Raw genomic sequence first — 72,089 nt, forward strand, 5'->3', positions numbered from 1 at the left:
TTCATTTTCACTATCTCTGCTATTGAAGGAAACTAACCAATTTCACGGAATAGCATCAATAAGACTGAAATATTTTAAAAATTGATTTGATGATATGTTATATTTGTCCGAGAAAGTTTTAAAGGTGAGGAAATTGTCCCTATCATCCAGTACATCGGGAAGAAATGCATACCACTCTGGTACCAACCTCTATAGAACGTAGTTCGCTTTATTGACATTTATATATGAATGGAAGACGTTAAGAGCTTTGCAATTTCTGAGTGGTAGAGTAATTGTAAATAATTGTTTATACTAATAAACTCATTGCAAGCAGTACAAAAGGAAATTTAATTTCGCTACTTTAATAAGTCTAATAATATATTTCAACTGTTTTACGGGCTCTAGCAAAAGTAATATGATATCACTAATTGGTCGATTAAGGTAGAGATGCAGTTTATTTGTGAATTTCAATCAAAAATAGTTTTTTTCGTTTTTTATATAGATTTTTATCTAAAGAACATTCTGTGAAAATTTGACCAATAATTTCTTATTGGAACACCGTTAAAATTGCTGTTTATTTTCTGGTTAAAAATAAAAAAAACACTCACACGTGGCAATGTTTATGTCCAATTGCCTAATTTGCATGAGTAAGCAAATAACAGGACCTTTGATTGACAATATGCAAATCGTGATTGTACGGGTCATAGTTCATTCAATTCACGCGCATGTGCAATTATTCTCAAATCAGTTATCGCTCGCTAGAAAACCAAATATTATATTTCCTCAGCGTTTTTTCCTAATTTTTATCATTACATTATGCGTGGTGTGAAAAGAAAGAGAGGTAGAAAGAAGATTCAGATGATTTCTATGTCGGGAGAGGCAAAAGCTACACTGAAGGCATCAGCCCGCCGAACGAAAAACAAAATCGATGTGAGGTTCAAACGTGACTTTCCCTGAAGGCGTGAATCCGAGTTTCTGATTGACTGAGAGATTTTATTTTTAAATAATTGTTCTCAACAAATAAACTGAGCATGTGAAGAATAATTTAACATTGTTTACTCAGTTTTACCGTAGTCATTGACGCCTATTCAAGAGTATGATGTTTATTGTGACTAGCGTGAATGGGTACTAGTAAGCTTCGTTTCGACAATGAGCTGTTATCACTGTAGACTCTATTTTAGGCATCAGGAATGATTGAAATGTCCGAAAATGACGCCAAAATACACCTTAAAACTCCTATTTTATTTTTTTCTATTTCTATTTTTATTTTGGTCCCTCAAATAAGGGACACGTGAGCTTTGATTCTAACCGGATATATTGCACTGGCTCGGGGAGATACAAACTTTCGTGTATTTTTTGTCCAATGGGTACCTGTACTTCGATCATTCGCAAGTTTTGCTAGGTGGTGCGTGACAGCTTTGTTTGCAACCGGACGAACTCCGTTTAATTCAATGAAGCACACAACTGACAATGCTAAAATAAATTGCAAAGGTACGCTAAAATTAATTGAAAACAAGCAAATAATTTCAATGAAAAATAAATCACAGAGAGAGGTACTTGATACATTAACAACTCTTTTGACGCGCTGACCGCTTCTCCGCGTCTGATGTTTTGTTTTCCTTCTCATAATACTGATTGATGATTTTGTTTTGATTTTTCAGTTTTTTAGCCTGCAACTCGGCCACGACCTTTGCTTTTTCCGTGCAAAATGGGGAAGTTTACGTCAACTTGACGGACATTCCATTTTTTTAAACTAACGAACACACTGTTTAGCACTCCTATTTTTTTCATTTGCTGATTTCTACTCAGAAAAATTCGACCGCCCGAAAATGCACCTTAATTTTGCACTTTTAAAACATGTCAGATTTCCAACACTAATTATTTAAAACCGGTCGAAATTTTAAAACTTTTACGTTGGGAGCTGGAGCTTTCTTCTTGCAGGCGACCGTCGCCGGTAGTATAGCAGCATGTTTTGTACGTACATCCGTGCCAGTGCGCTGATTGTCTGCGACTGTCTTAGAAAATCCCTGAATAAGGCGTTACCAAAATCGGAAAAAATAAAAAATTGCCTTCTTAAAAAAACGAACAGAATTCAAATATTTCGTTTAACAAATATGTTGCAGTGGGAAAAATGGGATTGGAAACCCTGAACAAAACTTCTGTGCCTCGCGTTTCGATTCTAGGATAACGCGATTATTCATTATTGTGCGTTCGCTTCCTGGAGTTGGTTCTCAATACTACATAAAAATCATCGAGGATAAATAATTTAATATCCCACTTTGTACTCTTCACGGTAAACCATAGGCTCTGAAATACTCGTAGATTTTTTATTGAAAATACAGCGAAGAGAAGCCATGATGTTTTGATCGTGTAAAAGGTCACCTTCCTAGGACCGCCCCCTGTTTAATAATTCATGAGATGACGTCATATTTACTGGCATTACCACGTGTTTTTACCGACCCCATCAAAACACTGGTATGAATGACGTGTTTCTGATTTATATATTCAAGAGCAGTTGTTCTGGTTCAACGATTTTACATAAAATGTTTATGTCTATACGTTAACTTTCAATTTCAATAGTCTAGAAAGTATGACAAAGTATGACAAAGCAGTAATTCCCGGTTTAACGCGCAAATATGCAAATTAGCCTTTTTCTCGTCTTCTATTTTTGGTGAATTCTTGGGTTTTAAATTAAAATAGCTGATGGACGCTTTGGCCATTTGCCTCGAAATTTTCACACATTACTGACAAGGTGTTCCCCCTTCAAAATGCGTCCGGACAGTTTATTACGGCGAGTGGAACAAAAATAACAAGTCCGCAATTAACACGGATATATAAATTATGCAAAAATAGAAAAGAGTGAACTTTGAGGTCATGCTGTGCGACTTTGAAAGCCGTTAGAGAGATGAGTGGACGCATTTGAATTAGTAGTATACCAATGTATCCAGTGATGTAATTTTACCCACAAATGGACTTGAAGTTTTTAAGCTAATTTTTTTTAAACCACTTTTGTCCAAAAAAGCATATTTTTGACCCAAAATCAAAAACGCATTCTGGATATTTAAAATAAAGACAAATTTTACAAAGTTTGTATAATAAGCTTTCAGAAAATATATAACATGTTGGATATATAATACAATCTTCGTTGTCTGATTACTCAATTAAAAAGCAAGCCAAATAAACTGCATCTCTACCTTAAACGGTTTGTATGCACAATATGTAGATTTCACGGTTTTTGACAAATGTTGTGTGAGCGCCACCCAGAGCCCACAGGAGTTATTCGTTCGTTTTAGTTGGAAGTCGAAGAAACCACGTTGGGGACTGTATCGTGACAACGTGAAGTAGAACCACAATTGTTTTCGCGAGAGTGTTATTGTGATTTAGGGAATCGCACTTTATGATCAACGAAAGAGTAATGACAGAACAAACAAGACAAGACAATGAAATGGAAATTCTCGCGGCTTTACATGAAGAGCTATAACTCAATTAGGAAGATCTCTAGAGCGTGTACTACCATTGATAACCAAACATTTTGAAATCGTTCTCATAAATTGTGTATAAACTTTTCATTTCAGTTTCTGTAACATTTGAAATATATTTCTTGACAAATAAAGACAATGACGTATTTGTTCCATGCGGTTCCAAGTCCGGGAAGGTCACTATATCATCAGCCTTGATCTTGCGCAGCACGTGGTTGGCGTCACGTGTAAAGGTCTCGTACTTCCCGATAATATCGTAATGTACATCACAAGGCTTGCAAAGCTCTTCATACGTTTGCCAGTGAACGTCAATGTTTTTCTGGTGGCTTAAGACAAACCTCACAAAACTTTGAAACGTTTGTATCTTCGAATTTTTTCCATCAATTTTATCGCGATATGCGGACAGCAACCGTTCAAATGGATGCCTTACAAATATTATTTTTGTATATGTTTGAAGGCGCCGTACTCTACCTTCTAGATCAAAGCTTCCAAGTTGTTTGAATTTCTTTGTGTAAATACCCCATGTACTGTCCTTTATTTCAGCAGTGCTGTTGTAGCGCCCTCCCATTACCATCAGCACTCTTCGCCAATTTGATGTTGCTACTTTGGGAACAGGACAGTAAATCAGTTTATACTTGTCATCGACGAACATTTAATGGGACAACTGCAATTGTCTATAATTGTCTGTCTATATTTTCCCACTTTCAGCAGCCATCATGTTTTGTTCACTAGCGTTTGAACAGTTCACATATTTATTAGAAACATGTATACTAGTATTTTGCAGCTGGTGACATGTACATCGCAGAAATGACAGGCGTCTGCGCATGTCTGTTTCGACCATCCGGGATCTAGATAAGTTCTGAAAAATAATGGTTCTCATATAATGGAAAATATATAAGGAAATATGATTATCATTGCATGTATTATGTAACAGAGGGTGAATGAAATTTGAAGTTATGGAATAGTAGAAATTATTAATTGTGGACGATGCTTTTTCCAACTAGTGTATAGAGAATTAGAATGATCAAGTTCCAGTCAGCTAGTATACTGCTTGTAATTTTATCATCAACGGACGATTTAAAGTTACATTTTTATCACCCGGCAGGCGAGTATACCGTGAGTCAACAATACAGACGCCATCTTGCACTCAAAAAAGTGAGTTTGTGGACTAAACATAAAAAACAGATTCAGTTTCAATAATAATACAAATTTGCATAGTTGGTACATGCAAACATTAGCCACACAAGCTAGCTAAATCAAACACACATAGTGCATTCTTCAATTATATACTCGCATCTGCATACACACCAACACTGTTTAGTATGTGTATTAATGCTATAAAACAATTCCGACAACATAATCTTCAAGCTACGTTGATGAAAAAAAAAGATGATTTTAAACACTAGAAGGCGCTCGATTATTTTCTAAAAAATACCTCTGGTCTAATCATATTCAATATAAAGTGGTAAAACATTTATAGCGCACGTTTTCTAATAAGAGATAATGGCCAAAATTAAAATGATTTAATGTCCTCTTCATAGGGGTAACTTGTAAATTTACCTTCAAAAACGTAAATGTATGAAACTGTTATTTTGTTTATTTTAAACTATACAATAACATTTTCTTATTTTGAACAATTTGCATTTTTTATATCATCTGAGACACCAGCGCAATATTTCCGCTCTTCTAATGCTCAGCCATATGACAAAAGTTTTGGCTGTTAAGAACCTGCCAAACAAATTTCGTCGAGTTAAGTGTTCACACAAATTATCCACACCTTAATCATAAAACAATCAGGCTGGTAGTTTTAAGAAGAAGACGAAAATATCATCCACCCATCATCAAAATGCAAATTGGTGAAATGAACAAATCTGATAAAGGTCAACTCAAGGTACATTAAACATATTAAAACAACCGAGCTTATAGTTTTCAAGAAAAAGTGGAAAAGGTAGTTGTTGGCGTATGAACGAGAAAGAAAGGTCATATATATGAACAGCTTCCCTCTGTCATCTAGGACAACAGTGGAGATAAAATGAGTCATAGTAGAATTACAGAAATACCAAAGATAATATCAATGAAACGTACATAATATGTAAATACTATTAGAAATACTATTCGTATATTATGATTCAACTCACATGTTCTGCATTTAATGATGAAGCTTGTTTATCTCTTAGCAAAATTCCACCAATCAAATTGCCTGCAAGTGACGTTGTGTTATATATTGGCATTTTGTCCAAGGTCAAATTGCCTGCATTTGATCGTGAGTGATAATCTAGAAGCCTTGCGTCTCTCAAATCGCCTGCAAATTATATTGAAAATCAGATTAATGCAGAATACAGACGTAGATTCCCATCATTACTGACCACATATGACCCCACTCACTAGATTTATCTTATTGACATGGTTTTATTAGTGCACAACATTTGATAAAAATAATTAACTATTTAGTCTAAATCTTTGATTCAGATTAAATGCAAATTTGAATGTATTGTTTAAGTATTCAAAATCAAAGGAAGCACTGACAGCTAGCCACAATTTGATTTGATTTACGCCCTCTATCTCAAAGTACCTACTGCTTTTGCATCAGTGAATATTGGCTCGTTCATGTTAACATGAGACCGGTCACTGGTAGCATAGTGGTTGTCGCACCAGACTTATGATCGGTAGTTCAAATCCTACCTTAGGCTGAACAGCAAAGGGTTGACCCCTACACTGGGTGAGTGTGCCACAGACTCAGTGGAAAGGCCAATTCCACTGGCCGAGATTCATTCACTGACGAATGCAACTTTGGTGGAACTTTGGTTAAGGTCCGCAGGTGCTTGTGTTCGACCGGGCCTGGTTGACGCCAGGATAACGCATTAAAATTGCCATTTGATAGGGAGATGGCCACACAGCCCTGTCATGTAGTCCCAAACAGGAAATGACTTCTGTGGCAAAATGCACTATGTGTCAGCACTAGCACTTGCAATTTGCACTTACATAAAAGAAAAGTCAGGAGAGACAACAGTGACATTCAATGTCCGGAACATGAAAATCGTCCTAGATAAATCCATAATCACAATCTGTGGTATGAATCCTCTAATACAGACGAATAGTTTTAAATGTACTGCAGCGAATGAAAGGAGAGATTTTTAAAATTGAAACTCTTCTTTTATATTGTAGTTGCGATTATTTGATGTAAATGTGTTTAACTAAGTGAAGTGTCAACGTCAACTATAATTCACGTAATTCTCTGTCTCAATTTGGTCACGTTTCTTATTTTCAAACGGTCCTAACAATATATTGTTAGTTTGACGTAGTTATGTAGTATATTATACCAGTATATTATTTGTGTCAAACCATCGATTTGATTTGTCCAAACACAAAATGTGCATATGCAATCAAGGATATATCTAAGCAATAATGACTACCCAAGCGTCATATTGGATGAGGAGTGGTGTATATGAATTTTAATGTGTGAAGCAAGACGAACTTATACTGGGAAAGGCGTCGGTGGTACAGATCAGTTTGTAACGAACAGAGATGGTGATAACTGTCTCTGTTGACTAGTGGAATGGCAATTGAAATAGTACTTGCCTCATTCATTTGACAATTGAATACATTATATGGATGAATCGAATCTTGCATCACCTAAGACTTTGCAGGTAGAAGCGCTAATACATCCACGTGTGTACACTCTTGTTAACTCGTGTAAACTCGGTGTAGATGCTGACATTTTCATAATGGCATCAAATACGTATTCACCAATAGGAGAATTCAAGTAACAATTTTTACTTTTATCCGCTACTGAAGACAGAAACCGTCGAAAATTGCTTTCTGTCTGTCATTTTGAAAAGTATTGTTTGTTTGTTTGTTTTCTTACACTCAAACCTGCCATTCGTGTCACTGTGATTTATTAGTCTTCCGAATAATATCATAACATATTTCGTCCCAGTTTCATAATATTGCGTTTTGACTATTTAGTTAATTTTGTTGGACTTTTCGACCTCGTCTGCCAAATTTTACATGATATCAAAGCAGATATACCGTTGTTGTCCTACACGGTTTGTTGTTAAGAAGACCGGGCTAGTTGATAACATCAGTAATCGTTTTTTTATGAATCCAAACTTTTTTTCTGGCAAATATGAAAGGACAAATTGACAATTGGTTTGGGGCACTATTTCAATCTAATTTTTTTTGTTTTAGATTTTGAAAATTCATAAGTTAATCATTATGGAAATGTTACGTACATGTTGGACGTGATTTTAATTTTAGTATGCAGACTGTCTGAGAACAGTGACCACACATTCCAATAGGTCAGCGCTCACGCAACGAATTTTGTAACACATCTGCGGACTCGTCATTTCATCCTGCGCTGAAATACCAGGTTTCATCCTATACATACTTTATAATATTCAGCGTACATCATACATATTATTCTTACCGTTTCCCCGGCACCAATAATAATACCACATTACACAAGACAGCAGGCACATAACAGCCAGTCCTGAAACATGACATCGTTAATATTGTTTGAAAAACGCTCATAACTGCGTATTTCAAAAGATTTGTTCGTTGACGCACCGTTGCAAGCTAAGTCGAAAATCTGGTTCATTCTGTGAAGCTGATAAACTTAGAAACACCTCAAAAACTACACAAGACAGATTTAAAAACGCTTGCCAATTTTGATTCTTCTTTTATAAGCCATAAGTGTGTTGTCTAACCAGTCAACAGTCTGAAAGTAAACAGTTGATCGTCTGGTACATAACTTAGTCTTTTGTTGTCACTGCATAAAAAAATGTTTTACTGACTAACAAAGGCTTGTTCAATATAGATTCACTATATGCGAATCACCTCTGCTCAAAGATATAGTATAGAGTGAAGTAGAATACATTAAAACTGTCTAACAAAGGGGTATAACATATTTAACGACTTGATGCGAATCACCACTGCTCCATGATAAATAGTCTGGATCGAAAGGTCAGATCACAATACAAATTTAAAAACTGTACACGTATAGGTTTAACTGATATCAGGGTATACTCAGTATGAGTACTCGGTGCTAAATTTTATAGTGAGAACCACCGTTTTCTCTTTTCTTCATTCAGATCGACTAAAGCTCTAATGGATCAGGACTAGGGGTGAACTTGAAAACCTTATTTCCAATTCAACCCGAGTGAGTATGGTTTCAACTACGTCTAAGCCAATATAAGTTAGGATAATGGCGTGCAGAAAAACTGAAAGCTGTAATAATGTTGACATGAAAAACTGTATCTCAATCTAGAAGTAAAAATACTTGACATCTATGGTTATTATCAACGCAGTAATTTTGCAACATAAATAAAGCCAAGGTTTTATGAGATAATTGATAGTGTTATTAAATAAATAAATAAATAAATAAATAAATTAATTAATTAATTAATTAATTAATTAATTAATTAATCAATTAGACTTGCACGAGGTGATAATCCCTCAATGCTTTATCGGATATAGGCAGAAGTACGGACGCGCCTACATAGGCCAAGCCAACGCATGTACTTGAAATACAAATGAAAAATCAGTCATGTTTAACAGTATACTATAGTTTATATAGCAAAGCCCTGCATTATAATATGTATACCAGGTGTGTGTGAAAAAGATCCTAAGGGGAATGCTGGACAGTGGACAGTGGAGAATCAGGGAATTAAACAGTTCATATGTTGCCCATATTGCATTAATTAAACATGAAGCTATTCATGATGTCTAAGCACTACCCAGGATAGAATAGATCATGGATGCACAAGGGTGCTGAATGGTTCTCAACTGTTGACGTAAAAATTGGTTACTGGCAAATGAGTATGGATGAGTGTGACATTGTCCCGCCAGTTAAGTGCAACAGTCTTCCTGTGGGTCTTTCAGGCAACGCTAGCCCCTTTGTATTTATTTATTTACACCAGATAATCTAAAGGAAAGTGTTCAAATTCAAATTTACATTATTCATATGTAAAGAGAAACAGCCCCTTTCAAATGGTGATGGGAAGTGTCTTGCTGACTTGGCAATTAGGACATGTCTAGTGTAACAAAATGATGTGGTTGTATGTAGTGTCTCATTCCTTGATAATCTTGAGAGGCTGAGACAATTGTTTGAAGGTTGTAGCTAATAAATGTCAATTTTTCAGGAAAGAGGTGAAGAGCATAATGTTCCCAAAGATGGAGTACGGATAGATTTTGCCATGACTGTAGCCCTGCAGGTATGGCTAATGCCAGAAAAAGATGTGAAAACAATCATGAGTGAAGAATGTTACTAAAATAGCAATGCCCTTGTATGGAATTACTATTGGTTTATATATCACGTGAGGTAATAAGAACAAACATGCAGTCCATAAGCCTGAGTTCGAGTGAACTGTGGAGTGCAAATATCCATTTGCGACCACCAGCTGAGCCCAAGAAAGAGGTTATGACATCTGAGAAGTGATTGATGTATGCCGGAGCCAGTTGGTGGTTACAATGCCAGGTGCGGAGTTTTGTGTGTAGCATCACCTGCAGTGCCTCAGCATTAGTTGAACCAAGTTCTTATGGTTGTCAAGTGCCCCTACAGATATGATACCTGACATGTGGTTAAAGAAGCAACAATGGGGACCAGTGGTTGAAAGAGTGTACAAGTTCTTTGAATGGGTGCAGACTTGATAACAGAGAACACATAGCTGAGCAAGCTGATGTGGAGACTGCCCTTCAGGAATTGGAAAAGCTGGATTTGAGAAATAGTGTGCTGCACAGATCCAGTAAAGCTGATGATGCACTGAAAGATGACAAGAGATGTGGCGAGAAAAGTGCAATTCTATAAAAGTGTGCCAGGTGCGATATTACGATAGACATATGAGGCAAGTTATAAGGAAGTCATTATCCAACTGAATAATGGTCCGAAGCGGAACATGAGAGCAAGCTATTAATTCCTTTACAGGATATGAAGCTGAAATAGGGAAGAACAGGGATTGCATGCAGAATCTGAACAGGTGGGGGCACAACAAAGTTTAAAACACTGACAGCTAGTACTGAACAGGGAAGAAGTGGAATGTCACATTATGGTAGTAAATTCCATGTACTCTGATTGTTGTCTAGTTATGATATTACGTAATATTCAACATGATGAACATCAATGAAAAGGCCTTCATTGCAATTTGAATCACTCTGTGCCATAACTTGACATGTCACAATGAGTTCACTTAGTCATATGCTGAGCACTAAAGAATCATATGTTATTATGCTGATTAATTATTATTGTAATTATTATTAGTATTATTAAAATGATTTTGTGCAATCTATTTCATTCAGTAGTAGCATTTGCCGCCCCCGGAGTACAAACAAACTTAATGGTCCAATTAAGGTCCATTTAGTAAAGTGTTCTATATGACTTAAGTACGATTGAACAACCCATAACGGGCATTGAAAGCATCATTTTGTCTGTGTGTGAATCAACTGCATGTATTCTTACACTACAGATGGAAAATATTGCAATCTACATTTCACAACATTTGCGTGTGAAAATTAAAAAAACTACAGTTAAAGAATAATTTATTGACAATTTATTAGGCGTTTCATGGATCTGCACATTGTTTCAACAACTATTAATGAATTAATTATTCCTTGTAAAATATTCTAATTTAACTTTGTATGTTATATGTATATTTTAATAAACCTGTCGAAACGTTTAGCAAAACTTAGCACTTATCGTTGTAGTTGTGTTGTAGACATTGCATACTATTAGATATGATAATGAATCATCAATATGTACAATACAATAGAAAGGCATAGCACATTATCCAAATATTAAATTGTATTCTAGCACTCCCGCTACGAGATATTGGTGGCTCTTTCATCTCCACTTTCTGAACAACAAATTTGCTGTGTAAACCAAACGGCAAAAGTTCAGGCGAAATCGCCCTGCCGATCTCGGAGAAATCCTTCGCATCCAGCACTATGACCATTCCTGTAAAACGAACGTAAGTCATTAGATTGAATACGTAAAACACAATGTAACTCGAATAAACTATTGTAAATAATGTTTGTATTCAGGCTTCGTGAATGATTGATATATTGAAGATAATATTTGGTAAGAGCCATTGCTCGAAACGTCTAGCTATTTTTAATAGTTATTTAGGACTACGATTACCAAATATTATCTTCAATATATCATACTTATCAGTCCGAGCAGCGTTTATTTATTTATAAACTACTATTCGTGAATGATTGACAGTTACTGTTCATCAACTACATAAATATCTTGTATTAAGATGGCCATCATATATTACATCGGTTTAGAATACAAATCTAGCGTTACCTGTCTCAGTATGTGTGTCCAGTACACCGACAAGTACAACACCATCGTCTTCGTCAACGGCGTCAAGAGTAGGAACAAATATTGGCTCACTTGTTATCAAACCATTGTATGGACCCCAATACAGTGCTGCTTTTGTTTCCACGTTCAACTGTGTGCAATTAATAGATTCATAACTAAATGATATGAATATAAATATAATATAATTGGGGTTCGTGTTTAAGTAAATATAAAGTCGACGTCAGCACACCTGTGGAAATTTTCACTTTTATTTTGATTTTTCAAAAATTGATAAAACGGTTCCTTCAGACCTTGATACATCATCCCAGGTTTACAAAAGATCGACATTGCAAAATAACGTTGCTTAAATTAGTGTTTTAAAACGCTAGAAGAAACGACTACAACTGCCGTTTCATGCATATTTGCATAATGTTTATCTTTGGAAGGGTTTAAATGATAACATCTTATCTGTATACTCTGTTGTTGACGATTCTGATGTAACGGGTGATAAGCTTCCAGTTGCAAACAATGCGTGTTTATCTAACGTCCATTGCCAGCATCATTGTCAGTCGTGACTTCGTCGGAGAAACATGGTCATACAGTCCGGGCATACAGTACTCCTTTCGTCCAACCTTCCGATTTTACATCGACCGCTTATCGCTTAATTTCCGACCATGCGGTCTTGTCTGACCGGAAACCGACCGCATTTTAATCGCGTTTTTTTCCGCTAGCTCGCTCATTGAAACACCGACCGCTTACCCAAACACGGATCACTGGCACATGAGTGGTCGAAATGGTGGTTTTGATAGTAAAGTTTGAACATACAACTAGTATTACCGGTAACTATTATTAAATTCTGAACGACACCTCAAATCTAATAGTTGTATGACACTTGTATCGTGAAAGCAACTGAACTGTGACCTCTTGTTACATGTTTTGGGTGCTTGTTCTATTTTTTATTATTTTAATGACAGTTACGTGAAAAAAGCATAGGTAACTCATTTTGACAGAGTAGAGAAACGAGGAAATGTTAATGATTAATTCCAAAAATAACGATACTGAATCCACGTCGGTCCATGTCTGGTAAAATTTGACATTCAATTTTCAAAAATAAGTCACGATCATTGAATGAGTTCAGTCTATACCGTACCGTAAAAGTGTTCCCACAACAAATATTTTTGACTAAAAACGGCCACATGCCCTGAAAAAATCGAACAGAGCTTGACATGTATGAATAATTTATTGGGCTTAAAAAACGTGTCAAATTTAGTTATAGTCATAAATATTTGGTGGCCAGTCGATGAACAATTCGTAACTCAGGATTCACACGGAAGTCCTTCAGGGCTGAAAATCATCGACCCTACTCTGGTTTACTGTATTTCCCAACTCGCAGAGAAAACTGATTCGCCGTGGACTCTAAATGTATCTAAGCCTAGTATTTTCTTTCTGAACTGAGGTCAAATTCCATCCGTTTGTCAAAATATACCGATGTTTTTCAAAGAATTTTGAAGCCGGTCACAGCACAAAAACACTATGTGAATCGACGCCGGAAATTGGATGGTACGACGACCTTTCAATTAGCGTCAAATATGCTTTGTTACAACATCATTGATTGGTTGAAAGTCACATGATCGGAGCACAACCTGGGTCACAGAACCATATTTGTCCGTATTATCAACAGGACAAACTCGCAAAAGAACCACACCCACATTTTCAATCTTTTTTAGAGCGGAAGTTGCCAACAAATGTCAAAAAACTCGTGAATTTCGTGGATTCGAATAAAATAAAGCAAGCGATTGATAAGAATGATTATTATATTTTCCCCGATGCTCTTCGAATTTTTAGTTGTTGTTTTTTTTATTTCAAGGTAAGAAATGGCTAGTTGCATCGACTTCAAGGCGGTTGTTTCACCGCGAACAACTCCAGCTCTGTTGTAGTTTTGCGAAGTAATTAAAATATATATTATAATAATAATAGTACTTGTTAAATTATTTGGGGTCTCAGCCCACAAATTACGGACATGATCCCCATGAATTACGGTAAATGTTTGTCCCGTTTCGGCTGATTGTGTTGATCGACGCCCTTCCTAAATTCAGTATGGAGAAACCAACTGGGATCGACATTCCAAACAAATTATTGGGACACGGTAAACAGACATTCCAAACAATCAAAATTATCAACGAAAACGAGATTTTTCTAGATATTTACAGACATACTGTCATTAAAAACATATGTAAAATTAACAAATACACAAAGAGGTGTAATATAAGGTTTTATTTTAGGCTTAGAAATATTTCCTTTCACTCAGCCCTTGCATGAAACTGCCATTTAGCTTCATGGTCCTTCAGCTTGTCTTTGCCTCGGGGAAAAACAACAATAATTATACAAAACACATTGCGAAGACTCAACAATCAGGAAAGAAAACCCAGACAACATGTCGTACTTGTGTTGAAATACATTTTGTATTACACGTCAGAATATTGTTCAAAATAAAATATTCAGTCCAAGCCAAATCGAGGTCAAAGGGTCAGATTGCGTGCATATAATTATAGATAGTTAAAACAAAAAGTATTTGAACTTTTGTCAGCTGTTGAACATTCATAAAAAACAGAAAGACAATTTATAAGACAATGTGAACCTCGGAAATGTTTCTATTAATCCTAATTTCAAATGCGCGCGAGCGAGCGAGCGGGCGGTGATATTTCGGGGTTTGCGCGGTCAAAAATAAAGCAGAAATTGTCCGGTCGAATTCAACGAGCGGTCGCAAAAGCGAGTGAAAAAGGTGATTGGAAAGCAGAAGCGGGTGGGAGGTTGTGCGAAATAAGTACTGTAACTTTGCGCAACTTTCTTTTAAATCGTTTTATTTTCCAAGTCAATTATCTATTTTACTAATACCATTTTTTATAACGCAATGGTGAAGAAAAGAAAACGTTGACAGACGAGGCAAAGAAAAATCTGCCACTCAGTGTCGCAGTCTGAAACAGCAATTTTTTTCAAACATCGGCCATTTTGCTTCACCATGAAAACCGTTTTATTAGATCTCTTATCAGAGACACTTGAAGGATTAGCATGTTTGTAAACTGTCAGCGTGTACAGTGGGACAGTAATGTTTGTCAGAGGATTATCCCTCGTTGTGCGTTTGCATAACAATGGAAACCCGAACGTTCCTGGAGTACGGACTCAAATGCCAGCAGTTTTCTTCATTTTTCACGCTCGAGCATGAAATTATTCATTATCTGACACTCTTTATGAGTTCTATGATATCAGAGGTTAATACTTTTGGCCATTTTTAGTGTATATTTATAATAATGCAGCAAATCTACAGTGTTTCATTAACCAAAACTGTTTTTCGCGTTTTTCTCGAGTTGAGGTTTTGACTGAGTACGACTCATTGGGACCGCCGCCAAATGAAGTGCGTTCGGACTAGGACATTCAAACTCGCAGTTGTCGTTCAAAAGATAATGATGGTGCGAAATATGTCTGGGTTTTTAAAGAAAATGCTTTGTCACAGAATAATAGTCTGTTAAAGGTGCCAAGTATGAAATAATTTGGGGACAAAAAAACAAACCTGCATAGAAATCGGAATAATAGGTCTTTTGATTACCGGGGACACATTTCAATGGACTTGATTACGGACAATGCATGACGTAAATTTCACCAGGAAATTCCGCAGTGTGCTCTCGCAATCGCGGACTTAGTCATTTTTACAAGGTTCACCATTTTTTATGTCACGTGATAATTATGTAAACAATGACTGTCCAGTTTGTGCGAACTTGTACCTCTATACTTAGTCTTTTGAAATATATAAGCTAAATTACTGTTCTGAACGAGACAACAGACAGAGAATGTTTTATTCGAAAACGTCACAAAACCTTCTCGCTACCTTAATACCAAATTATTATGAACATTTAGAACTCCGGTCCCATAAACCTATGTAAATGAATTATTCATTATTCAGTAAAACGACACCAAGTTGATGTTATGTCCCACAGTCACGGTTATTGGGTACAGGGTATTTATTTAATTTATATAACATATACATGTTCGTGGGCACTTGCAGTCCTTTATTTTGTTTCACATTTTGTATATGTAGACAGTAATGGTTTAACGCTGTTTACATTTTGGAATTTTACCCCAAGTGGAACATACTAAAGATACTCTTAATTTGCATAACTCACAAGGCTATAAATAAATATTAGAAAATATAATCAGTGTAAAAGGCGACGTCAGATACTACTAGTATTACATTTACTTTACCACTAATTTACATATTGCAAAGCAATAATCGTTCCGTTGATGTGATAGATGTGACCATTTTGTAAGTGCCCATAAAAGCTGTACTGGGTGAACGATTATACACATAACTCATTCTCCCAACTTGTATTTTGTAGTTATTAAGGAAAGTTTGAAGTTGATTAGCTTATATGATTTTACTAAGATTCCTGTGCAACTTCCACGTGCTCTTGTAGTTTTGCTCATTGAATTGTGGATGGTACGTTTAATTCACTTAATCCTTGAAAATTACAATTGATAGTTGCACTAGAATTTCATAACAAAACAGACTCCCATATTTGAAGATGATCAGATAAAAAATGTTTGAGTTAGTGTAACCAAAAAAATAAAACTATTTTAATTGAAATTTAAAGAATATTTTGGAAAAATAAACATACAACATGTACCATATTTCAATTTGGCTGAGTTCGTGAGCTAGTTAATATAATATCCAAGTTGAAAGGAAGGAAAAATAAATGTTTGTGTTATTGTAACCATGTTTTGTATGTAATAAAGCTGCATTTAAAAAAAACAAACAAAAAAAAAAACAAAAAAAAATAAGCAAAAACCAAATTCTCTCGAACCTGCGTTTATACATTAACACCTTCAATTCATTATTTCGGTGGTACATTTTGTTGCAGTCGTAGGTAGTTTAATTTCTGAAGAAATTTGTGACTTAACTGCGGAATCACAATTTCTTTAGTTTGTGACGAAAGTGAGGCTGTACACCAAGATAAACAAGCGAATGTGAATAGCAAACAATAGGTTGTTAGCATCCATGTAATAATCGATGTTTACTGACAAAAGATAACAGTGCGAGAAGAACAACAGCAGAAAAACAGTTCTTGTTCATTACTACCACTGGCGGGATTTAAACACATACGTATCATGCCAAAGAGACAACGGGCTCATTGTATTCCCATTGACCTTGTATCGTTGCGATCACTAAACTGCATTGTACCATCCCTGTATAGCATACAAATAATTTATCAACTTACCTTGATAACCGTATTTGGTACTGGGTCTAAGCCTGCCATGTACGCATACGTGTAGGGTTTAGTGTTATAATTATAATAGTTGATGGTTGAAAAATCAACAACTTGATAGCCCGATGGATAAAGATCAATTCTGTCAATAAGCGTCCAATCATTCATATCAACTACAAACCGCTCTACCACTGTTCTCTTTGTGCCCTAGATACAAACAATGATTGTAATATTGCAAAACTTAGTCAGAAAGTTTGTCAAATTATAATAGCAGCTATAGGTAGATCGCCAACATTTAATGTATAGTTGTGCTCAAAAATATTTGCTTGCATGAAACATTGCAAATTGATGTTTATGAAATAACTTACTGGTCCAGCTACAATTTCTTCCAAATCGAAATATCTGTATACATCCCACGAGTATGTCAACATATCTAAGTACATTTTGCCATCCAGTTCATAAGAATTGAGCTGCAACACACAAATTAATCATCAATTCTTTTGTTTATCCACATGTATATATCTCAATAGTGATAGCTTATTATCATGATTCATTACTTTACCATAAAACGATATTTTCCCGTTATACAATCGACAAATAATGAAAAACACAGAATAGTAGATTAAATTAATCAAAAAATCAACTCTGCTTGTGTATGTTGTGTTAAAATAATAATATCTGATTCGTTTATTATATGGTGGACTATAGTATGTTTAATCAAAATATAAAAATGTTTGCATTTTTTTCCGATTATATGCGTACATAATAGTTAAATAAATTTCAAATTACAGAGGCGGCGGCATAACACTTTGCATGGTGGGGCGAGATCTGCTCACTATTCCTCTCGCCAGAGGCGCGAACTTACTAGAGGGGGTCCGGTGGCATGCTCACCTTGAAAAATGTTGAAGTCTAGACCCTTTGAAAAGCTATTTCCTGCAATTCTAGAAGTAAATTTTGCTGATACAAAGAGTTTCAGCTTGATTTGGGGGGCAATTATGATGTCTCCAGTCTATACATTTTATATTAATAAATATATATGGATAATGCTCAGAATGAATTCTTTTGCTACCAGCACATCAATATTCACACATCATGTTAAATTTGAGCATATGCACTCATAACATTCAGTTTTAGAAATGCCATGGTATAGATAAGAATTCTACGTCAGAATACAAACCAATCACCTGTACAGCTGAATTGAGCTATTGTGTTAAACTAATCAGTCGGCATAAATAAATATATATAATAATATATCGCCTGATAAATTAACTATTTATTGTAAATGATGTATCTAAAATAATGTTTAGCCTTACATCAGTAGTTCAGTCTTTCATACCTGATGTGTTATAAACAACCCATCTGGTGTGGAAAATTCTCCTACTACGTCGTTGGTTTCACGGCTTACGAAGACAAATCTCGTCGGAATATCTGATCGAAATTCATAACCGGTCAGAAAGGTGGGAAGTACTGGATCATCTGGGTCTGACACTGAAATAGGAAATTTTCAGTCAATAGTTTATTTTATAAACGCTCTATCACGTGCAATTGATAACATGTTCACTGGAAATAACCATTTATTATTTTAAAACAGAGTCCAACAATATATATATATGTGTCGTTGAGCCTGTTTTTTTTCTTCCTCAAAAATAATTAGCAAGAACTGAACAACCAGTGGTTTTAATGAATGTATATTGCAAAATAGTTGCAAGTACAATATAACACTAATGTGAAACACTATACGCCTACGAGATTTGGGCAAGGTACTTCAACGGAATCACATGGCGACACTTGATGTGATGGCCCTCTACACAATTGTACCTAGTATTACAGAAGGCATTATTGATTTCCAGGAAGCCGTTGATCACAGGTTCTACTTTCACCAACACTTATACTTAATAACAATAGTTTTCAGTTTAACACAAATAAATAATGCACCTGGCAATATATGGACAAAACTCCACAAATTACTATTATCATGTTCACCATCATCCAACCACTTTGTATAATTTATGTTTCGTAGACATTTGCATATCATTTAAAAATATTATGTCAGAATTCATATTGATCCGGCATTTTTGACAACTTAGTGACTGATTCAGTACGTAAAGATGGGAACGTGGTATTTGTTTAATATTGAAGTTTTTGATGTTAAATATGTAAATATTCACACAAAACTAGCATTTATCAGAGTAAATTATCACATAAAATGCAACATTAGAAATGTAATATATTTAATCACATACGTAGGGGAGACAAAGAAACGACAGATTTAACAACCACCTTGCAACAGTATGACTCAATCTAGACACATCAGTAGCCATACATTTCAATAGCATCGACCACCCTATAAACGACATGTTATTTATAGGCGTAATAAAAAATAAATAAATGCGAAAACAAGCTACGCAAAAAACTATAACCATTTCGATGGAAAAATGGCTGCAAGCAAACTACCCATACACCAAAGGATCAATAGTGGACAGTGAGGGCGCATCATACGCTAAGAGCTACTATCATACACTCCTACCCCTGCGGCATGATGTTTTACAGCATTTGTTTTAGTTTTCTTTGTTACAATTTCACATTTTTTGAGATTTATTTCGTTTTCATTTTATATTTTCCCTGTTATTTTCAGTTATAATGATACAATTTCATTATCATTTGTATTCACTGAAGAAGGCCACAGTTAGGGAGAGAAAGGTTGACTCCATTCAATCAAGTGAGCAGTAAACATATAGTGTGTTGAGATGCATTTTCCAGCATATACACTGAAAAAAAACATCAATGTTTAGCAAGTGAACAAATGTTAAAGATTCAAGTCCATGATAAACGTGCATAAATGTTTAAATAACAGAATTGTTTTGTGAAAAAAAAGTGAGGAATGATTATTTATTCAGTACTTGTGTATTCTGTAAAAAAAGTCTGACTTCTTGGTTATTTCATTTTGTTATACAAATACCAATGTAGTAAACACTATAGTCAACTCACGTAGGTTTTTGCATACATCCATGAAAAAATTCGATGTTGGAATAATAAAATAATTCTCAGTTATAGCAAAAGAATGGAGATAACCACCGGGTAGATCAAAGTCGGGGTAACCATCATCCACGCACTGGCTCAGATTGAAGGGACCGCCTGCTAAGTAAGACGCTAAAGGTATCCGTTCGTCATTCTGGATTTTATACACCATTCGCCTTTGAATATATTAATGAATAAATTTATTCACGACACTGCATAAAAACTTAATGAATAAATTATTTAATTAAGTAATTGTGTTTGTGTTGTACAAACACAATTATATTGACGCATCAGTTGTTTGTGGTTTATTTTGGGAAATCTTTTTCGGGCACATTATTTTATACATTTGAATTTTTGCGCAATCCACTCATCTTGGGAACCTCCACACAAAGCATGGTCTCGTGCCTATTACTTGTAAACATTTTTTGCAGAGCTAGTGCGCCCTCTGTGACAGAATAACAATATGCACTTATATACAATATATTTTACTTTATATTATACATACCACGCATTGATGTTTTCACTATCACGCATATCAAACATGAGTGCAGAACTGTACAGTGTTACACCGTCAGCGTCAGTGTGTTCGTGTGCCGGATTATTCAAATTCACCATATATGGAGGCAGCCCGAAGTTAACATCTTTGAACGGATATGCTCCCTTGGTGTCAAGAGTCTCAAGATCGATCCATAGTCCTATGAATGACATGTTAACTTGTATATATTCAAGCACAGGCAATAAGGAAATTAGATAGATAGATTCGGAAAAATTCAGCCTTGCGCTGTGATCAAATGTACGTCAAAACTAACAAAATGAATTGTGCGTTTAATGTGCCTCGTTCGTCTTGCTGCTGTCGTTTGATTTTGTTCAAAAAATATAATTTACAAGCGCTGTTTATGGCTTATTGTCCATCATAACTCCATAGCTTTAACCAAAATAGCTTTAACTCCAATATTACAACCCAATATTTGTTATGTTTCACCACCGTAGTTGTACAGTCTTAATGCATATACACAAAGATTTTAAAAACTATACCGGTAACTAACCAAAACTAGCTTCTGTCACGGTTTCGACATTATCTCCAATCTTCCAGAAAGCAATATTTGGATTAAGGGCAGAATAATCGCTGAAAATGGACCATTTTTCGAACTGTTCTTGGTGCTACATGAGAACGTGAACACAGAATAACAGTAAAGAATGATTGGCATATTGTGTTTCTTTATAAGTCGGCGTGAGGAAGTGTTCAGTAATGTGAAAATGGTGTAGATATGTGGGACATTGCTTTCAAATCGACTATATCAAATATGTAAAAAAAAAGCAGTTCCCATGCAATGAAGACTACAAATGAAAACAATATCGATTGTGTCAGCTGCACATGCGTCACTTAGACCCATTTACATCATTACTTTATTCTGGTATAACGAAAACTGTGCGACTTATTTTAATGGATTTTCAATTCCTGTCGCAATTCAAGAGACCGAGTACTCATGTTCACTCAGGTAACTATAGATTTAACTATACATACAATAGGAGAATACGTCGTTGCCCAAGCGACCTTAGATACGTCCATATCCCACTCATAATAATCCCACGTTTTATAGCTTTGAGTCAAATAAAATCTGGAAAAATGAACATACACAAATGTACTAATGTGGTTTCACGGAAAATGCTCGTTGTTTACAAATAGCACAAATCTAGCTTCATGTTGAGCCATAGTATTCACAATTTCGATAATTAACCAGTATTGATGTTTTTGTTTTTGACCTATATCTCGCGCATGCGTGGCGTGGTGACTACCATTTAAGGTATCACTTGAAACTTCGCGATTTCAAACATACACCCTGAAAGACGTGAGGATGAATATACTAAATAGATATTATTTATATTGACCATAAAAAAACAATAACGCAATATCGTAAACATTTTACAGGAAAGCGTGTTGTTGAAGCTGCCATCCATTTGTGAATTGCGTGTGAATTCGGAAACTAAATGATTGAGCAAAACACTCACTCGAATTTAAGAAGAATTTGAAATCGAGAAATATCGATTATCACACTGTCACATCAATCGAAGTCATATTTATTTGTTGACATGTTCATCTAACTGTACGATCATCAACAACGACGAAAATATGGGGGCAAAATATTGGGAATAAATAGAACGTTGGTAAGTTTCATTCTTCCAAACTCAGAACAAAACACACGTCATTATACGATGCCTGATATAAGACGAGACAATGCAAGCGAACCCGCTAGCATAGAACTAATACCAGTTTAATCATTTTATTACTGAAGAGAATATGGGTGAATCGATTGATATACAACATACTTAGTTCCGTATTCCACCATACCATCACGCATTTTAAACGATGCCACTGTTCCTAATCCATCAAACGCGTGGGTAATTTTGGATCCAAGTTCAGGGTTACTCCAGTTACCATATGTACCACCAGACTGCTTTAAAAAGTACCCTGTAAAATTTGGTAAGTGTACGTTACTGAAAAATTACGTTTTAATCACGACTTTATTAACTAATTGTACCCATGAGCTTATGCGTAACATTAAAGGGGAACTCATAGCGACGTATACAACGCGTGTAAAATACATTGTTTATTTACATAAAACGACCACCGCCCTTTAAATACTTGTCATACCTTCAATCCAGTTTGGTATCTCCCCATGTATTTCAGTCGTCATATACGGTCTTTCCCTCGAGATTGTCCCGAAGTAAGTATCGTATATGTTGTCTGGTACATCCCAGCAATTTGCCATAGATGCAAACAGACATGACACAATCATTTTGAATAGCATACGAGATAACATCCTGAAAGCAATGTGACATATGTTAACAGGAGTATCAGTAATCTTAACGTGTTTAATGTTTCTGTTAACATATAACATATTAAGTGCAACGCTTAAAATCTCAGACGAGGTCAGTAATGTTATCAGTTCTTTTTAAGCTCAGACTACTAATACAACAGACTGGCAACGCCTATTGTTTAAGGTGTTAATGGGCTTAATTGTATATGCTAGGTGTGCCACGCTAAGTGGTATTGACATAGAAACCGTCGAAGTTTACCGAACACCGAATATTCTGCAAACTCCGCGCTTTATTGGAAATTGCCTATTTCGTCGTAAAACGGATCCAGATATTTTTTTTTAAAAAAGAGATGAGTTCTGGAAATTTTGACCTTTGCAGCTTTGTAAGAATTGTAAGAATCGAGCAACATTTTGGCGAGTTGCAAGTACCTGAATGTCTTAGTGTTTACCTCAAAGAGTATATACTGAGCTACTTTGAAACGATATTTCTCACTGTTGCAGATTTTGCGGATGGTTTCCGACATTTTTTTTCGGTAAGGGCATATCGCTGCGTTTCGAGCGATCATACCACTTTGTGCATTAACAGTTTTGTTTTTTGTGTTCAGGGGTACCGAAACATGGGATAGGTGGTGTCATATACATGATATCACTCAGGATATCAGCGTAAGCCGGTTATCGGTAAAAACTAGGGTGTGGTATTTTTGTCGCGTTCGACTTCATAGTACGTGTTATACGCGTTGTTCGTAACTATCGTCCACAGATTCGCTAAATTCTTCCGTAAATGCCACTTTTGAATTTCAGTGTGGTCATGGAGGTAAAAAGAATTATCTATGTCTCGCGATAGTTGATTGGAATATGAATATATCTCGCGTTATTTTATGAGATCTAATGATAATCTTGCTGCTCTGCAATGTTTACTAGATATAAGAACTGATAGGCTAAACAAACGGGATTGCCCATGCCTTATTTTACTATTGGTTTAAGTGACACCGTCCTTGAATGTGATCTTTGTAACGGTCAACGATAATATGATAAGTTGATAAATACTTCAATGTTAAAAATTATATTTGATTCTTATATACCACATTTCAACGTAAATGAAATATGTGAACGTTAGAAAGCGCGAGTGCCAGTAGAAAAACCACATAATTATGTTACATCAATGTTAAGTGGGTTGAATTAACAACACTCCCATGACCAGTGTCACAGCTCTGAAAACTCATGTAAATGTGTACGTGCCATCATTAAAAAAATATCGTTTTCAATTTCTACAAATTAACACAGTAATAATCACTATTGTGATCTTACGTATTATCTGTCCAAATGCGTTCTGGGCGGACCAATGTGACCAGCTGGGGAATTTCACACTGATCAGATATTGCATATTCTGACTATATTTTGTGCCGCCAAATCATATTTAAATTAAAAACAATGTCACGTTTTAAATAATATAGTACCAACCTGTAAGTGTTTGGTCGATGGTGACCAAGAGAGATGTGAAGTGTTAGAACTGCCAATAACTATGAATCGGTCACGCTATCTTTAGAGATTAATCGTTCGGTCATATGATAACTCCTGAAACTGTGATGACTATTTGACCAGATACAAAAGGTCAATTGGAGGTAAGACGCTGTTGGGTTTATTTACTGGATAGTCACTGAAAGATACATGGACTTAGAGGCAGCATGATATTCGGGCAACGCCTTCAGTTGAAACAATTCTACCAATGCCAAATGAATCGTAGGTTGTATGTCTGTTTGACATTGATTTAGAAATGTGAAGGAATGTTTTGTCTGTATGTCTGTCGATCATGAAGCCCACATCGTAATGAAGATGTGATGATTCGCCCCCTATTTCCCCCACCTAGTTAAGTAAATATTATGCCGTTGACAGACTGAATAGCCGATTCCTCACACGTCGAATGGACATTCAACTCTTTATGTTTCTCTGTTGGTATTTTATTAATCCATCCGACGTCCCGAATTGCTTTCCATAGATGTAACTGATGGTCACTACCTATTGTGTGAATAACTAACCTAATACCGGTATTCCATCCGCGTCACTTTCCGTGTGCCATCCGTGTGTGAGTGACAAATATATTGTATGTTACTGTATTCCCCCTCGTATATTGTCAAGCGTTCGCTGTTCGCTTGGGTCAGGTAACTATGGTCAAAGTGGTAGGTTGTTAAGTGTCATCGATCCAAGTAAAAACATATTTTGTTAACAACTAAGTAACTACTCCTAGCTGACATAATCAGTATTACCTTTGTGGCGGCTGCACAGGGGGGGGGGGGGCAGAGGGGCGGTCGCCTCCTCAAAAAATTTTGGAAGGGCGTCGCCCCTCCAAAATCAAGCTGAAATCCTTTGTATCAGCAAAATGTGACCCTCAAATTTAGGAAATAGCGTTTCAGAGAATCTAGATTTCCAAATTTAAGAGGGGCATGCACCGGACCCCCGTGTAAGGTCGCGCCTGCGGCGCAAGGTTAGTGAACAGATCTTGTCCCCTTATGCACACATCTCGTGCCACCGCCTATGTTACTGAGTTAATCATGTGAGACTCACTGGCATGGTGGGGACGTCGTTACTTATAGCGTGTGTTCAGGGAACTTTGACTCGCCTGCTCACACGAACACGTAGAAATACAAGGTTGACTCAAAGCTATACACATTAGTTAATTACAGATAGTCCAGTTTTCTTGATTTATTCTGCAGATAGAGGTAAAATATAGGTAAGGCTTTGGCTTTCTGTTCTGTTTTTCCAGTTTAAAAAAAATATGAGCTCGCTGGTGCTTTCATCCCTTGTGTATTTCTTACACTAGATACCAGCCGATACCCCCCCCGCGCTCACAGGGAGTGCCTAAAGTTGATCATAGTTCCCGGGCTCCCTGTGGAATCAATTTTTTCTCTTTGTATGTTAGTGTTAATTTTGTGAATATGCATTGTCCATTCTGTTCAATTAATTTAAACTTGTAGTTATATTTGTTTTGATTTGCGGCTGTCATGTTATATTTTAGAAAAGTGTTATACGCCAAAAATAACATACTATTTAGATAGTTACAATGAGTTATATATATACTATATTATTGCAAATGTTATTGATGGAAATGTTGATGCTCCAAGTTCAAATGAAATGCACACCTAAATGGCCTGATGGAGGAAATTGATGCGCTCTATAAATATGAACAATATATAATTTCGTTATCAACTGTAAGTTGTATAATATAAGTATAGTATAATATAAGTTGTATAATATATAATACATGTTTGTTAGAAACGCTATGATACCAGTCCACATTGTTTAAAATAAGCATAAAGGCTAGCTAATGTCTGTGGTGAGATGTAGGTTGCCTTACCAGTATACATTTTAGAAATGTGAAATAAATTCACCATCGAGAAATTTACGTTACCAGAATAGTGAACTGCGGATGAGTAGAACAATTGGCCTGTTTTAAGCTTTTTTATGTTTCCTGTCGTATAAATAAAGGCATCCGAATAAAACCAGTTGTTTAAGAAGCGCCCTGACAGTTATCTTATAGTAACAATTTGCATGATATATTGGAAGTCACGTTCATAACAGTTGAACTCAATTATTTGTATGCCAGTGTTTTCAGGATTCACTTGAAATGTGCGTTACAAAATTTAACCTGAATTTTAGCAAAATTGTATTGTATTCAGAATATTATGAACTTTTTCAAATGAATGTCCAAGAACTACTTTGTTTTTCACTGTTACGAACGGGTTAGTCACCCGCGAACCTAGCCGTCAATATCCCGCACTCCAGAACGCAACACTGGAGGTCAAATAAAGACACACATCCAGAATATGACAAATAAATGACACTAATTTAATAACTAATAAGACAATAATCATAGACAATTAACAGGAATAATTAACAATTTGCAATGAACATTATAGTAACAATAATAGCCCAGTTCGGAATTGCCTGCTCTACCGAGTTCCGAAATTTGCACCATGTAGTTCCAACGAGATTTGGGTCGTACACTGTAACATCGACGACGAAATAAGTTTAGTAGCTCCAAATGACAAGGTCTCAATGAATGCATTGTACAAAAACACTAACCGTAATCTCACACTACTTCAAACTTGCCCATGTAGAGAAATTGACAAGCTCAGCAAACCACTCTTTCTCGTGAAACACAGGTTGGTTTACGGCATAGAACCACTGCAAGATGTCTTGCCTCTATCAGTACCGTATTGGACAGACTAATCTTCAAGTTGAAAACATTTGCTAGCTGCCACGTCGACGTTTGGGCTGAACTGCACTGGAGCTGGACTGTAACGTACGACACTGGCATGGAGCTGTGTGAAGACTGATTAACTCGTGTTCACGGTTGTTTTGCCCAAGTAATTCGCAATGAGAATACACGCTATCTATCCTAATTCTGCAGCTGGGCTAGCCTCGCTAGCTAACTGGGCATTGTACATTACAATTACAACACACAAAATAATATCACAACACTCTACTCTCAACTAATTTCACAATCATTGATTATGCAGAAAATGTAGTATATTGTAATTTGATTTAAATGTAAGTTAGTCTACATTGGTAGATCACTTTGTGAGTCAGGGGCATTTTGAATTTTCAATATATATTGTTCCCGCTTTACTGTTTCCCTATAATAACTTAAAGTATGGAAAATTAGTGAATGTTAGTTACGCCGATAATGTTAAAATGGGGGAAATCTAATCCGATTGTTTCTTCTATTTGATACATGGGACATGTAAATTAAATTTCTATTTCCCTGAGAGCAAGAACGATATTCAGATTCAATTTTATATATCATATTTGTGTGTCAGGCTACAGCTCCCTCATCTTCTCCCGCCAATATTTGAGTATTGTATTCCATAACAGCTCATATTCATATATGTGCATTTAAGTGCGACTTTTTGGCAATACATAGGATGCATTGTCCAATCAAATCGCAGAGATCGTGCTACAATTCCACCAAACTAACATTTGAATAGTTACATCAATTCAACCTGGAGAGTGTAATAAAGTAAAAATAGAGTAAAAATGGCTATTTTAATAATTTGTGCAAACTCACATATTCGTAAGGCGTTCTACATCAATAGAACCAATTATCACGTGATATGCCAACTCTGATTAGCCACACGGATTTATGCAGTTTTATAAAAAATATAGTCTGGTCCCCAGTCATTTGGTAATATGGGCGTTCAATCACCCCTACCACAAGATTGCAAAATTCAGGGAGATGTGTTTTTGGGGTTACAAAACAAAACAAAGAGAGCTCAAAGAAGACAACTATTTGGTTGACGGAAATCCAGGAAAATTGAAGTAAAAATTGACTTGATCTCATTAAAATTAAAAATTAAATATATACAATAAACGCCACCACTATTATCATAATGTATGTTGTACCAGATGAGAAAACCTGGCACAATACAAAACGTGTGTAAACATCATCAGTCTCGATAAAGTGGTTCACTTTTTCCCCACTAAGACTAGGTATTCAGGAGTGGCGAGTTCTCAATTGATTCCTCTCCAAACTTCTCAATAATGTTTTTGGCTGGATGTCAATGTTTTTTACTGGACCCATTGACAAACTTATTTTTCCGGATTTCAGCTGTATTTGGATTTTACACTAGAATATTCTAGAAGATTTGTATCAACAATTTGCGGTCTGCCACACTCATGATGTTAGATCTTTTGTTTCTCTCAGTGGCCTTTCCTTTTCATGTACAGCCATGTAATTTTGGCCTGTATTTCTAGGCTTTGTAAACCGTTTTTACAGCTTTCTCTCATCACTAAACAGAATATAAGTCTTTCAGTCAGTTAGTCACTGAGCACATAATAGTTGAATACATAATGTACTTTCCATTGGTCAAGGCAGAGGCATTAGGTTTGTATAGAAGGAAATGTACCAACAAATAAACCAAACACAAATTCGGGAACCGTGTTATGTGCTAGGGTGAATATAGTGAACCACTGGGAATTGCTCCAGTATGGTCCGCTTCATTTACCTGGAAATGACTGTAACTAGAAACTGTGTCGTTGAAGCTGTACATGTGGTGTTAAGGATATCACTGCCTTTCTTGATAAGGGCCTCACATACATCATCATTTTCTACTAGATCCTTCAATTTGTTGTTCATCATCAGGTTATGTGTGTGTTGCAATTAATGATTCGAAGCGCCCTAAATAAAATAAAATTAAAGTTGTGGAGTCAGCAACATATACAAATTAAGTTTCCATTGTAAATCCATCAGTGTCTCAGTCTTGCAATGTGTTAAACAAAGACAAAGTAAAGACTACAGATATTTAATAATAAGTGATAACAATATCATTTCATTATTGAGATGTTATATTTATACAGGGTATATCGAATTTTTACCAAGATTACACACACATGTAATGTAATATATGTTGGTTTTGTTTGATGTATAATTTATGTACATTAGTATAACTAGAAGACGCAGGTATTCTTAAAATCGTTTTCTAATTCTTGAGTAATTTGCGTCTCTCGAGAAAGACGCAGTACTGTGATTAACGAAGAAGCACGTCCACTATACGCTGTAAATGCAACGTTAACATGTGTAGTCTGAATAAGATCTTTATTTTTTTCTGTAAATAATATTCAAAAACATGACGATTCGAACCTACACACCCACAATCAAACGAAACCTGCAAACGTGTCTCTGTTAGGCAATTCTATTCAATGCTGGACGACAATTAATTTTACCTCTCATCGCTGTAATACGAGTTCCAATTAACGGTTCATTGTACCTCATACACCTGCCTTTCACTCGTAGCTAAAATTACAATAAATGTTATTTGTTTTGGTATATTATGTTTAGCTGCAACGTTTTCCAAAGTAAGCCTTTTTTTCTTTTACACACTATGTTTAGCTAATGATATTACATCAACCAACCAACACAGCGATTGGCCACCCTAATTTGTTCATACAATAACAATATTGCTCAAATTTTTCACTGTTTTTGTGATGTTATAGCGCATGCGTCGATGCGTCATACGTGTACCACATGCCTATCATAGCTTAGACTGTAATCATGCAACCACGCGATCGTGAACACCGCAATGCCGTAATTCTACCAATTGTGATTGGAGTAGTTATACTCATTTTCCCCAGTGTATATATACTTGGATTTATGAGGACTGGCAAGTATTACTTATACAACGCATGTGCTTAATATTTTCTACACGTCCTCAGAATTGTTTTAACAACAATGGGAATACTTGAATGTATATCTATATGTTTGTTCATGTGATATATTAGCGTTGACATTATTTTAAGAAGGTTATTAGTATTTCCCCATTTCCACACAATTCAAGTGCAAGCTAAACGTATATATGTTAGAATTAGTACTAGTATGTGATGTATGTTACAAACTGTTCAATGTTTAAATATGTTCATGATATTGCACATATATGTAAATATATTGCTAACAGAAGACGTGATTGTCATTTTGTGTCAAGTTTCTGATGACGCCACACTGAGTAATTGTAGCACTATGTACATTTGGTGGAGGACAGTGTGGTTGTGATTGTGATTGTATGCTTCTGTTCTGCTTTCAAATTTGAAAGCGCGTGTATTTTATAGTGAATGTTGAACAAGGACAATTTAGTGTTGAAATTAAATTAAATTTACCTCCGTTAACCTGGTGTAATTTTGTACGTGTGTCAATTGTTTGTAATATAGATATTCTCTTTAAACTAAGTCCATTCTTATTTATACCCAGAGTAGACCGGTGCAGTTGTATTCAAAAGAAAATTGTTAAACGCTATAATTTGTAAACCTTTTTAGCTGATATTTATATTTTGCAACGTAGCCTCCGGTTTGTTGAGATATAAGTCGGCACGCTTTGAGATATAAATCTGTACGCTTTGACATTATTTGCCCTCTCTGTTGGCATAATTTAACAAACACCAGTCGGCCCTCGACCTTATGGTGATTTTCGGAAATATCTTTCAAAAGGTCAGACGGCTGTGTTCAATTTTTTGTTTCATCTTATATTTTTACAACATAAGTGAATTGATGCGCCCTTTTGATCTGTATACGTACGAATACATAACTTGTGATGGTAAGTATTATGTTCTATAAAACAATACTATATTTGTTTATCCCTCCAAACCATCTCATCTGTTATAAGTTCAAGCGATGTTCAATTTGAAATGATCTTTCCAAGAACTATTGATATCAGTGTCCTCGAAAATATAGGTAAAATTGTTGTATATCGGCACGACCATCACCCTGGGTGAGAGTGTATAATTGTGTTATAACCACCCCATACTTGTGATGTTAATTCCGAAATTAAAGATATTGAGCTGTTTGATGAAAACTTCATCTGAGAAGCTCAGCTCAGACTCTCTTGACAGATGACAGTTTGCGAGTATATTTAAACCTTCATTCATGTTCAAAGCAGTAAAAATAATATTTCGGAAAAAGGGCGTGTCGTAACACTCCCATGGGAACTCACAAATGCGTATAACAATTGAGACTGACGGGATTAACTACTACAATCAAGAAGACATCAAAGAGCAAAGCAGCCGCGTAATATTGAACTTGATTAAATTAAACATTGAATTGCAATATGAGTGAGAGATATGCGTACAGGGAATCAGTTATGAACTGTATGAAGTGGGTAATTCACATGGTTTATTTGAAACACGATACAGATAACATTATTATAGAGTATGACATAATTTTATTACAAATTTTATTGTATAACAAGGTGATCAAAGTAAACTACATATTTCATTTGCGACTCATTCAGCCATGTTATTACGTATTATTGTAAGAGTTTTTGTTTGAATGCCTACAACATAATTACAATGTGCATGTATGTTTCCTGGGGTGGCCTTCTTTTAGCATATGTCCGTCAGATTCCACTTTAATTTGTAAGAAAAGCAGATAGGATTAGAATTTAAAACATGTGTATATTATCGTTGCAAACTATCCTTGACTAATCCTAACTCTTGTGATATCTAAAAGCATTTATTTCATTAGAACTCGCTTTGTTATTTTGAAATAATCACCACTTATACATATAACAGATGGGATAACTCGTGGTACTGTTTATGGAACACGATACTTACTGTCAATTGCCGTCATTTATTTTTACGTATACATATCAAAGGGGCGTGTCATATTCGCATATGTAGTGAAAACAGATGTTTGAATCAAAAAAAGTTATAACTTATTATTAGTCAAACAATAACCCACTGATTTAAGGACTTAAAACTATATTAGCGATACTATATCGGTATCTTAGTGGGATATCATTTCAAACATGTGTTGGTTTCCATAGAAATTTGCAGCATCAACCATCGGCCTATCGATTATCTCTTCCCTTTCGCTGGTGGAGGATCATTTTAGCTCCTTAGGTTGAGCTCTAGTGTGCATTCCCGTTCCCGACTTTCGATATTTGCCTAGTATTCCCCATACGTACTGTCGACACCTCGGGATGTTTAGATGGTCAAAATATCATTGCTTGAACTAAACACAACATAATTCTTTATCCCTGTAGTAACTATTCATATGTCTTGCAGGAAGCCTGGCGTCTTCCGCCTTAAACAATATTGGCCTTTGGAGTGCACCAACGGCGTTTTTATTCCATCTGTCGTCATTACGGGTACAAGTAGTATATGTGTTTTGTAGTAATGGACAGTATAGCGCTCACTATCATAATGTGTTTGAGTTGCCATGGATATGTATAGGCAACACTTATTTTCCATCTTTTGTGTTACTATGCAGATTGCAGAATTGTCTCACGTGAAAAATATTCATTTATGCACAATGGTTTCACCGTTTCGACGACACCAGACATAATAAAGGATATAACATTCAATCCAACCACTGAGAAGAATACAATAGAGGCAGATTTGCAAACAACAATGTTAAAAACGACACGTGAAAGAAAGCCATCGCACATCTCATCATCTGCACAATTCACTATAGAGACAACGGGTATGTATGAATTTACAAATAAATAAGCATGTTAATGCATATTATTACAGGCAAACAAGTGGTGAATTTCAACAATTGGACCCTGATATTTCAGAAAATCGTGAAAACAAAACTACACTTACACAATGTTTGCTTTTCACAAATATACGTTTGATATTATATGTTAACACGCACAATATAAGTACTTATTGTTGAAAAATGGGTTCGAAGTTGTATCAATCTTAAATGTTAACATCATCACAGGCAATGGCAACGATACAGCCATGTTCTCAACTATGCAGAAACAATGGACGTTGCAAACAGGTTAGCGTTTACATGTAGTTGATATTACCTCAAAAACTCGTGAGAATGTTCGCCTTAGTCTAGGATATTTTTAAAAGGCGAGATAGGATTGATGTTGTGATAACACGCATAACATACCTACTTGTGTTATTGTTGAATAAAATTGTATCGAATTTTTAAAAAACCTATTATATTTCTAACATCATTACAGGCAATGACAACAAAACAACTATGTTCTCAATTCAAACAGGTAAGCGTATTTCCAAATGAGTGCATTGTCACATTACTAACATGTGAACCTAATTAATATAAACTTATCTATTTATACATTGAAAGAAATAAATCACCACAGTTACATAGAAGCATGCTATAACACATATATATCTTATACACAGGCAATGGCAACGATACAGCCATGTTCTCAACTATGCAGAAACAATGGACGTTGCAAACAGGTAAGCGTTTACATGTAGTTGATATTACGTCAAAAACTCCTGAGAATGTTCGCCTTAGTCTAGGATATTTTTAAAAGGCGAGATAGGATTGATGTTGTGATAACACACATAATATACCTACTTGTGTTATTGTTGAATAAAATTGTATCGAATTTTTAAAAAACCTATTATAATACTAACATCATTACAGGCAATGACAACAAAACAACTATGTTCTCAATTCAAACAGGTAAGCGTATTTCCAAATGAGTGCATTGTCACATTACTAACATGTGAATCTAATTAATATAAACTTATCTACTTATACATTGAAATAAATAAATCACCACAGTTACATAGAAGCATGCTATAACACATATATATCTTATACAATGTAACACGATGTCTTATAATATATTGCAGTCACAGCAGAAACACCATGTCCTGCTAATTGTGGTGATGTTTGCTCGCTTTATAATGTACCATTATGTCCATGTACCGGGGTGACATGTGGTAAGTATATTAGCTACTAGTATGTTTACTAGAGTAATTTCAAAAACAATATTTTCAATATTTGCTAGATACATGCGTTTGTGTTCTTTTTTTTACAGATTACTTTTTAATTGGGTGTTTTACTGACACATATGCACGTGCTATCCCCACCCTTGAAGGTACTGATGCACGACTCGATGGATACTACAAAACACGCATAAACCCTATTGAGAAATGTGCTGCCGTAGCTCTAGATAATGGTTACGGAATGTTTGCGGTTCAGAATGGAGGATGGTGCGCATCAAGTTGCACCGCTTGCCAAACATACAATACGTATGGTCCTTCATTTCAGTGTTCACCTAACGGAGAGGGTGGTCCTCTCAGCAATTCTGTTTACATCTTTGTTAATCTACCATGAACTCCATTAAACTGACATACTTTTTGTGTTTATGCAAAACGTAAATACAAGAACAAAAGTTGTAGATGTGAACATTATATTTAGCTATTATCTTATCAAATAATACAATTGTGATACAATTGTTAATTAAACCAAATTAGTCAAACAATTCTAAATGTTAACATTGAAATATCTTAATTAGTGTAGTCGTGCCATTCACATCCCAACATCACATGCTATATTCGATATGTAACCTATTCGTTCTCGTATGTTGTATATGTGTTGTATGTGCATTCGCATTTTTCATAAGGAGGTATGCCAAACTAGTCTAGATTATGCGATATGGTTCACGTACATTGTACATGTTTACAATGAACACAAATCGATTTGCATAATAAGTTGGCGACTACTTTTCAAGATACTTGACATAGCTATTTGCATTTTAGTAATAAATACTAAATAATGTTGTTGATTCCCGGGTTATTATGTGTCGGAATTCAAGTTATATCAAGGTGATGTCGGTTCAATGATACCCTATAGTAAGAAGTACAATGTGCAACTCGTAAGCAATTTAAGTGGGTATTTTTTTATTAGTATCAAAATATACGGTGTTAAGGTAGCAACATGATCTGAGCAACTCAAATCAAAACATATTAATAGCAAACTATACATTTTATGAAAGCTGAAATATTCAAGAATTTGATAATTCATATTTTGAAATGATTGTTTACATAGGGGTCATTTGCCCTGAGATTAACTGTACCCTGCCAGAATAACAAATCAAAAAGTTCTGCCCTGCGATTTAACCATTTGATTGGGAATTTTAGGAATAATGTCGCTGTGAAAGGTTACTATAAAGTGTCAATGAACGTATGTATGTTATTATTTTTCTACTAATTATCATAAATACTAATTATTTCTAAGTTATATAAGTTCAAAACAGTGCAGATGTATGAACTGAGGAAACAACAAAAAACAAATTTACCTGGATGACAACACATTTTTGTCTTTTGTCTTTTCGTCAACATGGCGCCGTCATATTCACTTCATTAATTCAAATGTTTTGTTATGCTAAACATGGGCGGGTCATCCAACTCAAGTATATTTACAGATTACTTAATCGCATCTAGTTTATTTGCGGATTATGTAAACTAAATCATCAATAGGTTTAAGTTTAAATTATCAATACCGTTAGAACTTCATACATTTTTGTTTAGTTGCGACTGCAGTTACAACTACGCTGTCTAACGCGTTCCTGAGAAATACATTTCCTGCACTGTCACCAAATTAACATATTCACGTGATTGCGATATTCAACGCATCTTCGGCAGGTCTATTAAATTGTTTTTGCTCGGTTACTATAAACCGTGTTTTTTGTCACCATAGCCAGGGGAGATATGCGAAAAACTGAAACAATCTGAAGTGAAAAAGGAGATGTACAAGAGAAACACCTGTAAAAGCATATCGTGTACGAAGACCTCAGACAACCAATAAATATTTCTTTTGTCTGAGCAAAGACGAAACACTTTTGACTGGAAAGAGACAGGAAATTGTCAGTATTGCTCGACACATCCCGTTTAAAAACAAAGCTGGCACGTGCCCATCTATTTACAACTTTGAATTTTCAAATGAGCTCATAATATCTACAATGACTGGAAGGGGTCAGGAAGTAGTCAGTGTAACGTCTGATAAATTATTTTGAGACCGAAGACGCACCGTTTGCCTGTCACAGTGCAACAAAAACATTACGTAGAATTCACACTAGGTCTGAGTTTGAATAATGTCCCTGAAGCGGTAAAATCCCGGTGTAACCAAACAAACGTTGTCAAAAATCCCTCAGAAAGAGTTATCCTGTACCAAATGATATGCGTGCTGGGGACTGTTTTTTGCCTCTGACGTTACTGGCTTGAATTAATAAAAGAAAGCCATGCGATCTGAATCTAGCGGATATTTACGTGGTCATGTGCCCTTTCAGTGTAACGCAAACTACGTGGTTAGCAATCAGCACCGAAGCTATACTAGTAACTTGGGCTTGTTTTTTTAACCATTGTTATTAAACCAGGCTCCACTCATCTCGTCAATCACAGAATTATGAAAAGCGGTCAAACGTTCGGTCAATCAAAATCGTCAATTCACGCACCCGGGCGGTCCATAAAGTAGACGCTTGTAACAACTGAATTTAATTTCCAACATGGCGGACGCATACCGATTCAACTCTGTGGCTGTTATACTCTTTCGATATTGTTGCTTATCATAGATATTCACAATGTATATTCACTGTTCGATGACCATATAATTATCTAGCAAAACAAATTTTTATTGGGCATGAATGAAACATTTTTTTCCGGTCAAAGCTGTGCTTGTTGCGACGATCGCCGGTGGTCACAGCTTCTCGATAAAGTGCACAAGATAAACACATACTGAAAACAAGTTATATAGCGATATTGATGAACGTGGCCAATTAATATGACACAAATAATAATAAAATACAATATATAGGTGGGCAAATTAAGAAACCATGAATTAATAGTTGTGCGGTAGTGTAAATAGCTACCCCATCTATGGAGTCTGTCCATGTCTTCCACTAACCGAATTCCACTTTTCTTTCATAAACAACAAACCAGCATGTCGCTACTTTGCTCGTTTAAAGACTCTAATTTCACTAAAATTAACGAATGTTTGTCATTTGCGCGCGTACTTCTTCGTCAACGGAAATGACAGTGTCGCTGTCACTATACAAATCAATCTTCTCCGAACAAAAGTAGCGTCTTCTAAATCATCTGAAACAGGATCTAATTTTCGGCTGTACCCACTCAGTCGGACCCGTTTCTCTTCACTCATGGGTTCAAAATACTTTTTTTGACGACCTCTCTATTTTCTCATGTTAAAATGATGTTGCTTTGCCTTGCTGAAAAAAATGGTGTTGTGCGTTTGCTCTTTCAATAATGAATGTGTGTATACAGAAACTGTTGACACTGACAATATAACAGACGCTGATAAGATGGGCTTTCATTTACCATAGCAAACACCCAAGCTGTAGAGACAAAAGATTACTTGAAGTAACGTAATGCTATTGTCCACAATTTGTTCATCATTTGAATTATGTAAATAATTAAGTGGTTGTTTGCATTTTGAATGGCAACTGAAAGTCAGCTTGCTGTGCTCAGTTTTCTCACAAATTTGCGCCTAAAATAACATTAGTACTATTTTTTTTGTTTGTTGTACTGAAAGAATACAAGAAAGTAATATACCGATTATTAAAAAAACATTGTTGCTACCTAATGATGATAATTATTGTATTCATTGTAGCGATAACAAATATGTCAGCATCCTTTATTTATATTTTTGTCATATTACCCTAAACCCTGCAAATGGAAGTGTGCATGAAATCATGGAAAGAAATACTTGTTTTCAACACTGGAAAAACAGTGTAATCTGCCAGTTGTGCATGTAATGTACATAACAAATGGTGTTTTAAACTTTGGAAGGAGAATAGGAATCTACCAGGTGTGCTGTTATTTGAATAACAAAGGATGTTTATGATCTACTGAGTTACCTACGTGACACAGCTTCTAGCAAGATCACATTCTGATTGGCTCATGTGGAAACCCAGGTGGTGACACTGAATCATGCCTATAAATTGGACAAACTCAGGACAGTTGTGCTCCATCTGTTCAACTTGGTATACAGTGTGCCCTGCTACGATATTGTGTGACAAGTAATACAGGCTACAACCATCATTTTGTGAGACTTGTATGATCTCCTGCTTCCAGCGGCGCCCTCCAGAATACTAGCGTTCCTCTGCAAGCAAGACTCCTGTATTTCTTCGTTGTTGTGTTGCTAAATCCATTCACTGTCGTCCATTAATGCATCCTGGAATTGTGAGTTATCACCAATGCACACTTCCCAGAGCAATCCCCTATTTTAGTGACTTTATTCATTGTATTTTTCTGTGCTTTATTTCTTGTAATTATTTTGAGAGGTATTAAAACCAGGAGCTTCAGCGTGACATTTTGGGTGTGTGTGTATTTCATTTTCAGTACTATCGTCTTGTCTACCCCATACTAGCAGTAAAAGAACCTGAGTACTTACACTGTGACATTTTGGTGTCAAAAGTGGGATTGTAATTCTGATTCGGATTGTGATTCTGATTTGGATTTTATTGTCAGCAATCCTTTGACTAAATTGACTGTTTCATAACTGCTTAAGGTCTAGAGAACGCGTTGTTGTCAGACCAGCTTGTCAGGTTGACATTAAATTGCTTTATTTAATATCACTGGAATTTGATTTGCGTGAGGATGAACGTGAAGTTGAAAGGTTGAAAATTGAGGCAATAGAGAGAGAACGAGACCGTGAAGAAAAAGAGAAAATAAGAGAGCATGAACTTGAAGTGTTGAGATTACGTGCGGAAGCTAATGGTCAAAATGGAGGCTTAGAACAGTTGGCACAGTCCGTTGCTAGTTCTAAGGGCCCAAAACTATCTTTGTTTGATGAGACTAGAGACGAGATGGATGCATTATAAGGTTCGAGCTGAAACTCAGAAATGGCCCGTGGTAGTTGGGTTATGAATCTTAGTGCATTATTGACAGGCAAAGCATTGTATGTGTTGTCTGCAGCAGAGTCCATTGATTACAATTTTGTAAAGGCAGCTTTGTAGAAGCGTCATGATATGAATAAAAAAGGTTATCGAAAGAAATTTCGAACTAGTAGGGAAGAAGGTGGCGTAAGCATTTCGCAATTTGCAGCTAGATTAAGTAGTTATTTTGACCGATTGGTAGAGCTGTCTGAAGTTGGTAGGAGCTTTGATTGAGCTAAGGACTTAGTGATGAGAGATCAATTGACGAGTACTTTTGGTAATGAGTTGTCCATTTTTATAGGTGAAAGGTCACCCAAGTCAGTTAAGTAAATGCCTGAATTAACTGATAAGTTTAGAGATGCACATGGACAGACAGGTGATATAAATCAGAAATCTATCCAGTTTCAGGCAGGCAGTCAGAAAGGTAAAAGACAGGGTCGATTTGGTTAGGCTGTTATATCGTCCAAAGTTTGCTTACGTTAATTGTGAGCCACCGGGGAGTACATTATAGTTTAAATATAGGAATGTTACCAACATAACAGTCTGTTTTATTTAGTAAGGAGGGACTGATAATACTGAATACAGAAACGGTATCAAAATTGTGTCATTGTCACACGCAACGTAATATTACCGTAATTGGTATAGTACAGGTGTGATGGTTCAAATACCAAAATGGCAACAGTAACAAAAAGACGTCCCTGGCGGCGATGATAAAATACGAACACGGGGCCAACAGATGAGGTTTCAACTGGTACTGGTATTATTATACTCTGCAAACATCAAGTACAATAACGCGGTAAAACTCCACTACTCCAATAACTAGATACTTAAACTCCAATACAATTCAATGAGATCTCCGATCTGAACTCAGTGCTGAACAACTCCCCTATATATACCCACACTGTCTATAAATAGACCATTACATCAGCATACATAATGAGTCTGGAACTTACTACAAATTTCTAGAATGTTCCATTACCTTCTATTGCCTTCTACAGTGCCCTATTACCTATTCAACCAACTTCTAAAAATTCCATCCAGACACAGTACGGTTCTAGAACATTCTCAGTCACACGGAAGTGGTAAACAAGTCGTATGCGACAGTCATGTAATATTTAGTTCAGGAGAACTGATAATGATAAATATAGGAATGGTACAATTAATTGCAGCATGTATTATTAAGCTCGTGAGGACTGATAATAATAAATATAAGATTGATACCATGATTGCAACATGTGCTATTTATTCCGGGAGAATTAATAGTAATGAATACAGGTAAATTCGGTCCTCCTATGCCCATAGAAGTATAGCTTTTTTTTTCAATGTTCTCGTAAAACCACGACCATGACAATAAACAAGAGACAAATTACAATTATTTTATTTTCATTGTATCTCATATATACCACAACATTGCTAGTAATCCAAAATGGCGGTCAAAGGACGTTACTGATCAACAATAGTTTATTTGTCTCATTGGAAGATTTGGTATACATGCAACACGTTAAAGCGAGAAACAAATGCCACGAACTGTGACAGCTGTTGCCAGAAATATAAGATGGCGCAAAATATGATAACTGACCATTTCATAGGAACTTCAAAATTGTTTCTCATCGATACACAATATTTTTTGTAATTATTTAGATTATTTATAAACGATGCCACATATTTGTCTAAATGTGAATGACGATGAATGAAAAATAATGGGAAAATTTAAACAAAAACTAATTTCGATTCACATCACCGTACAGTCTCACGAATTATTCCATTCCCATAATCACCAGCATGTGACTGTACATTCAATACATGAATATCATAGCCTCATTAGCAATTCTAATTACTGTTATCATGCATACAAAGACAGTAGTATAATAAATCCAGAGGATTGGGAATTAAAATGTGCAGTTAATTAATGTACTTTTAAAAAACTCGTCTATTCATATGGAATATTCGTTAGTAGTTTAGGTCTCGTAATGAAATAATATATGAATAATGAAGAGAGTCGTTTGTATTTTTCTACAATGATATTATTTTATGCTGTAATACAGTCAGTGTTAGCAAAACCAATCTTATTATCTGTACACAATATCATTCACATTACAAATTTACGAAATATACGTTTACATCTATGTAGAAATAAATGACGATGTATAATAAATAACACGGTAAATGTGATACAAATTAATTCCGGTTCAAATTACCAGAGAGGGGCATGAAGTATTCTAATCCTATATTTAACACCTTGCCAATGATTGTCCATTAGCAAGTATAAATTCCTTGATCATTTTCATACATACATATCATTGAGCAGCTCTATGATAGTAGCATGTGTTATTCTAGCGTGCATGAAGCGTTGGCAAATTAATTAGTATTATTCGGCATTCTACGCTAGGTTAGTTCAAATATGTATCGTTTCATGATTTACCATCACTATCGTGTTATTAGTTACCCGTATTGGGCATACAACGGCAGTAGTATAATAAATTCAGAACAATGCGCATAAAAACGCACAGATAGTCAATGTGCCTCGTCTACATACATGTAATGTTCGTACGCAGCTTAGCACTTGTACAAAATCATATCTGAATGATAAAATCTTTAGTTTCCGAATAGCATTTTTTTTGTTTTACTCTACTCTAACATTCGTGTTTACACTCATGTTCAGCAAATATAAGCATATTTGTGTAGATGTGAAATATAATGTAGCAGAAAATATTGAACTAATTAAAATTATTTTGGACTGACATCCAACATTTGATGATTAGCGTCTATTATTATACATTGTTCTGCATTGGCACACACATACATCTTGAGGGGCAGCTTGCTATTAGTATTGTTCCAGAATGATGATATATTTGCTTGTTGTGTTCGTATATAATCTTCTAAATTCTTTTTGAATTACAGTAAATTACAGTCATGTTAAACAAATATAAAGCTACTTCCAACATTTCCTTCACCATTATTTTTTTTTATTTAAAATCAATTTGTCTAAATGTGGAAGATTGCACATGTTGAACTATACTATTTTCCAGTCAAATAATCATACACCAACATGATGTATTAACATTTGATATTCACAAGCCACATTCTGTATTCAATACATGGGCATCATTGACTCATTAAGAATTATAATTATATTAATCGTTCTCACAAATTATTGACATAATTGATGTATAGCTTATATAATTTCACTTTGAACATATAACTCGCTAATACAGGTCGAAACCATGTCACATGTTGTCGATTATATCATGATACTGGCGTATTTCGTTTAGTAAACTAGCTCTAATTCATGGGATGAAGTCACACGTCGCGTTACATTGCGATTTCCTGTACGTCGTTTGCGACTGCTAATTGGGTTGCAGATGTAGATAGTCAACTAGGGAAAACTGTCTACTTTAGCTTCACTTTAAAAGATGAACTCAACACATTAATGACAACGAAGATGCACCGATGACGACGAAGGAAGCAATGAAGTATTCTATATATGTCTTTCTATATTTTTGTGAAGAAATCGAAACATATCTAGTCGACTTCGAGAAAAAACATCTCTAACTTCAACAATTAGTGTTGATGAATGATTCCATATATATAAGAAAAATAACGGGTAAATTTAAACAAAATTAATTTCGATTCACATCATAGTACAGTCGTGCGAATTATTCTAATCCCATAATCACCAGCTTGTGACTGTACACTCAATACAGAAATACCATAGCCTCATTAGCAGTTATAATTACTGCGATCATCATTTTTACATACAAGGACTAAGAGATTATTTGCCCTCCTGACGTCGGGTAAATGATCACCTGCGCCCGGGCGCAAACGACCATATTCGGGCAGTAATATATAAAATAACACGGTAAATGTGATATACATTAATTTCAGTTCAAATCACCAGAGAGATATGAATTATTCTAATCCTATATTCAACAGCTTCCACATCATTGTCAAATTAGCAATTATAATTGCCTTGATTATTTGTACATATCGTTTTGTACGTGTTATTCAAGTGTGTATGAAGCATTGGCAAATTAAGTTGTGTTATTCGACTACTATCTTCATCAAATTAGTTCAAATATGTATCTTTTTACCATCACTGTCATGTTCTTAGCAACCTTTCTTGTGCATACAATGGCAGTAATTTAATCAATTCAGAACAATACGAATACAAACACATAGTTAATCAATGTGCTTCGTCTAGCTACATGGAATGTTCGTACATTAGCTTAGAGCACTTGTAAAAAATAAATCTTAATGCTAAAATATTTAGTATTGTTAAATATTCTTGTTTACACTCACTTTTAGCAAATATAAGCAATATTACACTTTAACACACTAAAAATAATCAATATAGGAATGGTACCAAGTATTTAACATGGATTATTTAGTTTCAGAGAGACCGTAATAATCAATATTGGAATGGTACCATGACAGTAGAACATGTAATTAAATTTTCGGTAGCTGGCAATTCAATATTAGTACCAAAAAGTACCATGTATCGAGAGGAGTGTTATCATGAATATGGAAATGGCGTGGGACGCTGCTAATAATCAATCCGGAAATGGTACAACAATAGTAGCATGTGCTATTCAGTTGAAGAGGACTTATACGGTAATAATGAATATACGAATCGTATCAAAATACAATTGTATAATTTTGTTGTCTAGAGCTGCTAATAATTCAGAAATAGGACCAAAATATTGGGATGCGATATTTAGTTCGAGAGAACTGATAATATCAAAATATAGCAGCACATACAATTTAGTTGCTGAATAATTAGATGCTAATAATTATCAATTGGTACCAAAATATTAGCTTTTGGTATTTAGTTAAAGAGGACTGGTAATAATGAATGTATAAATGGTATCAAAAATAGTAGCACATACAATTAAGTTGTCGAGAGCTGCTAATAATTCACAATTTGTATCAAAGTATTCGCTTGTGCTATTTAGTTAAAGAGGACTGGTAATAATGAATGTATAAATGGTATCAAAGATAGTAGCACATACAATTTAGTTATCGAGTGCTGCTGATAATTCACAATTTGTACCGAAATATTAGCATGTGCTATTTAGTTCAAAGAAACTTATATAATAATGAATATAAGTATGGCACAAAAATAGCAGTACATACAATTCATTTATCTAGCTAGTACTGCTAATAATTCATTAATGGTACTAAACTAGTGTAATATATTATGTAGTTCAAAAGGACTGGTAATACTGAATATTGGAATCAATGGCACAAATAAAAAAACAGCATATTTTTTTTTTCGAGAGCTGCTACTAATTTAGCATTTGTACCATAATATTAGCATGTGCTATTTATTTCATCAGGACTTGTATTACTGGAGAGAAATTTTAAAAAAATAGCAGCAAAAAACATTTAGTTGCCGAGAGCAGCTAATACATGCATGTAGTGCATGAGAACTGGTAATAATATATATACGAATCAATGTCACATAAAAGTGTAGTTGTCGATGGCTGCTACGATTTCAGGATTGGTATCGAATTATTAGCATGTACTATTTATTCCAGTAGGACTTGGAACTACTAACATTGAATATAGGAATGTCGTCAAAGTATTAGCATGTATTATTTAGGTTGAGGGAACTACTAACATTGAATATAGGAATGTTGTCAATGTAGTAGCATGTATTATTTAGCTCGATGTAACTGCTAACATTTATTATAGGAATGCCGTCAAAGTAGTAGCATGTATTATTTAGTTCGATGGAACTGCTAACATTCAATACAGACATGTCGTCAAAGTAATATCATGTATTATTTAGTTCGAGGGAACTGCTAATATTGAATATAGCGGTGTCGTCAAAGTAGTAGCATGTATTATTTAGTTTGAGGAAACTGCTAACATTGAATATAGCGATGTCGTCAAAGTAGTAGCATGTATTATTTAGTTTGAGGGGACTGCCAACATTGAATATATGAATGACGTCAAATTAGTAGCATGTATTATTTGGTTCGAGGAAACTACTATCATTGAAAATATGAATGTCGTCAATGTAGTAGTATGTATTATTTAGTTCGAGGGAACTACCAACATTTAATAAAGGAATGCCGTCAATGTAGTAGTATGTATTATTTAGTTCGAGGGAACTACCAACATTTAATAAAGAAATGCCGTCAATGTAGTGGCATGTATTATTTAGTTGAAGAGAGCATACATATTGAATATTGTCAAACACAGTGAAAAAATATTTGATTGCATTATTGGGTTGGGTGTGTGTGGCCATCGGATGCAGAATTTTAGATTAAGCCAGTTCACAATTAGGCCGCCATTTACCATGAAGCAATACAAGGTCGAATGTAGCATGGTACCTGGCTCTATTCTGTTCCTATGTACTGAATATCAGGTTGCTGTGTTTTGGTATTTTTCAAGGCAAATTGACCAGAAAAGTGAGTTTAATTTTAATTTTTCATATGTAAATACTTATGCGGAGCTACTGTAGTGGTTTTTTCTTTCCGATTATGAAAATGTGTGTTTCTGTCGCCATCGTTAAGATATTTAAAAAGTAGCTAAAACGTTTCTTCATAACATTTATTTTTATAAATGTTGTTTGAAATTGAAGATTATGATTTGTATTTTATCTTTTACCCACAGAATAGCGTTTATACAGTAGTTTCTGTGTTACTTCCTGGGTAACATTTTCTTCCTGAAATGTGAGAATTGTTAACCTTTTTAGTCTCTTTTGACTGAGATTTTCCTAATGAATCTGGTATACTAAGTTAAGTTACTGTGCATACGAAACATATAAAATGTCTTCAAGGAAGAATATTGTAATATAATTCCGATTACGAGGATGTCAATAAAGTTTTTTGGATGCATGTTTTTTTGTGATGTGGTTACTAAGCTGCTACGTATACTAAATTAAGTTATAGCTTGTCGGGTTATAGTCAACTGATAGTAGTGTTTCCGTATCTTGATATGCAAAATGGAAGTATATGTATATCATCAAATCATATTATGGAATATGTCTTTCTATTGTTTGAACAAATGATGCAGTCTGAATTTGAATTAGAATCATGTACATTTAATCCCAAGAAGACATCTTTTGATGAAAAATTTACTGAAATAATACAATAATTGTCAAGGGCAAATTTAAGATCGCGATGCACTGGAGAGACATGAATACAATTTTAAAACAAATAAAGCAGTGTTTCAGGAAAATTGTGACAAAAAGTACTTATCAGTATCGACTATATTACGTATATTTAAAAAACCTTTTTGTAGTGGAAATTTTATTAATCAGTCTGTATTTACAATTTCTGAGTGATACATCGTAATTAGTAATGAAATGTAGTTTGAAATAATACTCAAAATTTAGATTTGTGCCAAAAATCTTTCCACTTTTCAACACAGGTTTGAGTTATTAGGTTTAACCTATACATTTTCTCTACGATTTCTGAGTAAGCTCTTTTAATATGGATAAGGGTAGATTCATTTTCATTATCTCTGCTATTCAAGGAAACTAACCAATTTCTAGGAATAGCATCAATAAGACTGAAATATTTTAAAAATTGATTTGATGATATGTTATATTTGTCCGAGAAAGTTTTAAAGGTGAGGAAATTGTCCCTATCATCCAGTACATCGGGAAGAAATACATACCACTCTGGTACCAACCTCTATAGAACATAGTTCGCTTTATTGACATTTATATATGAATGGAAGACGTTAAGAGCAATTTCTGAGTGGTAGAGTAATTGTAAATAATTGTTTTGACTAATAAACTCATGGCAAGCAGTGCAAAAGGAAATTTAATTTCACTACTTTAATAAGTCTAATAATATATTTCAACTATTTTACGGGCACTAGCAAAAGTAATATGATATCACTAATTGGTCGATTAAATGGTTTGTAAGCACAATATGTAGATTTCACGGTTTTTGACAAATGTTGTGTGAGCGCCACCCAGAGCCCACAGGAGTTATTCGTTCGTTTTAGTTGGAAGTCGAAGAAACCACGTTGGGGACGGTATCGTGACAACGTGAAGTAGAACCACAATTGTTTTTGCGAGAGTGTTATTGTGATTTAGGGAATCGCGCTTTATGATCAACGAAAGAGTAATGACAGAACAAACAAGACGAGACAATGAAATGGAAATTCTCGCGCTTTACATGAAGAGCTATAACTCAATTAGGAAGATCTCAAGAGCGTGTACTACCATTGATAACCAAACATTTTGAAATCGTTCTCATAAATTGTGTATAAACTTTTCATTTCAGTTTCTGTAACATTCGAAATATATTTCTTGACCAATAAAGACAATGACGTATTTGTTCCATGCGGTTCCAAGTCCGGGAAGGTCACTATATCATCAGCCTTGATCTTGCGCAGCACGTGGTTGGCGTCACGTGTAAAGGTCTCGTACTTCCCGATAATATCGTAATGTACATCACAAGGCTTGCAAAGCTCTTCATACGTTTGCCAGTGAACGTCAATGTTTTTCTGGTGGCTTAAGACAAACCTCAAAACTTTGAAACGTTTGTATCTTCGAATTTTTTCCATCAATTTTATCGCGATATGCGGACAGCAACCGTTCAAATGGATGCCTTACAAATATTATTTTTGTATATGTTTGAAGGCATCGTACTCTACCTTCTAGATCAAAGCTTCCAAGTTGTTTGAATTTCTTTGTGTAAATACCCCATGTACTGTCCTTTATTTCAGCAGTGCTGTTGTAGCGCCCTCCCATTACCATCAGCACTCTTCGCCAATTTGATGTTGCAACTTTGGGAACAGGACAGTAAATCAGTTTATACTTGTCATCGACGTACATTTCATGGGACAACTGCAATTGTCTATAATTGTCTGTCTGTATTTTCCCACTTTCAGCAGCCATCATGTTTTGTTCACTAGCGTTTGAACAGTTCACATATTTATTAGAACCCTGTATACTAGTATTTTGCAGCTGGTGACATGTACATCGCAGAAATGACAGGCGTCTACGCATGTCTTTTTCGACCATCCGGGTTCTAGATAAGTTCTGAAAAATAGTGGTTCTCATATAATGGAAAATATATAAGGAAATATGATTATCATTGCATGTATTATGTAACAGAGGGTGAATGAAATTTGAAGTTATGGAATAGTAGAAATTATTAATTGTGGACGATGCTTATTCCAACTAGTGTATAGAGAATTAGAATGATCAAGTTCCAGTCAGCTAGTATACTGCTTGTAATTTTATCATCAACGGACGATTTAAAGTTACATTTGTATCACCCGACAGGCGAGTATACCGTGAGTCAACAATACAGACGCCATCTTGCACTCAAAAAAGTGAGTTTGTGGACTAAACATAAAAAACAGATTCAGTTTCAATAATAATAAAAATTTGCATAGTTGCTGCATGCAAACATTAGCCACACAAGCTAGCTAAATCAAACACACATAGTGCATTCTTCAATTATATACTCGCATCTGCATACACACCAATACTGTTTAGTATGTGTATTGATGCTATAAAAACGATTCCGACAACATAATCCTCAAGCTACGTTGATAAAAAAAATACGATTTTAAACACTAGAGGGCGCTCGATTATTTTCTAAAAAATACCTCTGGTCTAATCATATTCAAAAGAAAGTGGTAAAATACTTATAGCGCACGTTTTCTAAAAAGAAATAATGGCCAAAATTAAAATGATTTAATGTAGTTTATTATGTCCTCTTCATAGGAATAACTTGTAAATTTACCTTACCTTGCCTGCAAGTGACGTTGTGTTATATATTGGCATTTTGTCCAAGGTCAAATTGCTTGCATTTGATCGTGAGTGATAATCTAGAAGCCTTGCGTCTCTCAAATCGCCTGCAAATTATATTGAAAATCAGATTAATGCAGAATACAGACGTAGATTCCCATCATTACTGACCACATATGACCCCACTCACTAGATTTATCTTATTGACATGGCTTTATTAGTGCACAACATTTGGTAAAAATAATTAACTATTTAGTCTCAATCTTTGATTCAGATTAAATGTAAATTTGAATGTATTGTATAAGTATTCAAAATCAAAGGAAGCACTAACAGCTAGCCACAATTTGATTTTATTTACGCCTTCTATCTCAATGTACCTACTGCTTTTGTGTCAGTGAATATTGGCTCGTTCATGTTAACATGAGACCGGTCACTGGTAGCATAGTGGTTGTCGCACCAGACTTATGATCGGTAGTTCAAATCCTACCTTAGGCTGAACATCAAAGGGTCGACCCCTACACTGGGTGAGTGTGCCACAGACTCAGTGGAAAGGCCAATTCCACTGGCCGAGATTCATTCACTAACGAATGCGACTTTGGTGGAACTTTGGTCAAGGTCTGCAGGTGCTTGTGTTCGACCGGGCCTGGTTGACGCCAGGATAGCGCAATAAAATTGCCATTTGATAGGGAGATGACCACACAGCCCTATCATGTAGTCCCAAACAGGAAATGACTTCTGTGGCAAAATGCACTATGTGTCAGCACTAGCACTTGCAATTTGCACTTACATAAAAGAAAAGTCAGGAGAGACAACAGTGACATTCAATGTCCGGAAAATGAAAATCGTCCTAGATAAATCCATAATCACAATCTGTGGTATGATTCCTAATACAGACGAATAGTTTTAAATGTACTGTAGCGAATGAAAGGAGAGTTTTTTAAATTGAAACTCTTCTTTTATATTGTAGTTATTTGCTGCAAATGTGTTTAACTAAGTGAAGTGTCAACGTCAACTATATTTCACGTAATTCTCTGTCTCAATTTGGTCACGTTTCTTATTTTCAAACGGTCCTAACAATAGATTGTTAGTTGCACGTAGTTATGTATTATATTATACCAGTATACTATTTGTGTCAAACCATCGATTTGATTTGTCCAAACACAAAATTTAGATATGCAATCAAGGATATATCTAAGCAATAATGACTACCCAAGCGCCATATTGGATGAGGAGTGGTGTATATGAATGATAATGTGTGAAGCAAGACGAACTTATACTGAGAAAGGCGTCGGTGGTACAGATCAGGTTGTAACGAACAGAGATGGTGATAACTGTCTCTGTTGACTAGTTGAATGGCAATTGAAATAGTACTTGCCTCATTCATGTGACAATTGAATACATTATAAGGATGAATCGAATATTGCATCACCTAAGACTTTGCAGGTATAAGCGCTAGTACATTCACGTGTGTACACTCGTGTACACTCGTGTAAACTCGGTGTAGATGCTGACATTTTCATAATGGCATCAAATACGGATTCACCAATAGGAGAATACTAGTAAAAAAATTCTTTTATCCGCTACTGAAGACAGAAACCGTCGAAAATTGCTTTCTGTCTGCCATTTTGTAAAGTATTGTTTGTTTGTTTGTTTTCAAGTTAAGGGAGGAGCGGGGCTGTTGTCTCCATTGTTTGCATACATTCAAGCCTGCCATTTGTGTCACTGTGATTTTTTAGTCTTTCGAATGATATTGTAGCATATTTCGTCCCAGTTTTATAATATTTCGTTAATTTAGTTGGACTTTTCGACCTCGTCTGCCAAATTTTACATGATATCAAAGCTGATATTCCGTTGTTGTCCTACACGGTTTGTTGTTAAGAAGACCAGGCTAGTTGATAACACCAGTAATCGTTTTTTTATGAATCCGATCATCACTTTTTTTCTGCCAAATATGAAAGGACAAATTGACAATTGCTTTGGGGCACTATATCAATCTATTTTTTGTTTTGGTTTTAGATTTTGAAAATTCATAAGTTAATCATTATGGAAATGTTACGTACATGTTGGACGTGATTTTAATTTTAGTATGCAGACTGTCTGAGAACAGTGACCACACATTCCAAAAGGTCAGCGCTCACGCAACGAATTGTGTAACACATCTGCGGACTCGTCATTTCATCCTGCGCTGAAATACCAGTAGAGGCTGCGTAGTCAGGTTTCATCCTATACATACTTTATAATATTCAGCGTACATCATACATATTATTCTTACCGTTTCGCCGGCACCAATAATAATACCACATTACACAAGACAGCAGGCACATAACAGCCAGTCCTGTAACATGACAACTTTAAAAATGTTTGAAAATAGTTCAAAAGATTTGTTCGTTTATGCACCGTTGCAAGCTAAGTCGAAAATCTAGTTCATTCTGTGAAGCTGATAACCTTAGAAACACCTCAAAAACTACACAAGACAGATTTAAAAACGCTTACCAATTTTGATTCTTCTTTTATAAGCCATAAGTGTGGTTGTCTAACCAGTCAACAGTCTGAAAGTAAACAGTTTATCGTCTGATACATAACTTAGTCTTTTGTTGTCACTGCATAAAAAAAATCTTCTACTGACTAACAAAGGCTTATTCAATATTGATTCACTTTATGGGAATCACCTCTGCTCAAAGAGATAGTCTGGGTCGATGTTCTAAAGAATTGTTATGAATAGAGAGAATTAGAATACATTAAAATATTTAATGACTAATGCGAATCACCACTGCTCCATGATAAATAGTCTGGATCGAAAGGTCAAATCACATTACAAATTTAAAAACTGTACACGTATAGCTTTAACTGATATCAGGGTATACTCAGTATGAGTACTCGGTGCTAAAGTTTATAGTTTTCTCTTTTCTTTCAGGTGACTAAAGCTCTAATGGATCAGGACTAGGGGTGACCTTGAAAACCTTATTTCCAATTCAATCCGAGTGACTATGGTTTCAACTACGTCTAAGCCAATATAAGTTAGGATAATGGCGTGCAGAAAAACTGAAAGCTATCGGACCTGTGTTGTGTCAGTTCCCAGAAGCTCAATAATGTTGACATGAAAAACTGTATCTCAATCTAGAAGTAAAAATATTTGACATCTATGGTTATTATCAACGCAGTAATTTCGCAATATAAATAAAGCCAAGGATTTATGAGATATTTGAGAGTGTTAAATAAATAAATAAATAAATTTATTAATAAATTTTAATCGCACTTATGACTGAATGGCCACCACGTAAACATAACATTTTTAATACATGATCGAACCTAAAATTAATTGATTGAAGATAAATCTTTCATCATGCATAATTTTACTCGAATTTAGTTATTTTTTAGTATGAATGTTGTTCAATGTTGTATACAGCTTCACAAATAGCCTATTAAATAATATTATAATAAAATATTCCAGTCAATTTTGCAAAAATAATAGGAAATTCTGTCATCTAATTGCAACAGATTTTTTTTTCTTGAGTATGCCTTCCGCAATGGTCCTCAGACCCACATACAAAAAGTCAAAGAAAATATACGGAGTGAATGTTTGTCTAATTTGCATAAATTAAAACCAGCTATTTTTCACATTTCAGAATTATCATAATAGCTTTATTATGTTATAACATTCCTCTTAGGTGTCATTTTAACCATTTTTGAGCATGGGAATTTGTTTCACTTTTTCTTTGGAATGGTTGACTTATTTGCATAAATCTGTATGGCTGCCAAATTAACGTCTTATGTTGTATTTAGTTATTTAATTGAGTTGAATCATGCACAGGTACACTTTGATACACTTGTCATGCAGGTACATACGGTTGGTATTTGTTTTATTTAGTAATATTTATTTCAGGTTCAATGTCAACAACACTACTACAATGTTAATGAAGATTCAATGGAAATCCTATTCACAGTGAACGACATAACTCTACTATCTACACTGTGCCTGGGCAACGTGTCCATCAAACCTGCGTCGTATTCATTGCAAACCTATTAATATAGTCCAAGCTTCAGGAGAAAGAAGTCAGATCCAGAGCCCAAGTACTCGTCATTCTCTGTTGTATTCAGCTGAAGAAAATTCCAGCACTAATTGTTTATTTTGTAATATAAACATCAACTTCGAAGAACGGGGGGGGGGGGGCACGATATCTTCCCAGTAACCACCATGGTCTACAATGAAATGTTGTTAGCAACATGTAGTGAAAAACATGACTTATGGTCCACCAGTGTACAGTCAAGAATTATGAGTGTCCATGGTTTACTTGCTGCTGATACTATATACCACTGAATATGTAAATTTACGTACAATAAAGCAAAGAAAATATACCATAGACAAGAAACGGTAGACCACACGACGAGGTTAAGATGGCTAACTTTCATCAAGAAAATGACGATGAGCAAACTGCAAGTACACTATGGTAATAAAATAACTATAATTAAAATTAATGGTAAAGCGAATGTTGTCACATTCAAGGGCACAAAAGAGGCTGTGCTTCAGGATTAGCGCGACAGGGGAAAGATAAGCATTCATTTATTTAGTGGACAGAGGCAGACTCAATTACCCATAAACATTTGATGCAATCCATGGGATTGAGAGGTTCCCTTTTAACACAGCAAATTAAACACATAAGTTCTCAATAAATAGATTAATTATATAGAGCTCTCAGAAAAATATAACAACAGAGTTCCTCACCCCTGACCTGAACCATAACCCCAAAACTCAATCTCCCCATATAATTCAATATGCCCATCCAAACAATTGTATAGTAGGGCCCTACTATAGATGATTTAATATAACTTTGTCCAATGGCATTTAGTAGTTTTTTCAACTATTCACTGTCGTGATTCACTGCCCCAGCCATAGACGGTCGGTGACGCTGTTAGCATTGTCATACTTTCTGTGTTCCAGTACTCTTGCACGAGGTGATAATCCCTCAATGCTTTAACAGATATAGGCAGAAGTACGGACGCGCCTACATAGGCCAAGCCAACGCATGTACTTGAAATACAAATGAAAAATTAGTCATGTTTAACAGTATGCTATAGTTTATATAGCAAAGCCCTGCATTATAATATGTATACCAGATGTGTGTTAAAAAGATCCTAAGGGGAATGCTAGACAGTGGAGAATCAGGGAATTAAACAGTTCATATGTTGCCCATATTGCATTCGTTAAACATGAAGCTATTCATGTCTAAGCACTACCCAGGATAGAATAGATCATGGATGCACAAGGGTGCTGAATGGTTCTCAACTGTTGACGTAAAAATTGGTTACTGGCAAATGAGTATGGATGAGTGTGACATTGTCCCATCAGTTGAGTGCAACAGTCTTCATGTGGGTCTTTCAGGCAGCGCTAGCCCCTTTGTATTTATTTATTTACACCAGATAAGCTAAATGAAAGTGTTCAAATTCAAATTTACATTATTCATATGTAAAGAGAAACAGCCCCTTTCAAATGGTGATGGGAAGTGTCTTGCTGACTTGGCAATTAGGACATGTCTAGTGTAACAAAATGATGTGGTTGTATGTAGTGTCTCATTCCTTGATAATCTTGAGAGGCTGAGACAATTGTTTGAAGGTTGTAGCTAATAAATGTCAATTTTTCAGGAAAGAGGTGAGGGCATAATGTTCCCAAAGATGGAGTACGGATAGATTTTGCCATGACTGTAGCCCTGCAGGTATGGCTAATGCCAGAAAAAGATGTGAAAACAATAATGGGTGAAGAATGTTACTAAAATAGCAATGCCCTTGTATGGAATTACTATTGGTTTATATGTCACGTGAGGTAATAAGAACAAACATGCAGTCCATAAGCCTGAGTTGGAGTGAACTGTGGAGTGCAAATATCCATTTGCGACCACCAGCTGAGCCCAAGAAAGAGGTTATGACATCTGAGAAGTGATTGCTGTATGCCGGAGTCAGTTGGTGGTTACAATGCCAGGTGCGGAGTTTTGTGTGTACCTGCATTGCCTCAGCATTAGCTGAACCAAGTTCTTATGGTTGTCAAGTGCCTCAAAATATATGATACCTGACATGGGGATCAGTGGTTGAAAGAGTGTACAAGTTCTTTGAATGGGTGCAGACTTGATAACAGAGAACACATAGCTGAGCATGCTGATGTGGAGACTGCCCTTGAGGAATGGGAAAAGCTAGGTTTGAGAAATAGTGTGCTGCACAGATCCAGTAAAGCTGATGATGCACTGAAAGATGACAAGAGATGTGGCGAGAAAAGTGCGATCCTATAAAAGTGTGCCAGGTGCAGAGTCACTGCTGATGGGAGAGCTAAATTTCCATCGGTTAATATCAAGATTACAAGGTCACTTGAGATGTTGAGCATAGATTACCGCACTCTAGAAAAAGGCTGATCGGATATGCTAATGAGAACTCACGACTTCACGTGCCTTAGCTCTACCTACAATGAACAAAACAACAAAATTCGCAGCAGAAACACGAGTAAGTCAGACCATGAGTGAGAGGAATTTTGAAATTGGAGTGATACTAACATCTATTTGAAATGACATGTGTAGCCAAGTCTCATACAAGACAATGACTTCCACAAAAAAATGGCCAACATGAGTGTTTCAATGAGAATTTCCTCGGTATGTTAAGCTCTTTGATTGAAGAACAGAATCAGGACTGGTGACAGCATGTTGGACCTTTAGTGCATGCATAATAATAACTGTAGAAAAAGTGGTGTAACAGAATATCTCCCCTTCCTTCCTCATGTATGGCAGACATGCCAGGCTGATGAATGCAAGTTAGCATATGATCATGTTGAGAAACGAGCAGGCCAATATAGAAGAAAGATTAGATACCTTGAAACATGATTTCAATCCAGAATCTGTTATTGAGAGGAAAACATGGGATAGCAGAGGGGTGGTGGAAGGAGCCTGAATTGGTTGTGAGGCCAAACTGTCCAGATTTCCACGTCATAGGACTTTGCACAGCAACATATTACTTCATACCACACCCTACTGTACAATATTAAGATAGACATATGAGGCAAGTTATAAGGAATTCATTATTCAACTGAATAATGGTCCGAAGCGGAACATGACAGCAAGCTAGTAATTCCATTCAGTAGTAGCATTTGCCGCCCCGGGGTAAAAACTTAACAAACTTAATGGTCCAATTAAGGTCCATTTAGTAAAGTGTTCTATATGACTTAAATATGATTGAACAGCCCATAACGGGCATTGAAAGCATCTTTTTATCTGTTTGTGAATCAACAGCATATATTCTTACACAAAAGATGGAAAATATCGCAATCTACATTTCACAATTTTTGCGTGTGAAAATTAAAAAACTACAGTTAAAGAATAATTTATTGACAATTTATTAGGCGTTTCATGGATCTGCACATTGTTTCAGCAACTATTAATGAATTAATTATTCCTTGTAAAATATTCTAATTTAACTTTGTATTTTATATGTATATTTCAATAAACCTGTCGAAACGTTTAGCAAAACTTGGCACTTATCGTTGTAGTTGTGTTGCAGACATTGCATACTATTAGATATGCCAATGAATCATCAATATGTACAATACAATAGAAAGACATAGCACATTATCCAAATATTGAATTGTATACTAGCACTCCCGCTACGAGATATTGGTGGCTCTTTTATCTCCACTTTCTGAGCAACAAATTTGCTGTGTAAACCAAACGGCAAAAGTTCAGGCGAAATCGCCCTGCCGATCTCGGAGAAATCCTTCGCATCCAGCACTATGACCATTCCTGTAAAACGAACGTAACTCATTAGGTTTACCTCGTAAAACATAATATAGCTCGAATTAACTAAGGTAAATAATGTTTGTCTATGTATTCAGGCTTCGTGAATGTTCGTATTGACAGTTATTGCTCATTAACTACATAAATATGTTGCATTAACATGGCTATCATATACATCGGTTTAGAATACAAAGCTAGCGTTACCTGTCTCAGTATGTGTGTCCAGTACATCGACAAGTACAACACCATCGTCTTCGTCAACAGCGTCAAGAGTAGGGACAAATATTGGCTCACTTGTTATCAAACCATCGTATGGACCCCAATACAGTGCTGATTTTGTTTCAACGTTCAACTGTGTGCAATAAATAAAAAATATTCATAACTAATCTCAATGATATGTGTATAAATATAATATAATTGGGTTCGTGTTTAAGTCAATATAAAGTCAACGTCAGCACACCTGTGCATAACTTAAGATTGAACTAATACCAAATTATTATGAACATTTAAAACTCCGGTCCCATAAACCTATGTAAATGATTTATTCTTTATTCAGTAAAACGACGCCAATTTGATGTTATGTCCCACATTCACGGTTATTGGGTACAGGGTATTTATTTAATTTATATAATATATACATGTTCGTGGGCACTTGTATATGTAGACAGTTATGGTTTAACGCTGTTTACATTTTGGAATTCTAACCCAGGTGGAACATACTAAAAATATTCTTAATTTGCATAACTAACAAGGCTATAAATAAATATTACAAAATATAATTAGTGTAAAAGACGACGTCGGATACTACTAGTATTACATTTACTTTACCACTAATTTACATATTGAAAAGCAATAATCGATCCGTTGATGTGATAGATGTGACCATTTTATAAGTGTCCATAAAAGCTGTACTGGGTGAACGATTATACACATAACTCATTCTCCCAACTTGTATTTTGTAGTTATTAAGGAAAGTTAGAAGTTGATTAGCTTATAAGATTTTACTTATAAGATCCACGTTCTCTTGTAGTTTTGCTCATTGAATTGTGGATTGTACGTTTAATTCACTTAATCCTTGAAAATTACAATTGATAGTTGCACCAGAATTTCATAACGAAACCGACTCTCAAATTTGAAGATGATCAAATAAAACATTTTGGGTTATTGTAACCAAAGGAATAAAACTATTTTAATTGAAATTTAAAGAATATTTTGGAAAAATAAACATACAACATGTTCCATATTTGAATTTGGTTGAGTTCGTGGGCTAGTTAATATAATATCCAAGTTGAAAGGAAAGAAAAATAAATGTTTGTGTTATTGTAACCATACGACAAAAAACTTGAGACGGAGTCAACGACGACAACAACAACGAAGACAAACATTATTCCCTAAACGTAAATTTGACATAATTTCTGGGAGCTAGTCGAATTTGAAACGCCTTCACCAACTGAATTACCAAAACGTAGATAATACATTTAATAAACTCATGTATGCTCTGGTCTTTTAAAATGTGTAGCATGTTTTGTATGTAATAAAGCTGCATTTAAAAAAAACCTGCGTTTATACATTAACACCTTCAATTCATTATTGAGGTGGTACATTTTGTTGCAGTCGGAGATAGATTCTGAAGACATTTGTGACTTAACTGGGGAATCACAATTTCTTTAGTTTGTGACGAAAGTGAGGCTGTACACCAAGATAAACAAGCGAATGTGAATAGCAAACAATAGGTTGTTAGCATCCATGTAATAATCGATGTTTACTGACAAAAGATAACAGTGCGAGAAGAACAACAGCAGAAAAACAGTTCTTGTTCATTACTACCACTGGCGGGATTTAAACACATATGTATCATGCCAAAGAGACAACGGGCTCATTGTATTCCCATTGACCTTGTATCGTTGCGATCACTAAACTGCATTGTACCATCCTTGTATAGCATACAAATAATTTATCAACTTACCTTGATAACCGTATTTGGTACTGGGTCTAAGCCTGCCATGTACGCATACGTGTAGGGTTTAGTGTTATAATTATAATAGTTGATGGTTGAAAAATCAACAACTTGATAGCCCGATGGATAAAGATCAATTCTGTCAATAAGCGTCCAATCATTCATATCAACTACAAACCGCTCTACCACTGTTCTCTTTGTGCCCTAGATACAAACAATGATTGTAATATTGCAAAACTTAGTCAGAAAGTTTGTCAAATTGTAATAACAGCTATAGGCAGATCGCCAACATTTAATGTATAGTTGTGCTCAAAAATATTTGTTTGCATGCAACATTGCAAATTGATGTTTATGAAATAACTTACTGGTCCTGCTACAATTTCTTCCAAATCGAAATATATGTATACATCCCACGAGTATGTCAACATATCTAAGTACATTTTGCCATCCAGTTCATAAGAATTGAGCTGCAACACACAAATTAATCATCAATTATTTTGTTTATCCACATGTATATATCTCAATAGTGATAGCTTATTATCATGATTCTTTACTTTTTCATCAATCGATATTTTCCCATTATACAATCGTCAGATAATGGACAAAACACAGAATTATTCGAAGAGTTAACTCTGCTTTTGTATGTTATATCAAAAAACAATATTCGTATTCGTATAATACATGGCGGACTATAGCATGTTCAATCAAAATCTAAAAATCTTTGCAATTTTTTTTCCGAATTATTTGTGTAAACAAAATTTAAATAAATTTCAAATTGCAGAGGCGGCGGGACAAAATTTGGTATGGTGGGGCGACATCTGCTCACTATCCCTGCATTTTTAGAGGCAAATTTTGCTGACACAAAAAGTTTCAGCTTGGTTTGGGGGAGACGCCGGTGCCACCGCCACTGAATTTTGATGTTTCCAGTATATACATTTTATAATAATGAATTTATATGGATAATGCTCAGAATAAATTATCGTGCTACTGGCACATAAATTTTCACACATCATGTTGAGATTTGAGAATGTGAACTGCACTGATAACATTCAGTTTTAGGCCATGGTATAGAAGAAAACTACGTCAGAATACAAGCCAATCATCTGTATAGCTTAATTGAGTTATTGTGTTAAACTGATCATTCGGCATATAAAAATATATATAATATATCGCCTGATAAATTAACTATAATGTTAACTGATGTATCTAAAATAATGTTCAGCCATATATCAGTTGTCCAGTCTTTTATACCTGATGTGTTATAAACAACCCATCTGGTGTGGAGAATTCGCCTACTACTTCATTGGTTTTACGGCTTATGAAAACAAATCTCGTCGGAATATCTGATCGAAATTCATAACCGGTCAGGAAGGTGGGCAGTACTGGGTCATCTGGGTCCGACACTGAAATAGGAAATTTGCAGTCAATAGTTTATGTTATGAACGCTCTACCAAGTACAATTGATAACATGTTCAATGGAAATAAACATTTATTTTAAAACAAAATTCAACACAATATATATATGTTGTTGAGCCTGTTTTCTTATCTCCCTCGGAAGTCACGAGCAAGAACTGATCAACCAGTGGTTTTAATGAATGCGCAGTCAAATTGTTGGGAGTCCAATATAAGACTAACGTGAAACCTTATACACCTAGATTTGGGTGAGGTACCACAACGTAGTCACATAGCGACACTTGATGTGATGGCACTCTACACCATAATACCTAGTATTACAGAAGCCAGTAGTGCTTGCCAGAAAGCCGTTGAACTTAGACATGTTCAACTTCCACCCACTTCTAACAATATAAATTGGCTAACAATTATACCTAATAACAATAGTTTTCAGTTTAACAACAATAACTAATGCGTCTGGCAATACATGGACGTAACTCCACACATTACTATTATCATGTGCACCATCATCCAACCACTTCGTATAATTTATGTTTCATAGATGACATATTCACCATATTTGCATACTATTTTATAAATATTATGATTTCAACTACCGATCGCACGAGACCATTACATATACTATATTACACTCAGATGTCAAAGTTCATATTTATCCGACATTAAGTTGATCTGAGATGGAATTGTTGTCAACGTTCAGTACGTAAAGATGAGAACGTGTTACTTGTTTAATATTGAAGTTTTTGATGTTAAATATGTCAATATTCACTCAAAACTAGCATTTAATAGAGTACCATAACTACAAAATAAATGATCACATAACATGCAACATTACAAACGCAATATATTTAATCGCATGCAAACAATGTCAAAAACAATACGTAGGGGAGACAAAGACACAACTGAGAACCAGATTTACCAACCATTTTGCAAAAGTATTTCAATAGCATCAACCATCCTAAAAACGACATGTCATTTATAAGCATAATCAAAATAAATAAATAAGACAACAAGCTACGCAAAAAATAGAATCTATTTCGATAGAAAAATGGCTGCAAGAAAACTACCCATACACTAAGGAATCAATACTGGACAGTGGGCGAGCATCATACGCTAAGAGCCACCTATCAGCTACTATCGGACACTCCTACACCTGCGGCATGATATTTTACACCATTTGTAGTCACCGAAGAAGCCAACTTTTAGGGGAGAAAGGTTGACTCCATTCAATCAAGTGAGCAGTAAACATACAGAGTGTTGAGATGCAATTCCAGCGTATACACTGTAATATACATTGTGCTGTATGCGTAAAATTCCGTTCAGAAAATGTGCGAATTCTTAGCCGCTTTTTTGAATTATTCCTACGTGGCAATAATGTTTTTCAAAGGGAATCCCGCACTATGATCTCCCGAACCAGTTGAATTTTACAATGTCTATAAATTGTGTTCCAACAATTACATAGCTTTAAAGACATGTAATAATGAATATTAATGTTGAATATGGAAACCACGGTAACAAATGTACATCGATTGAAAAAAAACCATGAATGATAAGCAAGTACACATATGTTAAAGATTTAAGTCCATGATAAATAACAGAATTGTTTTGTGAAAAAAAAGTGAGGAATAATTGTTTATTCAGTCCTTTACTTGTTTATTCTGTAAAAAAATGTCTGATTTTTTGGTTATATCATTTCGTTATACAAATACAAATATAGTAAACAATATAGTCAACTCACGTAGGTTTTTGCATACATCCATGAAAAAATTCGATGTTGGAATAATAAAATAATTTTCAGTTATAGCAAAAGAATGGAGGTAACCACCGGGTAGATCAAAGTCGGGGTAACCATCATCCACGCACTGGCTCAGATTGAAGGGACCGCCTGCTAAGTAAGACGCTATTGGTATCCGTTCGTCATTCTGGATTTTATACACCATTCGCCTTTGAATATATTAATGAATAACATTTATTTACGACACAACAGAAAAGCTTAATAAATAAATTATTTAATTAATTAATTGTGTTGTACAAACACAATTATATTGACGCATCAGTTGTTTGTGGTTTATTTTTGGAAATCGTTTTCGGACACGTTATTTTTTACATTTGAATTTGTGGGCAATTCACTCATCTCGGACACATCCACACAAAACATGGTCTCATGCCTATTGAGCATTTGTTTGCAGAGCCAGTGCGCCCTCTGTGACACAACAAAAATATGCACTTATATACAATATATCTTACTTTATATTATACATACCACGCATTGATGTTTTCACTATCACGCATATCAAACATGAGTGCAGAACTATACAGTGTTACACCGTCAGCATCAGTGTGTTCGTGTGCCGGATTATTCAAGTTCACCATATATGGAGGCAGCCCGAAGTTAACATCTTTGAACGGATATGTTCCCTTGGTGTCAAGAGTCTCAAGATCGATCCATAGTCCTATGAATGACATGTTAACTTGTATATATTCAAGCACAGACAACAAAGAAATTACATACAATAGATTTGCGAGAAATTTAGCCTTGCGCTGTGGTCAAATATACGTCAAAACAAACAAAATGAATTGTGCGTTTAATGTGCCTCGTTCGTCGTGCTTTTGTAGCTTAAAAGCGCTGTATATGTCTTATTGAAACCATGTCCAACATAACTCCATAGCTTTATCTCAACATAGCCTTAACCAACGTAGCTTTAACTCCAATATTACAACCCAATATTTGTCGTGTTTTACCACCGTAGTCGCACAGTCCTAATGCATAGACATAAATATTTTGAAAACTATACAGGTAACTAACCGAAACTAGCTTCTGTCACGGTTTCGACATTATCTCCAATCTTCCAGAAAGCAATATTTGGATTAAGGGCAGAATAATCGTTGAAAACGGACCATTTCTCGAACTGTTCCTGGTGCTACATGAGAACGTGAACTCAGATTAATAGTAAAGACTGATTGAAACATTGTGTTTCTTTATAAGTCAGCGTGAGGTTAGGTTCAGTAATGTGAAAATGGTGTAGATATGTGGGACATTTCTTTCAAATCGACTATATCAAATCTGTAAAAAGCAGTTAACAATGTCATTGAATGAAGACTACAAATGAAAAGAATATCGATGATGTCAACTGCGTCACTTGGACTAATTTACATCATTACTTTACTGGTATAACGAAGGCTGTGCGATTTATTTTAATGAATTTTCAATTCCTATCACAATTCAAGTGACCGAGTACTCCTGTTCACTCAGATACGATTTGACTATGCATTAACTAACTATGCATTTAACTATACATACAATAGGAGAATACGTCGTTGCCCAGGCGACCTTAGATACGTCCATATCCCACTCGTAATAATCCCACGTTTTATAGCTTTGAGTCAAATAAAATCTGGAAAAAATTAACATACACCAATGTAATGCGGTTGCACAGAAAATGCCTGCAAATTTGTCTACAAATAGCATAAATCTAGCTTTATGTTGACACATAGTATTCACAGCTTGTGATAATGGATCAGTTTTGATGTTTTTTTATATTTTTACTGTGTTATTACAATTTATTTTTTATTGTTACGTAATAGTTTTGTATTTATCCAGAATCAGATTTATTCTTCAAGTTAGATAAAGTTGTGTTAAAGGAAGGTTACACCGCGTATGTTTGACATTTGTGTTGATAAACATTGATTTAGCCAGAATCCACGGCGCTTTTCTAAAAAAATACCAGTACTATTTTTGACCTGGGTGCAACGTGCACTAAATACCACCGGTGACTCTTTCTTTACCTTCCAACCACCAAGGGAATTGTACAGTTAAAGCTTAGAAACGTATTTGTTTATACTCGTTGATCTGCGCAATAGTCAAAATCGCCATCTTGTTTCATGTGCGACTCATATCTCGTGTATGCGTGGCGCGACGACTACCATTCAAGCTATCAATTTATACTTTGATTTGATTTCAAACATACACCCTGAAAGACGTGAGGCTGAATATAAATAGATATTATTGATATTGAGCATAAAAGAGAACAACACAATATCGTAAAAATTGTACAGGCAAGGTGTTGTAGAAGCTGCCATCTATTCATGAATTGCGTGTGAATTCCAAAATGAACTTTGCAATTTGTATATATCAAAAAGTAACTAAATGATTGAGCAATACACTCACACAACTCTAAGAAGAATTTTAAATCGTGACATATCGATTATCATTCTGTCACATCAATCGAAGTCATATTTATTTTTTGACATGTTCATCTAACTGTACTATCAACAACAACGAAAATATGGGGGCAAAATATCAGGAATAAATAAAACGTTGCTGTTAAGTTTCAATCTTGCGATCTCAGAACAAAACACGCGTCATTATAGGATGCCTGGTCTAACACGAGACAATGCAAGTTAACTCGCTAGTTGAGACCTAATCGCGATTTAATCATTTTATTACTGCAGAGAATGTGGGTGAATCGATTGATATATAACATACTTAGTTCCGTATTCCACCATACCATCACGCATTTTAAACGATGCCACTCTTCCTAATCCATCAAACGCGTGGGTAATTTTGGATCCAAGTTCAGGGTTACTCCAGTTACCATATGTACCACCAGACTGCTTTAAAAAGTACCCTGTAAAATTTGGTAAATGTACGTTACTACAAAATTACGTTTTAATCACGACTTTATTAACTAATTGTATTCATGAGTTTATATGCGTAACATTAAAGGGCGGCAGTCGTCGCGCCGCGTCCTGTTCGATATGGGACTCATAGCGACGTATACAACGCGTGTAAAATACATTGTTTATTTACATAAAATCCGAACACGCGCTGCGCGACGACCACCGCCCTTTAAATACTTGTCATACCTTCAATCCAGTCTGGTATCTCCCCATGTATTTCAGTCGGCATATACGGTCTTTCCCTCGAGATTGTCCCGAAGTAAGTATCGTATATGTTGTCTGGTACATCCCAGCAATTTGCCATAGATGCAAACAGACATGACACAATCATTTTGAATAGCATACGAGATAACATCCTGAAAGCAATATGACATATGTTAACAGGAGTAAGTAAGGTAAACGTGTTTAATGCTTCTGTTAACACATAACATATTAAGTGCAACGCTTAAAATCTCAGACGAGGTCGGTAATGTTATCAGTTCTTTTTAATGTGTACACTGGCTTCAAAATACGTTGCGCCAACGAATTTCATGACGTGTGTTTTACATTAAACAAGTCAGCACAGGTTTAATTATGTTATTATACAATGCACGGCTTCGAAACAGTGTTTGAACTCAGATGCCAAGGATTGCGTGAAATTCACTTGGGAGCGCCACCTACAATAAAATGCGTAAATGTTATCTCCTTAAAAGATTGCCCAAGCCTTATCTTATCTCAATATTAGCTTAAGTGATACCGTCCTTTGACTGTCATCTTTGTAACGGTCAACGATAACATGTTAAGTTTATAAATATTTCAATGTTAAAAATTATATTTGATTCGTATATACCACATATCAACGTAAATGAAATGTGTGAACGTTGGAAAGCGCGAGTGGCAGTAGAAAAACCGCATAATTATGTTGCATCAATGTTAACTGGGTTGAATTAACAACACTCCCATGACCAGTGTCACAGCTCTGAAAACTCTTTTAAAAGTGTACATGCCATCATTTAAAAATATCGTTTTCAATTTCTACAAATTAACAGAGCAATAATCACTATTGTGATGTTACGTATTACGTATTATCTGTCCAAATGCGCAATGGACGGACCAATGTGTCCAGCTGGGGCATTTCACACTGATCAGATTGCATATTCTGTCTATATTTTGTGCCGCCATATCATCTTTAAATTCGGAACAATGTCACGTTTTAAATAATATAGTACCAACCTGTAAGTGTTTGGTCGATGGTGACCAAGAGAGATGTGAAATGTTAGAACTACCAATAACTATGAATCGGTCACGCTATCTTTAGAGATTCATCGTTCTATCAGTCATATGATAACGCCTGAAACTGTGATGACTAATTTGACCAGATACAAAAGGTCAATTGGAGGTAAGACGCTGTTGGGTTTATTTACTGGATAGTCACTGAAAGATACATAGACTTAGAGGCAGCATGATATTCGCGCAACGCCTTCAGTCGAACAAATCCACCAACTTGAATGCCATTATATTATATGTTCCAGGATTCATAAAACTGAACCACAGATGAATCGTAGGTTGTATGTCTGTTTGACATAGGTTTAGAAATGTGAAGGAATGTTTTGTCTGTATGTCTGTCGATCAAGAAGCCCATCTCATGATGCAGATGTGAAGATTCGCCCACCTAGTAAATATTATGCCGTTGACTGACTGAATAGCTGATTCCTCACGCGTCGAATGAATTTTTAACTATCTATGTTTCTTTGTTGGTATTTTATTAAACTCTCCGGCGTTCCGATCGGCTTTCCATAGATGTAACTGATGGTCACTACCTTTTGTCGAATAACGATAGGTGGAGTAGTCATCTAACACAGGTCGCTAAGTTGATAAGGTATTCCAGCCGCGTCACTTCGCGTGTGCCATCCGTGTGTGAGTGAAAAGTACCGTAAAAGTATGTTGTCTAATTCCCCCCTCGTATATTGTCAAGCGTTCGTTGTTCGCTTGGGTCGGGTAACTATGGTCAAAGTGGTAGGTTGTTGAGTGTCATCGATCCAAGTAAAAACATATTTTTAACTACTAAGTATCTTCTCTTAGCTGATGTAATCAGTATAAACACTGTGGCAGCATAACGGGGGCAGAAGGGGCTATCGCCTCCTCAAAAAAGTTTCAAGCTGAAACATTTTGTGTCAGCAAAATGAGCCCCTGAAAATGCAAGAAAAAACGTTTCAGTGAGTCTAGATTTCAAAATCTTTAAGGGCGCAATGTTGGTGAACAGATCTCGCCCCCTCATGCAAAATATCTTGCAGTGCCACACTGGTATGGTGGGGACGTCGTTACTTAGAACGTGTGTTCAGGGAACTTAAATTTCTTAATGAATATACATGACTCAATATGTTTCAGCAGGCACTTGTTTGATAATGTTGGTGAAATGTGTGAATGTAGATAGAACTCGCCAAGTCGTCATGTCCATTAGAACTCGTTTAATAATTGCATATGGAAGTGATTAAATAAAATATCAGCCCGACAAGTTTCGTCATCGCGATTAATTTCGTAGATACTACTCGATATTGTATATTTAGCGCATGTTTTAGTGTTTTCACTGATGAACTTATAAATACTACCCATCTGACTTATGTAAAGTTCCCTTGGCCTTTCTGCCATATGTTCGAGAATGGCATTCGGTAGGTAGTCTTTACACCATTGTCAATTTGACTAGAAACTGAACATTGTATATCACTGCAGCTTATTGTTACGTGTTACGTGATCGTCGAATGTTCCATTAGTTTCTATTTCTAAGGGGAGTCTCAGAACAATTCCTTCAACAACATTATTTAGTGGGCACCCATCTGATGTTGTGGAGATTTGCAAAACATTCTTGTCTTAATGTCGAAGGCGATTAAATATATCGTGTTGCCTTAATTGGTCTGCAATTGCAGTAAATTGACAGTTGCTGTCCGGTGCTGGATCTAATAGTGTTCTAAATCCAGGGGACTGAAACGAACGAAGATTTCCCCCACGAGTTGAAGATACATAATATTTGATTCAAGGTTGTTTATTTCACCATAAAACCCGAACACGTGTAAATATACCGATACAATCGTTTGAACGTGATTTGTCAGTACAACCGCCGGGTTCAGTTGACTACGTAGAAAATATAAACGAAAACAAATAGAAACAATTTCTCATATTGAATATGGTTTGTACGAACCAAAAGAATTCATCTCTGGTTGACGGGATGTAGGCCGGATAATGCACTCATGATCATGTAATCGTTCAGATATTGAGCTACATTCAGACCTGCGGCCACAGTATTTATACAGCCGTCATTAAGCTTGCCTTCCTGTGAATCGATGCCCAAATGACCAATACGTAGCATCACAGTAATGCAGAGACATCAACGCATGTGGTCGAAAAAAACTGGTTACGTTGTTTACTTTTGGTAGTTCAAAGTGCTCGCTGAACTCAATGGGAAAACGCCGCGTTTGAGGTTGAAACAAAAGCAACGATTCATCCCGTTCGACGACCATATTAACGCGGCATTGATAAAAACAAGCAAAAAAATATCTATTTCAAACAAGCAGCGGGGTTGTGTCAGTGCATTAAACGTTGATAGATCCACCATTAATAAAATTTCGAAGAAAATATTCCAGCAGATTTGAAAACAAGCCTAGAATAATTGTTAAGTCTTTAATCATTCAAACCGGTTAAGGAAAACTAACATTGGCTGAAAAAAATAACCCTGTTTATCTAGTTCACTTCGCACTTCAATCTAATGATAGTTGCACACCTACTGGATTATTAGAGACATGGGGTCGGCAGTTCAGTTGGGCCTACCCAGATTGATCCAACACAAACAGAAGCAATACATGCATTCACAGTCCCGGTCTGTCTTCCACCACAAATATTCCTCGGGCAAGCTGGTTACAATGCGGACTTTACATATCATTTGTATTTCTCCCAAGCACAAGTGTATAACGGGCTTGTTATTACAACTACTAAATTCGTCTCACACTCACAATTACCTGTCTATAATACACTTTATATCGGACTGATCACCGAGTTATTCAGAAGTATCGGACATGCCCTTATTCTGCTTGATTTTCAAGATTTGTTCATCTTAACTTACAGATGTAGGTGGCCTTACAAGTATACATTTTAGAAATGTGAAATAAATTCACCATCGTGAAATTTACGTTACCAGAATAGTGAACTGCGGATGAGTAGAACAATTGGCCTGTTACAAGCTTTTTCTTATGTTTCCTGTCGTATAATATTTAATAAAGGCACCCGAATAAATCCAGTTGTTTAAGAAGCGCCCTGACAGTTATCTTGTAGTAACAATTGAATCCCCAAGAACTACCTTGTTTTTCACTGGATGTCAAACAAAGTCACACAACCAATAATAATCCAAAATTCAAAAATTTGCACCGTGTAGTTCTAGCGAGATTTCAGTCGCACACAGTAACATCGACGACGAAATAAGGTATATAGCTTCAAACGACGAGGTCTCAATGAATGTAGGGTACAAAAACACTAACCGTAATTTCACGCTACTTCAAACTTGCCCATGTAGAGAAAGGGACAAGCTCAGCAAACCACTCTTTCTTGTGAAACACAAGTCCCTAAATTATGTTGGTTATACGGCATAGAACAACTGCAGGGTGTCTTGCCTCTATCAGTCCTACATTACAATGTATTGGACAGACATAATCTTGAAAACATGTGCTAGCGCCGGCACGAAATGTTGCATGGGGGCAAGATGTGCTTACCATCTCTCGTGCCGAGGGTGCGAATTTACTAGGGAATCAAGGGCATGGGCCCGGAAGATTTTTTATCTAAAACGCTATTTCCTGCATTTTGAGGGTCAAATGTTGCTGACACAAAGGGTTTCAGCTTGATTTGAGGGGACTGCAACGCACGATACTGGCCTAGAGCTGGGTGACAACTGACTAACTCGTGTTCACGGTCGTCTTGCACAAGCACAAATAAATGATTATTAATTTGAAATGACAATATACGCTATCTATCATAATTCTGAAGCTGGGCAAGCCTTGCTAGCAAACTAGGCATTATACATTATTATTACAGCATAAAATAGAATATCACAACACTCTACTCTCAACTAATTTCACAACCATTGATTATGCAGAAGATGTAGTATATTGTAATTTGATTTAATTGTAAGTTAGTCTACATTGGTCTACTTTGATAGTGAGGTGCATTTTAAATATATATATATTGTTACAGCTTTACTGCTTCCATATAATAACTTCAAGTATGGAAAATTAATCAATGCTATTTAAGCCGATAATGTTAAAATGGGGGAAACCTAATCCGATTGTTTCTTCTATATGTAAATTAAATTTCTATTTCCCTGAAAGCAAGAACGATATTGCTTTCAGTTTCACTTTTCAGTTTCATATTTGTGTGTCAGGCTACAGCTTCCTCATATTTTCCAGCCAATATTTGAGTATTGTATTCCTTAGCTGATCATATTCAGGCAACGTGTATTTAAGTGCGACTTTTTGGCAATACATAGGATGTTTTCTCCAATGCATTGTCCAATCAAATCGCAGAGATTGTGCTACAATTCCAACGAACTAACATTTGAATAGTTTGATCGAGTGTATTTTTTGTCTAGGGTGTGAACTGATCAGGCATTAAAGATTAAAAAACGGTTATTTCAATATTGTGTACAATCTGACCTATTCGTATGAACATGCCAACTCTGATTAGGTACATGCATTGGGGCACCGGATTTATGCATTTTTATCAAAAAATGTTTTTAGTCTGGTCCCAGTCATTTGGTATTATGGTCGTGATTGTAAAATTCGGGGAGATGTATTTTTTTTTGGATTACAAACAAAACAAAGGGAGCTCAAAAAAGACACCTATTTGGTGGACGGAAATCAAGGAAAAATTAAAGAAAAAAATTTACTTACGCTTCCATCTCATTAAATTTAAATAATTTGTATCATTTTTTTAATCGTTTTTTAACTAAAAACAAAATAAACGTCACCACGATTATCATAATGTATGTTGTACCAGGTGGGAAAACTTGGCACAATACAAAACTATTGTAAACATCATCACTCTCGATAAAGTGGTTCACTTTTCCCCACTGAGAGAGGGTATCCAGGAGTGGCGAGCTCCACACTTGATTACTCTCCAAACTTCTCAATCATTTTTTAGATTGGCAGTCAATGTTTTTTTTACTGTACCCTGTGACAATTGAAAAACTTAAACCAGCATCTTCGCTGTATTTGGGGTTTACACTGGAATATTCTAGGAGATTGGTATCAACAATTTGCGGTCTGCCACACTCATGATGTTAGATCTTTTGTTGTTTTTTTCAGTGGCCTTTCATTTTCACGTACAGCACATGTAATTTTGGCCTGTATTTCTTGGCTTTGTAAACCGTTTTTACAGCTTTCTCTCATCTCTAAACAGAATATAAGTCTTTCAGTCAGTTAGTCACTGACCACATAATAGTTGAATACATAATGTACGTTCCATTGGTCAAGGCAGAGGCATTAGGTTTGTATAAAAGGAAATGTACCAACAAATAAACCAAACACAAATACGGGAATATTGTTATGTGCTAGGAGGAATATAGTGAACCACTAGGAATTGCTCCAGTATGGTCCCGCTTCATTTACCTCGAAATGACTGTAACTAGAAACTGTGTCATTGGACCTGTGGTGATAAGAATATCACTGTCTTTCTGAATAAGGGCCTCATATACATCATCATTTTCTACTAGATCCTTGAAGTTGTTGTTCATTATGTGTGTGTTGCAATTAATGATTGGAAGCGCTCAACTTATAAATAAAATAAAATTAAAGTTGTGTATTCAGCAACATATACAAATTAAGTTTCCATTGTAAATCCTTCAGTGTCTCAGTCTTGCAATGTGTTAAACAAAGACAAAGTAAAGACTACAGATATTTAATAATAAGTGATAACAAAATCATTTCATTATTGAGATGTTATATTTATACAGGGTATATCGAATTTTTACCAAGATTACACACACATGTAATGTAATATATGTTGGTTTTGTTTGATGTATAATTGATGTACATTAGTATAACTAGAAGACGCAGGTATTCTTTTAATCGCTTTCTAATTTTTGAGTACGTTGCGTCTCTCAAGAAAGACGCAGTACTGTGATTAACGGAGAAGCACGTCCACTATACGCTGTAAATACAACGTTAACATGTGTAGTCTGAATAAGATCTTTAATTTTTTCTTTAAATAATATTCAAAAACATGACGATTCGTACCTACACACGCACAATCAAACGAAACCTGCAAACGTGTCTCTGTAAGGCAATTCTATTCAATGCTGGGCGACAATTAATTTGTATCTCTCATTCTTTTACACACTATGTTTACCTAATGATATTACATCAACTAATTACCCTAAGAGATAGATGGCTTTAATCAGCACAGCGACCTATCAATATGGGCCACCCTAATTTGTTTATTCATTTGTCTCTATTGTATCACATTGCATACCACCTCAAACGCGTTCATACAATAACAATATCACTCAAATTTCTCGCTGTTTTTGTGATGTTACA

The 72,089-nt window shown here is 35.5% G+C and overlaps 3 protein-coding genes across 3 annotated transcripts; all 3 read right to left on the reverse strand.

Annotated features, from left to right (window-relative positions):
* Positions 1-3,489: 3,489 nt before the first annotated feature.
* LOC146734550 (carbohydrate sulfotransferase 9-like) lies at positions 3,490-4,110 on the reverse strand. Its single transcript, XM_085507515.1, has one exon. It carries the CDS (start codon positions 4,108-4,110, stop codon positions 3,490-3,492), a length of 621 nt encoding a protein of 206 aa, XP_085363641.1.
* Positions 4,111-11,200: 7,090 nt separating this feature from the next.
* On the reverse strand, positions 11,201-22,828 carry LOC146734551 (beta,beta-carotene 15,15'-dioxygenase-like). The gene is made up of 11 exons (XM_085507516.1): positions 22,684-22,828; positions 22,359-22,500; positions 21,556-21,649; positions 21,077-21,191; positions 20,536-20,725; positions 20,001-20,206; positions 18,349-18,500; positions 17,381-17,482; positions 17,025-17,219; positions 11,758-11,905; positions 11,201-11,406 (listed from the first exon to the last, which is right to left on the reverse strand). The coding sequence occupies exons 1-11, from the start codon at positions 22,826-22,828 to the stop codon at positions 11,201-11,203; spliced, it is 1,695 nt and encodes a 564-aa protein (XP_085363642.1).
* A 32,299-nt stretch (positions 22,829-55,127) lies between these two features.
* On the reverse strand, positions 55,128-64,867 carry LOC146734552 (beta,beta-carotene 15,15'-dioxygenase-like). Its single transcript, XM_085507517.1, has 12 exons — positions 64,723-64,867; positions 64,343-64,484; positions 63,158-63,251; positions 62,663-62,777; positions 62,120-62,309; positions 61,595-61,800; positions 59,695-59,846; positions 58,809-58,910; positions 58,453-58,647; positions 56,691-56,838; positions 56,346-56,492; positions 55,128-55,165 (listed from the first exon to the last, which is right to left on the reverse strand). The coding sequence occupies exons 1-12, from the start codon at positions 64,865-64,867 to the stop codon at positions 55,128-55,130; spliced, it is 1,674 nt and encodes a 557-aa protein (XP_085363643.1).
* Between the last annotated feature and the right edge of the window lie 7,222 nt (positions 64,868-72,089).

Source organism: Saccoglossus kowalevskii, chromosome 14 (genome assembly GCF_978046115.1).
Source record: "Saccoglossus kowalevskii chromosome 14, keSacKowa6.1, whole genome shotgun sequence".
Lineage (NCBI taxonomy): Eukaryota > Metazoa > Hemichordata > Enteropneusta > Harrimaniidae > Saccoglossus > Saccoglossus kowalevskii.

Excerpts from the sequence above, each read along its gene's own strand:
- LOC146734551 (XM_085507516.1), bottom strand. The coding sequence starts at position 22,828 with ATGATTGTGTCATGTCTGTTTGCATCTATGGCAAATTGCTGGGATGTA. Across the intron at positions 21,650-22,358 it reads ATGGTGGAATACGGAACTAA|ATTTTATTTGACTCAAAGCT; the intron begins GTATGTTGTATA and ends TCATTTTTCCAG. Across the intron at positions 20,726-21,076 it reads CGTGACAGAAGCTAGTTTTG|GACTATGGATCGATCTTGAG; the intron begins GTTAGTTACCGG and ends TGTCATTCATAG.
- LOC146734550 (XM_085507515.1), bottom strand. The coding sequence starts at position 4,110 with ATGTTCGTCGATGACAAGTATAAACTGATTTACTGTCCTGTTCCCAAA.
- LOC146734552 (XM_085507517.1), bottom strand. The coding sequence starts at position 64,867 with ATGATTGTGTCATGTCTGTTTGCATCTATGGCAAATTGCTGGGATGTA. Across the intron at positions 63,252-64,342 it reads ATGGTGGAATACGGAACTAA|ATTTTATTTGACTCAAAGCT; the intron begins GTATGTTATATA and ends AATTTTTTCCAG. Across the intron at positions 61,801-62,119 it reads AGTGAAAACATCAATGCGTG|GCGAATGGTGTATAAAATCC; the intron begins GTATGTATAATA and ends ATATATTCAAAG.